Source organism: Cryptomeria japonica, chromosome 7 (assembly GCF_030272615.1).
Source record: "Cryptomeria japonica chromosome 7, Sugi_1.0, whole genome shotgun sequence".
Classification (NCBI taxonomy): domain Eukaryota; kingdom Viridiplantae; phylum Streptophyta; class Pinopsida; order Cupressales; family Cupressaceae; genus Cryptomeria; species Cryptomeria japonica.
In genome coordinates this window covers 72627516-72688215 of record NC_081411.1, presented here as the reverse complement: position 1 = coordinate 72688215, position 60700 = coordinate 72627516, and the positions used below count along the sequence as shown (strand labels likewise).

Below are 60700 nucleotides of genomic sequence, written 5' to 3'. Positions count from 1 at the left end.
TCACTAACTGTGACTAACGGTTGGTAGTCTTAGCTCTAGGGTTTCCAGTTTGGCAATCTAGCTTGTGCGATGCAACCGGTGACATTCTCTAATGAGTTAGCTAAGAGACAAGGATGAGGTAGAGATGCCACGTCAGTTTTGTGCACGTGAAGGATTTCCTTGATGATCTTGCATGTGAAGATCGATTGCATTAAATGTCTACTTCGGGAATGAACTTTCTTCTTAGCGGTTTGTGAAGATAGCGTGATGGGTTACTGATTTTCATATGCGGTAAAGAATGGACGATGCGGAATGACTTGTGATCTGTTTGAGATTGTTTTATTCTATGTAAAGTGTTTGAACGGTCAGGATTTGACCGCTTGTATTGTAAACCTAAAATGTTTAGGGTTTAGGGTTTATGCTACCGACCTAATTGTTGTCTATAAGGTCGATGATGTTAGTTATTGTTTGTGTTTGTATCCGAGTGATGAGATACTTGCCAGACCACTGAGTGGAAAACTATAGAGTGTGATTGCAGAGTAGAGGAGCTGAAAAGGATCTGCCTTAGCAAGTTGTGTTGTTATCAGATCAGAGATTTACCTATTGTCTTCTAACCATTTCAACAGTTGGAAAATCCCTTTACCGGGTAGCTTTAATAGGCTTATTGCAAATCCTCTAACCAGGTGACTCAAGATCTTTGACTTCTTCAAATCCTCTAGCGAGGTAACCTTAACACAGTTTCAACCTTTAACAGAGTATATAGCCATCCCTTAACCGGGCAATCTTTAACAGGACCGGTTCCTAACATAACCTTATTGTAAAGTCTTTAACCGGACTAGGCTCCTAATAGAGCGAGCTTCAAAAGAGTTCAAAATCAAGCTTGTGGGTATTCATCCCCATCGTGGTTTTTTCCATTTGGGTTTCCACGTGAAAAATATGTGTGTTATGAGTTGTGCATTTTTCATGTGAGGATTGAGCAGTCTTTGTTTAGGTGAATATGCATGCAAAGCTAATGGTTATGATATTACTCGTACAACACATGCATGAGTATATTGGTGAAGTAGTTATCAAGTGTTGAATGTTATTTGAAGTATTCGGTTTTACTAGTTTAGCTATCTGAAGTATTACTGTGTTTAACCGGTATTGTCGTGGTTAAGTTCAATGATGAAGGCAATTAGTTAGCATTGTTTTAACTTGATAAGTTGTTCAGAAGTTTTTGTATGTATTGATTCAACCCCCCCTCTCAGTACCGATTAGGGTATTTGTTGTTTATCATTATTCATCAATTGGTATTAGAGCAACTCGAGGTCCTCGATGATATAAGCTTAATCGCTTGAGGTAAAAGATCCTGCTTTAATAATGAAGAGGGAAGGTCCTAAGTTCAATAGAGATAACTTCAAAATATGGAAGGACAAAATGAAGATTTATATCAAGAGTTTGTGTGCTCAACGTTGGAGCTATGTTGAGAATGCCTATGTAATCCCCACTGGCACTCTAACTAATGATCAGAAAAGAGAGATTCGAGAAAAAAGGCAAGTCATGGAAGCCCTTATTAGCAACCTGTCTGATATTGAGTTCATTGATGTACAAGATAAAGACACTCCATAGGATGTATGGGACACACTAGAAACCTTTTATGGTGGTGATGAGCATGTCAAGCAAGCTAAGGAAGAGAGCCTTAGAGGAAAATTTGAAGACATGAGGATGGTTGAAGGAGAGACCATTCAATAATATGGCATAAGGATCAAGACTATGGTTGGAGATATCAAGAGCACTGGTGGAACAATTGATGATGCCACCATTGTTAGTAAAGTTTTGAGATTATTGTTACTGGTCTATGCAATCAAAGTTGCTGCTATTCAGGAGCTAAAGTCTATTGACAAAACCAGGGTATCCTTAGACTCTATCATTGCAAATTTGTCTGCATATGAGTTGAATAGCCATGATGGCAGTGTTCAGAAGACTGAGTCAACGCTTGGAGCATCTACTGCACCAACCAGAAAAGGAAAAGAAGTAAGTACCAGTTATGAATCCAGGCAATGCAAAGATATGGATGATGAAGAGATTCTGATGGAGTTTGAAGCTCTTCTTTCCAAGAGAATTCCAAAAGGCACCGGAAAATACAGAGGTAAGCTTCCTTTAAAATGTTTTTCCTGTAATAAGATAGGACATATAGTTGTTAACTGTCCTAACAATGACAATAAGGATAAACCAGAGAGGTTTAGAAAGTATAAAGGAGGAGGTAGAAGAAATTGTCTTGTTGTAGTGGATGAAGGTGTTACTGATGAAGAATCTGAGGATGAAGAGAATAAGGACATAGTGTTTGTAGTTGTAAAGGAAGAAGTGTCTGACAAGAAAGCCCTTGTCTCTCGCATTGACAACTCTAATGAGTGGATTATTGATAGTGGGTGTTCTCACCACATGACTGGTGACTGGAGAAAGTTTCCATCTCTGGAAGAATATGATGGAGGTGTTGTCCGGTTTGGAAACGATGCACCATGCTTAGTGAAAGGTAAAGGATCCATCTCACTGAATGGAAAGAGAAGTGCGGATGATATCTACTGGGTAGAAGGTCTTAAGATAAATGACAAAGAACTCATTCTGGAGTTCAAAGATGGAGTCTGCAGCATAACTGGAAAGAGTGGTGAACTTATTGCCACCTATAAGAAGACCAAAGGTAACTTGTTTTAGTTGAAAGTCGAGATTAGTCAGTGTCTGATGGTGAAGTTTGATGATAGTTGGGTATGGCATAGGAGACTTTGTCATATGAACTTTTAAAATATTGTAAAAGCCAATAAGATCAAGGCAGTAAGAGGATTGCCTTTGCTGAACAAACCAGAGAATTCTTTATGCAGAGAATGCCAACTTGGGAAGATGTCTTCCTCAACTTTCAAAGGTAAGTCTTTTTCAACAGAGAACTTACTTGATCTTGTGCACACCGATCTGTGTGGTCCAATGATAACTAGAAGTATTCAGGGATATAGGTATTTTATAATTCTTACTGATGACTGCTCAAAAATGATGTGGGTCACATTCTTGAAGGACAAGTCTGAGGCATTTGTAAAGTTCAAAGCCTTTAGAGCATTAGTAGAGAAGGAAAGTGGTCAAACGATAAAATGCCTAAGAACTGATCAAGGAGGTGAATTCACTTCTGATGAATTCAACAAGTACTGTGAAGAGAATGGTATCAAGAGGCAGCTTTCTGCCCCAAGGACACCACAATAGAACAGCATAGTAGAAAGGAATAACAAGATTGTAGTTGAAGCAACCAGAACAATGCTGATCCAAGGAAAGGTTGCTCACACTTTTTGAAAAGAAGCGGTGAGCAATGCAGTCTATACTATGAACCGGGTACTCATCAAGAAAGGTAAAGATAAAACCCCTTATGAGTACTGGACCGAGAAGACTCCCACTGTGATTTATTTTAAAGTATTTGGCAGTAAGTGTTATATCAAGAGAGGTGAGCATCTGAGCAAGTTTGATGCTAAATGTGATGAAGGAATATTTCTGGGATATTCCACTAAAAGCAAAGCTCACAAGTGCTACAACAATAGGACTCAAAAAATTATTGAGAGTATCAATGTCAGGGTTGATGAATCCCCTGAGAAACCTGAGGAAACCACCAGTGAGCAAGTGGAAGATGAACCAAGTGTAACCTCTGGGAACCGGTTAAGAAATAAACAAGCAAAGACCTTAGTATTCTTGTACCGATAGAAGCTGCAGTAGGTGAAGAAGAAGATGGAGAAGAAGAAAAGGAAAAGCAAGCAGAACCAGCTAGAGTCACTCCTAGATATGTGAAATTATATCATGATCCGAAGTAGATCATAGGAGGTAAAGATGCAGGGATACTCACAAGAAGAAAGGTGAAAGAACACTCTCGCATGATTTCTGAATTTGAGCCTAAGACCACTAGAGAGGCACTTACAGATAAAGACTGGATTAAGGCAATGGAAGAGGAGCTGGACCAAATAGAAAATAATGCAACATGGTCTTTGGTACCCAGACTAGAACACAAGAATGTCATAGGTACCAAATGGGTCTTCAGAAATAAGTTGAATGAAGAAGGCACAGTTGTAAGGAACAAGGCAAGACTTGTATGCAAGGGATACGCTCAAGAAAAGGGAGAAGACTATGGAGAAACCTCTGCTCCAGTTGCTAGACTGGAAGGTGTTCGAATGCTACTTGCATTTGCAACATTTAAGGGATTCAAGGTATACCAGATGGATGTGAAGTTTGCATTCTTGAATGGAATCCTAGAAGAGGAAGTGTATATTGAGCAACCAGAAGGGTTTGACTTAACAATAGATAGTAACATGGTGTGTAGATTACACAAGGCCCTATATGGATTAAAACAAGCACCAAGGGCATGGTTTGAACAATTACACTCTCATCTTGTGAAGATAGGATTTCAGAGAACAAGTGAGGACAACAACATCTACCTGAAATCTGAAGGTGATCAGATTTTGATCTATGAAGTGTTTGTAGATGACATAATCTTTGCAGGAGATGATGAAATGAGCCATGCATTTGCAGATGAAATGAAGAAAGAGTTTGAGATGTCTCTGATTGGAGAAATAAAGTTCTTCATTGGTCTACAGATTCAACAAATGAAAGAGGGTATCTTTATTACCCAGTCCAAGTATGTCAAAGAGGTATTGAAGACCTTTGGTATGGAGGAGAGCAAACTGGTTGGTACACCGATGGCGACCGGCTATAAATTGACCAAGGAAGATGATTCAACGTTGGTGAATGAGGAGTATCGATCAATGATCGATAAGATGCACTATGTGGTACACAACAGACCAGATATTGCTCATGCAGTGGGTGTTGTGGCCCGTTTTCATAAAATTCCAAGAGAATCCCACTTGGTAGTAGTCAAGAGGATTCTTAGATACCTGAAAGGAACAGTTGATTATGGATTGTACTATCCATACAATGGTGATTTTAATCTCAAAGTATTTACCGATCCAGATTGGGCAGGTAATGTGGATGACTGGAAGAGCACAACCGGTGGAGCATTTTTTCTTGGTGGAAGATTAGTCTCATGGACGAGTAAGAAGTAGAGATGTATTTCCCAATCTACAGCTGAAGTGGAGTATGTGGCAGCATTTATGAACTGCACTCAAGCAATCTGGATGAAACATGTATTGTATGGTTTCAAAGTACCTATATCTAAACCGGTGAGTATATTTTGTAACAACACAAGTGCAATAAATATTTCAAAAAATTCAGTATTGCATGCTAGAACTAAGCACATTGAGCTCAAGTATCATTTCTTGAGAGAGAAGGTTCAAAATAAAGAGGTTGTATTAGAACATGTTTCCAGTAAGGAGAAACTAGCAGACATATTCACTAAGCCCTTACTAAAGACTACATTTACCTATTTGAGAGGTGAATTGGGGGTTTTACCCCTTCATGAAGCAAATTAAAAATGTGTGCTCGACATCAATCAGGTACTACAGTGTCAAATCTTTCAGGATTGATGTATTGGAGGATTCTACTCCATAGGGGGAGCATCATAGTGGAGAATGGAAGCTTGTGCCTCCACTTTGGCATTGTTGTCAAAGGGGGAGAAGATATCTAATGATGAAGATATATGTTATAGTTGCACTAGTCTATGTTGTTTATAGTTGCAATGCTACACTGATTATTTCCACCAATTCCAAAGGAGGAGATTGTTGGCATATGATGAACTGGTATGATGATATGATGATAATGCATGTTGTCATTGATGTCAATAAGTGCAAGTGAACTGGTATGAAGATTGGAAGAAGTTGTTATTGATGTTCAAGTAGGAGAACCGGTATAATGGGATGAACTGAACTAGTGTCAGGGTTTCACTAAGTGTGACTATCGGTTGGTAGTCTCAGCTCTAGGGTTTCTGGTTTGGCAATATAGCTTGTGTGATGCAACCGGTGACATTTTGTGATGAGTTAGCTAAGAGATAAGGATGATATCGAGATGCCACATCAGTTTTGTGCAAGTGAAGGATTTCCTTGATGATCTTGCATGTGAAGATCGATTGCATTAAATGTCTACCTCGAGAATGAACATTTTGTTGGTGCCCAAAACCGCAGATTGGAAAACTCAAAGACTTGCCAACTCCTTAGGAAATCCAATCAGCCTTGGCCAACGAACAGGGATGGTCGAAGACCAAATCTCTCTGCACTTCAGGCTCCACAAGACCTAGGCGAGTGTACCCTTCCCTCTCAAGCACAAAAGAGTTATTTAAATGTGGATTTAAGCCTCTAAGCAAGTTTACACAACTGGTAAATTAATGTTCTGCAACTATGCTATATCATGTGCTTTAGCTGAATACTTTGAAAACTGAAAACTGAATATGAATAAAAGTGTATGTTAAAGATATTGTATATTGAAAATGAAATGCTTTTAGGACTTGAATGAAATCTGCAAGGATTAGTTCAAATAGGATATGGAAGAATGTTTCCCTGTAAGGACCTTATGCATACAAATCAAAATCTCAGAAATAAATAACAGACCAGTGCCTCTATCCAGGAATATGCACGATACTTTGTGGACAAATAATTCAATTAAACTCTTGAGACAGTTTTCAGGCAACTTGTAACACAAGACTATCAATACAAAGGTTCCATTAAGTGCTATAAGAACATGAAGAAGCAAATCTTATATTCAATTATAACAACTTGTGGTGGCACACTGTATTAAACCCTTTACCAGATTTATCAAGAGGACAAAATGAAATTCATCAACACAAAAGTATACACGAATTCTGGAATTGAAACAACGAATCTTGTATATTAATTTTTGGAGAGTGAATGCATACAATAGCTACACTTACAGATACTCCATTACATAGTGATTTCTCAAAATGATACTTCCATTCCTACAGACTTCTCCAATACAGACATCCCATAGCCCCTACTGGCAGCCTGACAAATTGTGAATTTGTCTCTTTTTTTTAATTGAAAAAGACTCCCTATAAATACCTGATCCAAAAGACATATGTGAAAGGACACACCCTTTCACATACAGGAGGGAGTTACAGACAGTTGTTTTTCCAAAGGACACACCCTTTGGTTTACAGAGATAATTACATTTGAATCCCTAAAATACACACTAAATAAAGCTTTAATAATATATCCTTTATCCTCCGCTTTGATAATACTTCCCATAAATATTCAATATCTCCTACACATAAAATAAACCAATCAAATCCCTTATTAATTAAAGATTAAATATATTCCACTTTAGATTAGGCAATAATCATTTTACCCTATGTAAAATACTTATTTACAATAATTCACTTAAATCAAAGTATTAAACACTTGTAAATATTTATTCCAATAATAGTTTTTATTAAATAACATAAGGTAAAAGATTTTGTATAGTAAGTAAAAGAAAATACTTCCCTTCCGATAATGTTACAATACTTTCTCACCTTTTGGTAATCTTTAATTTGGGTGGGAAATATTATATCATATGAAATAACCTTTGCAAAAAAACAATCAAGCATTAAATGACTCACCCTAATGAATATGTTCAAATTATTTACCTAGGGTGAAAATAATATTAAGAGAATATAAAACGACATAGTAATATATCAAAACCTATTTAGGTCATCCAATACCACATATATTTTCCCTTTTGATAAAAAATATTATAATTATAATTTCTTAAAAGGAAAAAAGAAAATACTACTTGCATAAGTATATTAAGATGCTATAAATATCAAAATGCCTTTCACAAGTAATAATTAGAAATATTATATCACAAAAAAAATGTCAAAATATAATCTTGAATGGAGGATACTCCCTTTTAATGTTTGCCCAAGAATTTTAGCTTTCTGCACATAAAACAACATTGTAATAAATATTTATCGTTATTTAATCTCTTAATAAATAAAATTCACCCTAAAGTATTTAATTTAGTGATTAAGGGCAAAAATAATTTACAAGAGAGTAAAAAAGGGTAATAACAATATCAAAATTCAATTTTCTTCATTAATACATTTCACACATATTTTTCAAAATAAGATCATTTATATGAAATAACATTTTACCCTAATATATATTTTACCAATGTTTTAGGGTAAAAATAATTTATTTAAATCACATATTTCAAAATGTACTTCCACATTTCAAGATTACTTTAATAAATTAAAATCTTGTGGAAATATTTGCAAATTATTATCCATGGTAATTTACCCTAATAAACATTTTTAAGTAATACAATAGAGCAATTGGTAAAAGGGGAGGGTAGGTATGGGTAGTTAGGAAGGTCGAATTGAGAGGTTGAGTGTTCAACTCCCTCTCCCTGCCCTTTTGTAAAAATATATTTTATTTTTAAATCATTTATATGCAAAATATAATCACATTGCAAAAAATATTCTTGGGTAAGATATACTCCTTGTAGAATAATTTTTTGAGAACAATTGTTTGATTTTTGATTGTCCAACTTGAGTAATCCGGTTATCAATTACCAAGTTTTTGCTTGTAATTTTAGGTTCCACCGCATTCTTCTTAGTGGATTGTGAAGATAGCGTGATGGGTTACTGATCTCCATATGCGGTGAAAAATGGACGATGCAGAATGACTTGTGATCTGTTTGAGATTGTTTTATTCTATGCAAAGTGTTTGAACGATAAGGATTGGATCCCTTGTATTGTAAACCTAAAATGTTTAGGGTTTAGGGTTTATGCTAGATCGACCTAATTATTGTCTATAAGGTCGATGATGTTAGTTATTGTTTATGTTGGCAAATGTTGTGTTTGTATTCGAGTGATGAGATACTTGCCAGACCAATGAGTAGAAAACTGCAGAGTGTGATTGTAGAGTAGAGGAGCTGAAAAGGATCTGCCTTAGCAAGTTGTGTTGTTATTAGATTAGAGATTTACCTGTTGTCTTCTAACCATTTCAACAGTTGGAAAATCCCTTTACCGGGTAGCTTTAACAAGCTTATTGAAAATCCTCTAACCAAGTGACTCAAGATCTTTGAGCTCTTCAAATCCTCTATTGGCATTATGTGAACCGATATGAGGACATAATGACAATGTGTGTTGTCATTGATGTCAATATGATGAAGAGAAGAAGAACCAGTATAACACTGTGAACCAGCATTTGTGCCAAAGTGAAGCTGTGTGTTTGTTTAAGATGAACCGGCATATGGTTATGGGAACCGGCACATGGAAGCGGTGTATGACTACCGGTTGGTGGTCTCAACTTCAGGGTTTCCGATTGGAGTGCTTCAAGCCTGTTTGGCTCAACTGGTGACTTTGTGTGATGAGTTAGCATGGTAACGAAGAACAGGTCGTATTGCCACGTAAGCCTTGTGCGCGTCAAGGATCTTGCATGAAGGAGATTGATCCTATCTACCTCGGGAATGTGTGAAGTCTGTAAACGGTGATAACATGTGACGGGTTATCAGCCACCATGACATCAGTGGAATATGAACGATGGAGAATGTCTTGAGATTGGATCAAGACTGTTGCATTTAATGTAGTGGGCTCAATGGTCAGGATTGAACCGTTTGAATTCCTTAACCTAACAGGTTTAGGGTTTAGGGTTTATGCTACCGACCTATCTGTTTTCCTATAAGGTCGATGTTGTGATTCTTTCAAAGTTTGTTGGCAAAAGTTGTGTGTGTGTATCCTAGAGAAGAGATACGTGATTCTTGCCAAACCAGAGGAGAGAAGTGATACCTACAGAGAGTAAGTGCAGAAGGTGAATAAGAGCTTAAGCGGATCTGCATTGGCATTGAGTGCTATTATTAGGTCATTGTTATACCTATTGATATTTAACCACTTCAACAGTTGTGAAATCCCTTAACAGGGTAGCCTTAACCGGCTTGCTGTAAATTCTTTAATAGGGTAACTCGAAGCTATTGAGTTATTGAAATCCTCTAGCTATTGAGTTCTTGAAATCCTCTAACTAGGTAACCTTTAACAGGGTTTAACCCTTAACTGGGTATTGTAGCCATCCCCTAACCAGGTGATCCCTAATAGGATCGGTTCCTAACAGAACCTATTGTATCTGTCTTTAATCAGAGAATGCTCCTAACAGAGTGGACTTCTAAAGAGTTCAAAAACAAGCTTGTGGGTACTCATCCCCACCGTGGTTTTTCCCAGTTGGGTTTCCACATGAAAAATATGTGTGTCAAGTGCGATGTCTTCTTCATGTGATGCTATGATTGTTTTCTGTTAAGTGGTGATTCATGTTGATCTAGCAGTAATATGTACATCTTTTATGGTAGATTACCTGTTCATGCATTAGGGTGAAATAGAAATGAAGTTTTAGATTATATGAGAAGATAAGTGTCAACCGGTCTATGCTTGTCTCAGTTATTCTTTGTTTTGCCGGTTGAACTCTGTTTAAGGATTGGTGTTACTGTTTGTCTGTCAATGCACAGTGTCTGCTGACAAACCGGTTTAAGGTTTTGTTTTTGTCTGTACTGATTCACCCCCCCATCTCAGTACTAGTTTGGTACTATTTGTTCATCATTGAGTTATCAATTGGTATCAGAGCGTCCTCCAAGTCCTATGTGTTATAAGCTTAACCGCTTGAGGTAAAGATCTTGGTCTAATGATGAAGAGGGAAGGTCCAAAGTTTAACAGAGAAAACTTCAGTATATGGAAAGATAGAATGAAGATATACATCAAAATCATGGGTGCTCAACACTGGAGCTATGTTGAGAATGCCTATGTTGCCCCTACCAGTACTCTCACCGATGACCAAAAGAGAGAAATGCAGGAGAATGGGCAAGTCATGGAAGCCCTAATTAGTAGTTTATCTAACATTGAGTTTATTGATGTCCAAGATAAGGTAAATCCCAAAGAGGTATGGGATACTCTTGAAAATATCTATGGTAGTGATGAGCATGTAAAACAAGCTAAGGAAGAAAGCCTTAGAGGGAAGTTTGAAGACATGTGGATGTTTGAAGGTGAGACCATTCAACAGTATGGAATAAGAATCAAAACCATTGTTGGAGATATCAAGAGTGCAAGTGGTAAAATAGAAGATTCCACTATGGTAAGCAAAGTCCTGAGATCCCTATTGTTGGTCTATGCAATAAGGGTTGTTGCTATTCAGGAGCTGAGATCAATAGACAAGACTAAGGTATCCCTAGACTCCATCATTACAAAGTTGACAGCCTATGAGCTAAATAGTTTTGATGGCGATGTTCAAAAGACTCAATCAACATTTAAAGCTTCTATTGTACCATCCAGAAAAGGAAAAGAAGCTAGCACCAATGGTGAACCAAGACAAAGCAGAGAAATGGATGATGAGGAGATTCTAATGGCATTTGAAGCTCTACTTGCCAGGAAACTTCCTAAAGGAACCAGCAAATACAGAGGTAAGCTCCCTTTGAAATGCTTTTCTTGTAACCGAATAGGACATATTGTTGTTAACTACCCTAATGGCGACAACAAGGACAAACCGGAAAGGTTCAAGAAATTCAAAGGAGGAAACCAGAGAAACTGTTTTGTGGCAGTTGATGAAGGTGTCACAGATGAGGAATCAAAGGATGAAGAAAATGAAGATATTGTGTTTGTTGCTGTCAAAGAAGATGTGTCAGACAAGAAAGCTCTTGTCTCCCGGTTTGATAATTCCAATGAGTGGATCATTGACAGTGGTTGTTCTCACCATATGACTAGTGACCAGAGCAAGTTTCTATCCTTGGAAGAGTATGATGGTGGTGTGGTTTGCTTTGTAAATGATGCACCATGCATGGTCAAAGGCAAAGGGTCCATCTCTTTGAATGGAAAGAGTAGTGCTGACAATGTGCATTGGGTTGATGGTCTCAGACACAACCTTCTGAGTGTTGCCCAGTTGAATGACAGTGGTCTCACTCTGGAATTCAAGAATGGAGTGTGCAGAATCAAAGGAAAGAACGGTGAACTAGTGGCCACCGGCATGCAGACCAAAGATAGCCTATTTCAACTTAATGCAAATATAAGTACATGTCTTATGGCTAAATTTGATGATAGTTGGATATGGCATAGGAGACTCTACCATGTAAACTTGGATAACATTGTGAAGGTTGGTAAGATCAAGGTAGTTAGAGGGTTGTCGGTGCTAAGCAAACTGGATAATACCTTATGCAGAGAGTGTCAATTGGGGAAAATGTCTTCCTCAACTTTTAAAGGTAAACCTTTCACTGCTGACAATTTGCTTGATCTTGTGCATACTGACTTGTGTGGTCCTATGAAAACTAGAAGTGTGCAGGGTGATAGGTACTTCATGATTCTCACTAATGACTGCTCAAGAATGATGTGGGTCACATTCCTGAAAGATAAGTCTGAAGCTTTTGTAAAGTTTAAAGCTTTTAGAGCATTAGTGGAGAAGGAAAGTGGCAAAAGGATCAAGTGCCTGAGAACTAATCAAGGAGGGGAATGCACTTTCGGTGAATTCAACAAGTACTGTGAAGAACATGGCATCAAGAGGCAACTGTCTACCCCCCGAACTCCATAGCAGAATGGCCTAGAAGAGAGGAATAACCGGACTATGGTTGAAGCAGCTAGAACCATGTTGATTCAAGGAAAGGTAGCTCACACCTTTTGGAGAGAAGCGGTGAGCACTGCAGTCTACACAATGAACTGAGTACTCATCAAGAAAGGAAAGGATAAAACTCCTTATGAGTATTGGACCGGTAAGACACCTATGGTTAGCTAGTTTAAAGTGTTTGGTAGGAAATGTTACATCAAGAGGAGTGAACACCAGAGAAAATTTGATGTGAAATGTGATGAGGGAATATTCCTAAGGTATTCTACCAAGAGAAAAGCTCTCAAGTGTTTCAATAATAGGACTCAGAGAATTATGGAAAGTATCAATGTAAGAGTTGATGAAACCTCTAAGAAAACTGAGGAAACCGATAGTGAGCAAGTGGTAAATGAACCGGTTGTCAGTCAACCAAGTACCAGTAACCGGTGTAGATGCTGATACTGATGGAGATGAGGATGAAGAAGAAAAGCAAGAGGAATCTGTTAAGACCATTCCTCGGTATGTCAAGCTGAATCATGATCCTAAGTAGATCATAGGAGATAAGGATGTTGGAATCCTTACAAGAAAAAAGGTCAGAGAAAGCTCATGTTTGATCTCTGAATTTGAGCCTAAGTCATTCAAAGAGGAACATAAAGATGAAGATTGGATCAAGGCAATGGAAGAGGAACTTGACTAGATAGAGAAAAATGGTACATGGTCTTTGGTACCCAGACTGGAGCATAAAAATGTCATTGGTACCAAATGGGTTTTCAGAAATAAGCTAAATGAGGATGGCACGGTGATTAGAAACAAAGTCAGACTGGTGTGTAAAGGCTATGCCCAAGAAGAAGGAGAAGACTATGGAGAAACTTTTGCACCTGTAGCTAGACTGGAAGGAGTTTGTATGCTTCTTGCATATGCAGCTTTTAAAGGATTCAAAGTATATCAAACGGATGTAAAATCTACATTCCTAAATGGTGTAATTGAAGAGGAGGTGTATATAGAGCAACCAAATGGGTTTTCCCTATCTGAAGATAGTGACATGCTATGTAGGCTACATAAAGCCTTATATGGTCTAAAGCAGGCACCTAGAGCATGGTATGAACATCTGCACTCCCATCTTGTGAAAATTGGATTTGAGAGAAAAAGTGAAGATAGCAATATCTACTTGAAAACTGAAGGAGATCAGATTCTGATCTATAAGGTATTTGTTGATGACATTATCTTTGGTGGAGATGACAAGATGAGTCATGAGTTTGCAGATGAGATGAAGGAGTTTGAGATGTCACTCATAGGGGAGAGTAAGTTCTTCATTGGACTGCAGATTCAGTAGATGAAAGATGGAATCTTTATCACTCAGTCCAAGTATGTCAAATAGTTGTTGAAGACCTTTGGAATGGAAGATAGCAAACCGGTTGGTACACCGATGGTGACCAATTGTAAACTATCCAAAGAGGATGACTCAACATTGGCTGATGAGAAGGAATACCAATCCATGATTGGTAAGTTGCATTATGTAGTGCACAGTAGACTGGATATTGCACATGTAGTTGGCATTACTGCAAGGTTCCAAAAAAGTCCAAGAGAATCCCACTTGGTTGCAATCAAGCGGATTCTTAGGTATCTAAAGGGAACAATTGACTATGGATTGTGGTACCCATATAGCAATGATTTCAACCTAAAAGTATTCACAAATGCTAATTGGGCAGGTAATGTGGACGACCAGAAGAGCACAACTGGTGGTGCATTCTTTCTTGGTGGTAGACTGGTCTCATGGATGAGTAAGAAGCAGAGTTGTATCTCTCAGTCTACAATAGAAGCGGAGTATGTTGCAACTTTCATGAACTGCACTCAGACAATCTGGATGAAGCATGTATTAAATGGCTTCAAAGTTCTTGTATCTGAACTGGTAAGCATATTCTATGATAACACAAATGCTATCAATATTTCAAATAATCCGGTTTTCCATTCTAGAACCAAGCACTTTGAGCTTAAATATCATTTCTTGAGGGAAAAGGTTCAGAACAAAGAGATTGCACTAGAACATGTTTCCAGTAAGGAGCAGTTAGCAGACATATTCACCAAGCCTCTCCCAAAGACTACATTTGTGTACTTAAGAGGTGAATTAGGGGTACTGCCCCTTCAGGAGGTGAACTAAAGGTATTTGCTCCACATCAGTCAGGTATTGCATAGTCATTTCTTTTGACTGATGTGTTGAAAGGTGCTACTCCTCAGGGGGAGCAGCATAATGGAGCAGGGAAGCTTGTGCCTCCACTTTGGCATTGTTTTCAAAGGGGGAGAAGATGTGAAGCAGAGAAGATATCTGCAAAAATTAGGGGAGAAGATGTGAAGTGGAGAAGATATCTGCAGAAATTGGGGGAGAAGACGTGAAGCGGAGAGATATCTTTGTATATTGCCATCAATGCCAAAGGAGGAGATTGTTGGCATTATGTGAACTGGTATGAGGACATAATGACTTTGTGTGTTGTCATTGATGTCAATATGATGAAGAGAAGAAGAACCAGTATAACACTGTGAATCGGCATTTGTGCCAAAGTGAAGCGGTGTGTTTGTTTAAGATGAACTGGCATATGGTTATGGGAACCAACACATGGAAGCGGTGTATGACTACCGGTTGGTGGTCTCAACTTCAGGGTTTCCAATTGGAGTGCTTCAAGCCTATGTGGCTCAACCGGTGACTTTGTGTGATGAGTTAGCATGGTAATGAAGAACAGATCGTATTGCCACATAAGCCTTGTGTGCGTGACGGATCTTGGGAATGTGCAAATTTTGTAAATGGTGATAACGTGTGATGGGTTATCAGCTGCCATGAAATCGGTGGAAAATGAACAATGGAGAATATCTTGAGATTGGATCAAGACTGTTGCATTTAATGCAATGTGCTCAACGGTCAGGATTGAACCGTTTGAATTCCTTAACCTAATAGGTTTAGGGTTTAGGGTTTAGGGTTTATGCTACCGACCTATCTATTTTCCTATAAGGTCGATGTTATGATTCTTTCAGAGTTTGTTAGCAAAAGTTGTGTGTGTATCCTAGAGAAGAGATACGTGATTCTTGCCAGACCAGAGGAGAGAAGTGATACCTGCAGAGTGTAAGTGCAGAAGGTGAATAGGAGCTTAAGTAGATCTGCATTGGCATTGAGTGCTATTATCAGGTCATTGTTATACCTGTTGATCTTTAACCACTTCAACAGTTTTGAAATCCCTTAACAGGGTAGCCTTAACCAGCTTGCTGTAAATCCTTTAACAGGGTAACTCGAAGCTATTGAGTTATTGAAATCCTCTAACTAGGTAACCTTTAATAGGGTTTAACCCTTAACCGGGTATTGTAGCCATCCCCTAACCAAGTGATCCCTAAAAGGATTGCTTCCTAACAAAACCTATTGTATATGTCTTTAATCAGACAAGGCTCCTAACATAGCAGACTTCTAAAGAGTTCAAAAACAAGCTTGTGGGTACTCATCCCCACCGTGGTTTTTCCCAGTTGAGTTTCCATGTGAAAAATATGTGTGTCAAGTGTGATGTCTTCTTCATGTGATGCTATGATTGTTTTCTGTTAAGCGGTGATTCATGTTGATCTAGCAGTAATATGTACATCTTTGATGGTAGATTACCTATTCATGCATTAGGGTGAAATAGAAATGAAGTGTTAGATTATATGAGAAGATAAGTGTCAACCGGTCTATGCTTGTCTCAATTATTCTGGGTTTTGCCGGTTGAACTCTGTTTAAGGACCGGTGTTACTGTTTGTCTGTCAATGCACAGTGTTTGCTAACAAACTGGTTTAAGGTTGTGTTTTTGTCTGTACTGATTCACCCCCCCTCTCAGTACCGGTTTGGTACTATTTGTTCATCATTGAGTTATCGTCCTCTAGCGAGGTAACCTTAACAAGGTTTCAACCTTTAACAAGGTATATAGCCATCCCTTAACTGGGTGATCTTTAATAGGATTAGTTCCTAACAGAACCTTATTGTAAATTCTTTAACCGGACTAGGCTCCTAACAGAGCAAGCTTCAAAAGAGTTCAAAATCAAGCTTGTGGGTATTCATCCCCATCTTGGTTTTTTCCATTTGGGTTTCCACGTGAAAAATCTGTGTGTTATGAGTTGTGCATTTTTCATGTGATGATTGAGAAGTCTTTGTTTAGGTGAATATGCATGCAAAGTTAATGGTTATGATATTATTGATACAACACATACATGAGTATATTGGTAAAGTAGTTATCAAGTGTTGAATGTTATTTGAAGTATTCAGTTTTACTAGTTTAGCTATTTGAAGTTTTACTATGTTTAACCGGTATTGGCATAGTTATGTTCAGTGATGAAGACAACCGGTTAGCATTGTTTTAACTTGATAAGTTCTTGAGAAGTTTTTGTATGTACTAATTCACCCACCCCTCTCAGTACCGATTAGGGTATTTGTTGTTCATCATTATTCATCACTATCACTCACTCTTTACAATCTTGCTGAAAATAGAAGTGTCAAACAAGTAAAAACACTTTTTGTGGCTATTATACATCTATATATGAAATCTTGGATAGCACCTTTAATAACTACTTTCATGGACTATCAAAACCTCCTGCCGAGTAAATGGATAGTGAGAACTTCATGTTAATTAAAAAAATTAGCTGATGTAACTCTACTATTTTCCAAACTCTATCGGGAAATGTTGTTCAACAACTTTGGAACACTGAAGACACTCAAATATGAGATTTGTTATAAGGTTATATCAGTGCATTGTTTTAAAGTGAGTCAAAAAAGTAAATGTCACATTAGGTTGTTTGTGCGAAATCAATGTTTGTTTCATGCTTAAATGAGTTTATTGAAAATTTTCACTTCATATAAATGTGTTTCCCAGCTTTTGAGGTTATAGAATTATGAGATTGGATCTTTTTGGAAACTTTAAAGTTAGTTATATGTTAGTTACACCTCTTTCTTATAATCATTTTCAAATGTGACAAGTTTTGATCACATGGACAAATGGACAAATAAGGAATGGGAGAGTAGGGGGCATATGGAGCAATCCTATGCAAGGAATCTCTCTGAATATCATGTTCACATAGTTGAGAGAACATGAGGAAGGTATGGACTCATGAAGAAATCTGTCACACGTGTGAGAAAGGGTGGCTAGGAGAGCAAGTGGGAAGATTACAAATGACATCTTCATAGTTAGAGAATGAAGGAGGAGGTCTCTACTTAATTTTAGAAAAATGGAGAGTATTCATTCTTGTTGGTAAGAAACTTGAGCCATTATTTTTGTTGTCTATGTTTCGAGAGTGGAGAGGTTGGAGAGGAGGGAAGGAGAGGAGGTAAATTTTGAAGGAGAGGAGCTGAATGTGGAAGGAGAAGAAGGAGAGAGGATTGGTATATTAAGTTGCTTCATTCTTCAAGTGGTGTAGACAAAATCAAGTAGGCCGATGTTTAACCACTCTTATGTTGTGCAATTGTGATGTATTCATGGTTGTTATATTTGTTGTAATATTGTGGTCAACTTACTTTTTAGTTATGTTGTGCACATATTTTTTTGTTGTGTTGTGCATATATGTGTTGCAGGGTGTGTAATAGATTGGAGTTGACTCCCTTAATGTGGAACTCACTCCATGTGTTGGGGTTGAGGGAGATGGGCATACAATTGCAGAAGTCTATGAATCCACTGTTCATGGTCTTACTAAAGCATATATCTATGCAACATTCCAGGTCACCAATATTTTGAAGGTTCTTCATAATCATTAGTCCATTTATCACATGTTTAAAGAGATACACCAAAAGTTCATTTCTTAGTCAAGTATTGAACACAACTTAATCATATTTTTTCTCAAAAGATACCATATCTTAGATTTAGGAGTCATTATGGAAACATGACATTATGTAAAAATGGTTTCCTAATACTTCTCATTTCAAGGTTTTCTATATTCTCCTAGAGTCCCGATTTAATCTAAATCACCAAGCGTTTATACTCATATAGGTAGAGGCAAATATCAATGCATATCTAGTAGATTAATAAGCATTAAGATTAGATTCCAAAATGATTATAAATATTCCTTGTAAGGTACTTAGTGATATTTTTTAAAAGATGGTTAAATGTTGGTGGATACTAATGGAACATTGTCACAAACTAAGGTTATTCAATACATTATGAGAAATACTCAATTTTCTTAAGACAACTAGAAATAAGAAGGTATTTAAACTACTCCATCTTCCCTAATTTATATCTTTAAACAATTAATATAAGGAGGTTTTTACTATAGATTATTATATGTAATTTGAGAGTACAACTAGAAATCATTCTTTGGTGTGCAATGGGTATGCCGAAGAGGTGTGGAAAGTTAATTAGGAAATTCTTTTGACTATTAGTTACACAAATTTGTGTTGTACATTATAGTGATTGGTAGGACATTTAAAAAATGATGTTATTTGTGTAACAAAGTTCTCAATGGAGAAGTGGTAGATTCCAAACAATTATGGATCCACTTACAATGATCTAAACATGTTTAAAACAAAACCATTGAATCAGGAAGATATTAGGCTCCATTACCAGCATGCTCATGTTATGTATGCAATAAGGAGAGAGGGAGAGAGAGAAGGAGAGATAGGCATAGAAAATGGGGGAGATAAAGGGGGAAAGAGAAAGAGAGAGAGGGGGCAAGGAGATATAGATACAAATAAGAAGATAGAGATAGAGATGCATATAGAGATATAGGGTAGAGAGAGAGAGATAGAGAGATAATGAGATAGAGATAGAGGGAGAACCCAAAGAATAAATATGGAGAGATAGAGATAGAGAGGCAAAGAAATATAGTTATAGAGGTGTAAGAAGAGGGACTTGGAGAGAAATGGATGTATTGAAAGGTAGACATGTGTAGAGATAAAGGGTGAGAAAAGAAAATAGAGGGGGATAGGAAGTGAGAGAGAAATAGATAGAGATAGGTTGTAGGTGAGATAAAGATAGGGAGGGATGGAAAAATAGAGAGCTTGAGATAAGGAGGAAAAGAAAGGGAGATATAGAAGAAGAGGGAGGGGGGATTACAAAATGTAAAATATAATATATAATAATACAACTTAAAGTGTACTATATAAAAAAATGTTGTATATTATTTATATATTACAACACAATATGTAAAAATGATATAAGTTATACTAAGTGAAATATTATATAAAATAATAAATATAATTATATTATGCATAGTTTAATTAGTAATTAACTATATACTTTAATAATAATATTCTAAAACATTATCATATAAAAATAATTTGATCAAAATATCAAAATTGTCTTCGGACATGTAGTGTCATGGTTAAAACACTTCCTTGGTGAAATGGCCACCAAGGTTCAAACCCTTGTTGGGCCATTGTGCTTGCAGGCCTTGTGTCTTCGCTGGTTCGTTGTGCTTACGGGTTTGAAAAAGTGAAGTGTGGGGATCAGGTCCCTTGTTTGTGGCCTCACTGGTTCATAGCTCTGGGTCAAAAGTGTTTCATGTGAATTCGGAGGGTGTGTCATGCCAGTGTCACTGGTTTGAGGGCGTGTCATGCGAGTGTCACCGACCATGTTAAAAAGTTTACCAGGCATTAAAAAAAAAACTAAAAAATTAATAAAACTAGCCTAATATAAGTAATATCTATACATGTAATTTTAAAGTAAAATATACTTTAATATTATAAGATTAAATTTATGCCTAATGTAGGTAGGTTGAAAGACAAAAAAAATCTTATTGAGGACAATTAAAAGACACCCTTGATTAGAGATTACTTATCTTTTAAATCGTCTATAGTAGAATGTTGTTTCATGTGCATTGGGTAGATAAAAATTATAATCAATAGATTTACATTTATTTTATGACTCAAATATTTCACCCTCTATACTATGGGTACAGTGATGTGGTAGTGATATTACTATGAAATAAGGAAATCAGTCTCCTATGTATAATTCTAGAAAGAAGCAACCAAAATACCTTTAATGATATCTTTTTAAAGAGTCTTTGTTTGTGAGAAATAGAAAGGAGTCATTATAGAGAATGAATGTTATTTTTTGCAAAGACACATTCCATAGGTCAACATATTGAAACTGACCTCATGCAAGGATTACGTGGAGATTGAAGAAAGAATCAAAAAACAAAATAAAATTGATAGAAAAAGAGTGACAAAAAGAAATTAGTGAAACAAATATTTTCAATTCTCTTGAATGTTTAAGGAACATTTTAAAGTATTGATTTGAAAGAGTAGTTGGTTCATTTCATATAGGGAATGACTTTGACATAATTGAACAATTGTATATCACAATATATATTAATCAAGGAATCAATAGAAGGAGATGCTTAGACTAATAGAAACTATATGTAAGCTAAGAGTACAATTAGATTATTGTATATCACAATATACATTGTTCTTATTTATAATTAGCATAGTTGAACAAGTGCATTATAAGGTAAGTTACTTTTATTTAATTTTATGTATAAAACAATATTTAAAATCTATGCCATTACAAATTTATTTTTTATCTATATAGTATTCACTATAACTATTGAAAATGTAGTCATATTACATTATTTTTAATCAATTGGAAAGGAATTTTTTCTAACAACTTCAATTTTATTTAAAGTGGGATCCCCAAATTCACTTATTTCACTCAAGCAAGCTTTGAGTGAGCCTTTTACATCATTAGATTTTAGGTTCCTATATTGTGGAATGAAACGTTATTTGACTTATATCATAAAGGTGTAATTTCTCTTGCTTTAAATGCATATATTGATGACATCAAGAAGTTAGTTTGTTAAGAAATTGAAATAAAAACAAGAAAATATAAAATTAGTTATGCACTAACAAATATCTTGATACAATTGTCAAAAGAATCCATCTATACATCATGAAACTATGAATTTATTTGGTAATAATCTTTATTTTAAGCATACATTTTGGATATCACAAAAAAAAAATAATGCATTGTTGTAGGATTTATTACATCTTTTATATATTAATGCTGTTATTTTGGGATTCTAATTGTTTAAAGAATGTTTTCATCAATGTTTTGGATAACACTGTGTAAGCCATAATAGGATGATAAAGAGAGCTCAAGGATATGAGCTTCTTTACACAATGGATCACAGATCTGAAACATTGATACAAAAATATCTTTAAACAATCAAATCCACAAATAACTGCATTAATTTGATATGGATTGTAAAAACTTGATATCATTATCTTTTATATAGTTTACTCTATAGTATATAATTTAAATAATAATTAAAAAAAAATGTTCATTATTTTATTTAATATATTAATTAGTTGACGAGCTATATTATGGATTTTTTGTTTTCAAACAAATACATGTCTCAAATCAAAAACAACTTACATTAAATAATTTATTGGCCATTGTTTACTAGTATTGGTAGTCATCTTCAACTAATTAAACATTCCTCCACTCACAAGAAATCTCCAAATCAAATCAGTTTTCAGATCCATGTTTGAAATCTTGTCTAGCCCTAAAACGCTGATATGTTTGTATCCATTGAAGCAACAAGTGCAGACAGATTAATTTTGGTTTATTTCGTTTGAAAAAAATTGTAATAATAGCACTTCAAAAAAAACTCTACCCATTTTTCCTTATCGTTAATTTTTTTTATTAAAAAAAAACTTTTTTTTTGCTATCCAATCAGATTACACTATTTTTTAGCTTTTTATTTTTTTCCAAAATGTTTTACAGAAAGTTCTGGAAGGTACTTGAAGCATAGATAAATCTGAATAAGGCTTCCCCATTATCGTAATCAAATAATGATGCCCCATGAATCATTTGGAAGACAACCAAGAGAATGCACAGTTGAGTGGGAGTTAATAATCTTAGAGGAAAATGTAAGTTCTGCAAGCCTCTCTGTATTTCCTTCTTCGTCTTCTCTTATCGACCTTGGAAACTTTGTGAATAATAAATTTACTTTCAATGTGTGGCAAAAAATTCTTTAGAAATTTAAATTACCATTTGCTGGTGCAGGATTGAAAGGATGAAACCTCAAATACAATTGAGATGAACATATACAAGGTAGACTTCAGAAACTGAAATCACAATCTGTGAAAAGTTATGTATTCCTATGCGTAAGATTACGGAATCTAAACACATACCATATCTTAATTCAAAAACCCCAAATCATAACTTTAAATTGTATCTACTCAAAAAAATGCACTACAGAGTCTTGACAATTTACAATTTACAATTTCCATTGTGTTTTCTGAAACAGCTTCAAGGGCTGTAAACTGATAAACATATAAATATTGGATTGGGACAAGGAAATTAACGTGTTCTAAAAGGATATTCAAAACCATTAATTATTGGTACAACAAATACATATAAGTTAATCCAAATTTTGAGATCTTGTCAAATAAAAATTTACATTGATAATTCAAATTCAAATGAAAACATGCTGAAATTGGGATAGCTTTTGTTTTATCGCTCTAGTGGTTGAATTTGCAGTGCTCAAACCCTTCTGTGAGCCTGCCTCGTTGAAGCTTCTCTGTGAACCTTGACAGCTCTTCGCAAGAATTGCTGTGCTCTGCGAATGGTCTCTCTAAGCAATTTCACTGTTTTCTCTGAAAAATTATCTGCGCTGCTTTTGGAGGAAGAGCCACAATCAGTATGGTCGGTGTCATAAGGCTGGGTAAAAGTTGTAGCATTCTCGTAACGCAGGAAACATCCGTCAATATACACTCGTCCTCCATTTTGGGTGGGACAAAATTGGGAGAGTTGTTTCCGTGCATCTTTAAAACATTGGAAACAGTGAGAGAGAGTTAAGTCAGCCCTGCACTGAGCAAGGCCATACACTTCATCGCCGCCTGTTCCCCGGGATCCCTTCCCAAAACGAAAAACTCTAATGTCTATGGCAAGCGATTTCAAGACTGGATGAAGATTTGTTTGTAAACACTAGCATTTAGGGCATTATAAGGGTTACAGCCGCTTAGGGCATTTGAGGCATTTTGATCTGCGACTAATTCGTGTATGAAGGCCAGATATAGAGCCACATACACTGCAACGATCACCATAACTGATCGCGTGCCCTGTCCGTCCATTTACAGGGGATCTCTACCCTTCAAACATTGTGTGAACTTAAATAGATTAAATGCCTGCCTGTTAAATTTTTTCCTATTTACATTAGGGGAAGAGCACGAGTACTTCCAAGTTTCAATTACGATTTTCTTCTCCTTCCAATTTTTCAATTACTTTTTTAAAGAAATCTAAAAAATATAATTAAAAGTTCATTAAATATAATTAAAAGTTAATTAATAAATTTTACATGTATCAATAGTCGTTCATTTGTACTTCATGTAGTTAGAACTTGTAGACTTCAGAGTTGTGCAACTTTACTGGTAGTCATAGTGCTTGACTACTAGAGCATTTGTGTATAAGTATGGCAATTTTTTAGGTGGTTGTGGTGCACACTTATTGTAACATCTGTTAGGCATTAGGGGACATTTTGAAATGACCACTTTTTGACCCTTGCCAACATAACTAATCCCATAGTGATGCAGAGCATCTTGGAAAACCAATCACAATTCTAGGATCATGCTGATCCATCTATATTTTTACCATTATAAATTCATTAGAGGCATATTCCATCATACTTCAACAATCAATCAATCAAGAAAACACAAACTTGATCCATGTATCAAATTTGCCAACTTGTTGTCCCTTTAGATAGACCTGTACACAGAGGTATATAAATATCTAACCAAATATTAAAAAAAACTCAATCCCTTCGGTCATAACCTGAATATCTTTCTTACAAACAACATATCCCAATTTTACCCAGATCTAATGGTTAGATTAAAAGTTATGGTCTTTTCACCGAGACCCATTTCTGTTGTCCCCAAATAAGACATGTGCATGCCCAGTCCGTCTAGGGCATCAAATATCTTTCACAAAACAAAACCAAATGATTCCAAAATAATAGAACATGAAATATTTATGGATATATCTTCATAATATGTAATCCATTATATTTTTAAATGGTTAAATCATTAGATAATCACAAACCCTTGTCTACAACTCCATTGAAGATAGTTTAAAAATAGTTTTCACCAAAATCTTCATAACTTACACAAATGTGCATAAAATGACTCAGACCAAAATGAAATGAAAGGTGATTCATATATCTTTCCAATGAATCTATTTTGAGGTCATAATTCTTCTCAATGAGTCCTTACCAAATGCTGCAACATGACTGTTCTCAGGAAATCTCAAATTTGCAAACAACCACTTTCACCGAAACTTTCATAACTTATTCATTTATTCATTAAACTGCACCAAACCAAAAGAATGAGAAAGAGGATTCATTCCACTATCTAACCATTATAAATATACAGGGTTTCCAGGCCATATATGATCGTACAAGGCCTGGAAACAACAACTTAACACAAAAACACCAATCAAAATGCAAGTTTTAAACACACCAATTTGTTCCAAAACTTTATCCTCCTTCTCTATTCTTCCAATACTGATTTGATTCGACCAATACAACATATTTATAGACTCTTTGGTAGTTATAAACCATCCAACTACCTTTATGACCCTTCATCTTCCCTTTTACAACTTTATGTGCAATTTTTGCACTTTTACATTTTTGCAAATGTTGCACTTTTGCAATTTTTTTGCAACTTTGACACTTTTTCCTAATGACTCCCCAAATTGTAAAAACTCTTATAGACTATTTAAGATATTTTACGTTGATTTTACCCTTCCATGGGTTATTTCAACAATCTTAACCTTATAGACCAAAGTGGGACCTAAAGAACAACTTTTAACAACTTTATGCAAATAATTACAATAATTGATATTGTCTTTACAAATGGATTCATCATGAATCAATACATCATAAAAATGATCAAAATGACTTAAAACATCACTTTTCTCCCGGTGACCTCATGTTCTTGGGTGCTCCTGCACCACATAGTGTGCGTCATTACTACCTGGAAGCCAGAACAATAGCTATAAGAAGTTAGGGGAAAGCATCAGTTACTGCCCATGTTCCAATTACCATTCACTCCTTGGTCACCCAAACCTCCAATTACTAACTTTAAAGAAATTTAAAAAGTGATAACTAAAAGCCCATTAATAAATTTCACATGTATCAATAGCTGCCCACTTTACCCGCAGTAGTTACAACTTTTTTATTTTTTGAACTTTAATTCAAAGAGTTGTGCAACTTTATTGGTACTCACAGCACATTACTATAGGGCATTTGTGCATAAGTATTGGCCATTTTTGAGATGGTTGTAGTGCATGGTTACTGGGGCATCTTTAAGTAGGTATCAGGTGACACTTTGAAATGAGCACATTTTCACCCTTGCATGCATCCTGGATCCCACAATGTGCGTTGTTACTACCTAAAAGCTAGAACAATAGATATAAACAATTAAGTTGCATACAGAGACAACAACAACAAAAAAAATCATTGAAATCCAATCTATTGTTTAAGATCTTCGGGTGCATGAGATTAGCTATAATGGCTATTGGTACACTTCCCCTAAGTCATATATTGAAACAATATAAAAAAAATCATTGAAATCCAATGTACAGTATAATGACTACAAGTATGCTTCCCCTAGGTAGGTAGAAGATTTGGTTCCTTGACAGGCATGATTATTTATACTTCCACTTGATTAAATTTTCTATTAATAAAAATCTACGAAGATATGCATCAATCTTATCTTTTTGAATGTAACAAAGGACATGAATGTAGATTATTTTAAAAGTTACTTATCTCGTTTTCTATTGGCTTACTACCCTAACAATCATTGTAAAATTTATTTAACTTTTCCTTTCTTTGAAGGAAAATAATATTTTCAATATTTTTGCATTTATTTTATTCCATTAGTTATCCTGCCATATTTATAGGGCTTTTAAAGTATTCCAACTTGTCAAAGTTTGAAGATATGCATCAATCTTATCTTTTTGGATGAAGGACATGAATCCAAAATTAATGATTAAAAAAATTACTCATTTCTTTTTCCATTAGCTTATTTCCCTAGAGTCATTGTACAATTAATTTATTGTTTCCTTTCTTTGAAGGAAATTAACATTAACGTTTTTGCATTATTTTTTTCATTGGTTGTCCTAGCATATTTATAGGGTTTTTAATGCAATTCCAATTCGCCAAAATTTATAAAAAAAAATCTAAGAAGATATGCATTAATCTTATCTTTTTCAATACAAGGAAGGACATGAATCTCAACAAGAGATGTATTGTGTCAAGTTCCTACCTAGAAGTGTTAGATATAATAGTTATTGTTAGGTAAAGTAGTTGATGATTGCAATTAGATTAGTGGAAACATAGAGCATTCATGTACATCGTTAGTCATCTATTTGATTTCTTTTTATTTCTAGCTCCCTTTTCTTGGTGATGTGTAGGAAGGCAAATGTTTGCAGCAATAAGAAACTTGAGAATAGATTTTTTTTCCATCTTATTTTCAATTGATTTGGTCTATTTGAATACTTTTATCCTACAAGTGTGTTTGGATAGGTTCAAAATTGTGTTGAAGCAATTACGTCAGAATTATTAAACATGGATTGTCAAAATTATTTGTAGCATCTTGCACCCTATCATCAATACAAAAATAATAATTTAAATAAATTAATATAATTAGTAAAAATTGTTAGTAATTGAATTTATTGTATATATATTTTAAATATTTGTATCTAATTATTTTAAACAATAATAATGTATTGTATATTATATAAATAATAGATACAAATCGTACAGCTTGAGTTGGCCTAGTGGTGGAGAACTTGTGCTCTTGAAAGAGAGTTCACAAGTTCAAATCCCATAGGGGGTAGGGCATGTACATCTTATCGTCTTCGGCCTATTACCAATAAAAAAAATTAAAAACATAAAATAGGTAAGTATTTTTTAGATTATACAGTGTAATATTTTTTTTTAAATTGCATATTTAATTTATTAGATATGAATGACATCACAAATGTCATTCATTGAGACACGACAATGTTAAAGTCAACATGTGCATTTATTATGATGTATATAATATTATATATGTCATTCAAGTCATTAATTGAGCTCACAAAATTTATAGAAAAAATAAACAATAATTAGATTTTTGCAATGGCTATTCCCCACATTAACCAATAGAAAGAAAGATAAATTATATTTTTTAAATTATTAAATTGAAAAAATAATTATAAACTATAGAAATGCTGCTCAATTTTTTTAATTCTAAACAATGATTGGTTGAACTAATATAAAAGTTTCTTTGAATGAATGCAAGAGTAGCACCACAGGTAAGAACTAAAAAGTCTCATCTTATTAAATGCAAGCAAGTACATGGATAGACAAACCTAATAAAATACACACATTTATTTCAGAAACATTGGCAAAATGTAGAAAAATCTAATCACATTCAATGCATATTGAATAAAAGTAAGAAGTAAAGATCATGTCTACAACAGCCACTACTATTCCTAGGTTAACCTAGTTTCTTTTGAGTTGCAATATTACATTGATCAAAGCCTACAAAGGATATCTTAGTCTGAAATTCTATTAATCATTATTGTTTCATAACATAATTAGCACTAATTTACATGCTTCTTTGAATGTTATTTAGTAGTTATTCATCCAAATTTACCAAAATCAATCCTAAAATTAACCAAAGTTCTTTGTGTTGAAAAATTAGAATTTTACAATAAGGAATTGCTTAGGATTTAGTTCTCTTCACTAAAACTAATTTTTACTTACTTGGCTTTGATGTTAAGCAATATTATTGACCATTATGAGATCTACAAGCATGTTTATTCTCACTAAGAAAAAATTATGTGTTTAAGCCTTCTTTGAATTGCATATTAGTTTTCTCTAAACTACATAATATTCTAACATCAATTTGAAATTCATTGCTCTAATTTATATTGCTAGTCTTGTGAAAATTTATTTTCACATTTCTATGTGTGAATAGTCATCTACATTTTGAAAAGGACAAATTTGTTGCATTACATTCAACATGTAGGCTATAGATTTGTATTTAGTGTATCCTTGCTTTCTAGGAAATTGAACAACTTACATTTTTGGAAACAATGTTTTTCTTGCATTTCCTTGGACTCTTGAAAAGTATTAAAAGATGTAAATTATTTAGACCGACATTATTTCTTATGTAAAACCATGTTTAATGCAAAATTAGTATTTGTATTCAAAATCTGTTACGAGACCATGAATAGACCTAGGTTATATAATCACTTATCACAGCTTGGTAAATTTGTAGACAATTAATTGTATAAGCTTTCAAATCATATAGTTCTTTTCATAGGTTACTAAAGATTTCTAGTGTATGAGTATATTTTTTTATCTTAAATAACATCTCTAAATTTAATCTTCTGCAATAAATAAATGTCTCCCTACAAAAAATGAAATTATGCACTTTGTTACTTATTGAACATTTGTTTTTGTTTTTTTGTATTCATTATTATTTTTTTTAATATTCATATTTTTTATTATTTTAATATATGTTTTAAACTTGAACATTTAATTGCATTCAATAAGATGCACAATTCCATAAAAATGTATTAATAATTTGTTTTCCAAAATAATATTTCAACAATAAATTTTGGTTCACCTCTATTTCATTATCTTAGATGTTACTATGTCCACAACACTCTCTAAGTGATATTTGATATGTTTATGAATTAGCATTATACTTAATGAATATTGAATATGTTAAAATTTGAAACAAACTAATCTAAATGCTTCTGTTACTAAATATTAAAACTGATCTAAATCATCACACCATTAGCAAGAACTTGACATGATGTGTCTTTTATTATTTTATGGCATTGACTAAAGGAACTCAAATTTTTACATGAAAATTAATTTGGCTAAGTATTGGTATAGTTAGATGGTTGTGTTTTTGTAGTTTTTGTCACCAAGATCAAATCCAGCTACAATGTTGTTGCTAAGTGTTTATTTTGTCACTCATAATTTTGAATCAAAACTATTTACCTTTTTAAAAATGATACAAATTAATTAATTGGAGTCAAATTACCATAGGTTAATTTATTGTAATTTAGAAATATAAATTTATCAAAATAATCAGACAATTCAATGCTTCATATCTCTACAAACATAAAGTGATTTACTAAAATACTTTTTGTACAAATGGTGTCTTCTAAGGAGATCTTGTAATATATGTGATGAATGTAAATCCTGCATAGACATATCAATCATAGACACCCATCAACCTAATAATCTAATTTCCTAGTATCTCAAATAAGATTATTATGAATTTATTATGATTGTACAAAATAGAATTTGGTGGGTCTATAAACTTAGGAATTATAGAGAATAAAATTGCATGCTTCACAATTTCTACTTTGTTAAGCATTCATCTTAGTGTCTATTCTTATAGCATGTTTTAAGATACATATTTATTCAATTACTCAACCTCTTAACAAAAAATCAAATGTCAAATGACCCTAGGTTGTGTAACCTTTATACTTTAGCACTATTTAGACTTTCTAAAACTTTGTGTTGACCAAGAAAGTAATCCAAGTAGAATAGTGTTGAACAGACTATGAACTATTTTCAAACATCTAAGAGCTAACTCCTAGTAATTTGATATTTTGGAATGATTATTATTCATTTCAACTTCTAAAATATTACATTTGAAACATCATTATTCCTCTCGGGACTTTAAATACATTCTATTGCAAGAATTGGAATTTTTTTCACTTCTACTTATTACCTGTTTTTCTCTTTAAACATTTTGAGCAATTTATAGCTTCGACCACTCCCATAACCCTCTCCCATCATTTAAAATCTACAACCTCATACTCCATACATTCTATTTTATTTCAATCATAGCAATAAAATCATAAATAATTTGAAGATAATAGGTGATATTCTAGAAATGGTTTTATTTAATTTTTATTACATCATACCAAGGTGATCCCACAAAAATGAGTCTCGCTTTTCTATGGAAGTGGGACATTCAAATCAATATTTTTAAGTAAATCTTTACTCTCTAATACCTATATTAGCTAAATTGTTAATAATTTGAAGACGATACAAATTAGTATTTCGTAATATTTTATGTGTAGATTCTAAATATATTTTTTTCAAAAATTACAAATAAATTGAAAAAGTGGCATTTATGTCATAACGCATAAATTTTCTATATAGAAAGAAAAAAATACTAATTTTTAAAATACAAATATGTAGCTCACCAATATCTAAGACATCAATATTATTTCATAATCTTTTGTTTCATATTTGTTTTAATTAATTTTTTAAGTTAGAGTAATTTAAATTTGGACATAGGTGTATGTCATGATGTATAACTTATTTTATATGTATCTATAGAGGAGGGGGTTTTCTACAATCAAGACTTCAAGGTCTCAAGGAATAAAAGACCCTCAACTACATCATTAAACTAGTGTTAGGGAAAGACAATGACTGGTGTATATGTATCTGTAGAGGAGGGGGTTTGCTACAATCAAGACTACAAGGTCTCAAGGAATAAAAGAGCCTCAACTACATCATTATACTAGTGCTTCATTGTTTAGGGAAAGACAATGCCTAAAAGGAAATTCTAACTACACTAGACTATGAATGTAAACTATAAATTCTTAAAATCTCAAGAATATAGAATGATAAAATATTTTAACTATAGGAATAGGAATCCTAAAACACAAATACTAAATTAAAAAATGGATAAGGTCTTGATCTTTGATAGTAGCGCTTTGTGGGTCTTACACACTTCATTGTTGTCTCTATGGACAAAACCCATAATAACTCTAGAAAAGCATCAGAATACAGTTGTTCATTTTATAAACCTATTCCTCAGTTGCACTCATGGAGACAACAAAATTGTTGGGGGTTGAACCCTTGTCTCAATGTTTCCATGTCCACAAACAATGAAATAATGATTGGATAAAAACATGTAATAGAAACAATTCCTACAACAGAGGAAACCAACTATTACTAATGATAAAATATAGTAGACTAGATATAATAGACAAGTAAATAAACAAGATCAAAGAATGAGTAGACAAGCAAGAGATCATTACCATCAATTATGCCTTCTCTCTCGTGACAAAAAGATGTTATAGATAGCTGAGAGGAGTCTTGGCTACTATTGTGAGTGTTAAGATCTCAGAGAGATTTTGGCATAGCTTCACTATAAGATTGGAGATAGAGATCAAGAGTTGGTATAATGAGCAAATGAGCAAGAATGAGATTTTTTTTGCTTGGAATTGACAAGAATAGTCATTACAATTGTGTTTTCATGTTGGGATGTGCGTAGGAAATTTTTTACTATGGATCTGCTCATTTAAATCTCAATCTTTTGCGATATTTCCATGTTGTGCAGATATCTAACTAGTTTCATCCGAAATTCAAACCATAGACTGATAACACTTCATTGTTTTCTATTCATGAAGTTGAAATTGTGAAATTCTAATCATGAATTTTGTCATAAATGCATTGGGCTTAATATGTAAGTGTCAAATCAACATAGGGTGTATTTTTGACACTACCTTTTTCCCCCACTTTAGTGAGTTGATCATCCAGAAGGAACAACTACACTAAAGTATCTAATGTAAGCATTAAGTATGTAAAATACATTAAGTGCATTAATTGTTTCAAGAAAGGATACTATAAAGGCCATTACATCAGATACTATAGAGGTCATGCATGGATACCCTACCACTACCATCTATGAAATGTTCACTAGAAGGTTGTGCACCATTATCACACATCTAATGTCTTTGGTCTTCACTAGTTCATACTCTTAATGCTTATTCAACTCTATCTAACACTACCCTTTTAAATTGTCATAGTCCTTTTATGCTTTAGAAGATTATTGTTTTCTCTAGAAAGCCCCATGCATTCTTTACACGTCTTTTCTTATAGTTTACCCGATGGTATTGGTTTAATAGTCTTCAAGATAACATATATCCCCTTCTAATTTGACAAAATACACACAATCGAATCCAGAAAAATAAACTAGTAAAACTATAACTCTTTTCGATATACCTTGTGACTCCCACATGTTTCTCCTCATGCACAACTAAAATAAAAGACGTGAAATACTAAAAAAAAGATGAATGTAAATGTTTTTTTCTTTTTTGTTATAAACAAAATAATAACTTACCCCAAACACAAGAATATTCACACAATATGTCTAGATCAAGCATAGCAAAATTTGAACTACATCCAATTATAAACCCTTTGAAAAGTCTATAAACCAATCTATCATTTTCCTCTACAGCATACATTAAATTGAAATCAATTTCGAATGGGAGAAACTTTTCTCCAGTCAAATTAATCTCTTAAAGGACCATTTGGTGCGGTAACTAGCTCTAAAAACAGAATCTACGCCGCATTCTTAAAAAATTAGAACAATGCTAATATAATAACGTAATCTAAATCACTTTTTATCGCCATTTCAATATACTTAATAAAATTCTAGCTAGTTGAATTTATGCCTCTAGAGTGCCTGCCGGTTCCTGAGAATTAACTTGACTTAAAAGACTTGCCATTAAAAAACCGACAACCGCTCCCCACGTAAATGAGAATTGACTTGACAAAAAAGACTTACATTAATGTCATACGTTCTCAAGTGCAATGACTTCATCGACGACTTCCACTTTGGTGAAACGTCGCCTTTGCAACTAGTGCACATGCTTGTGGTTGTTTTTATGTTGAAAAATTTATAACCTTTGAAACAGTCGAGAGAGTACTTCAAGATGGAAAATATAGGGGGTCGTATTTTTCAGCGAGAGTCGAAACCAAGTCGGGGGTTTTAGACTAGTCGTCTTTAGTTAGGTCATTTGCAGCAAAAGACAAAGATAGCCATTTAGTTCTATTGGAACCAAGGGTTGAGATTATGGCAAGTGACTCAATCCAAAATTCAATACAAATTGTATAATGTCGACAAGGAAAAATGGGTAGAGTTAGTAGGAAATTTTTAAAGTGTTACTATCGTATACGAGACAAATCAAAACTAATATTTTTATACTTGTTGTTTCAATGAATACAAATAAATATAGGTTTTAGGGTTAGACAAGATTTCATATGAGTCTGAAAATTGATTTGATTTAAAGATTTATTGCGACTCAAGATTGTTTTCAAGCTTGGGACAAGGAATGTTTAATTAGTTGAAGATAACCATCTCTATTAGTACACAATGATCGATAAATTGGTTAACATAAAAGTAGTTTCTGATGTGAGACATGTATCTGGTTGAAACCAAATCCATAATAAAGTTTGTCAACTAATTAATATATTTATTTAATAGCATAATTAACATTATTTATTCATTACTTAAATCCAACATCAATGCATTCTTTTGCTTTATAATATCCAAAATATATGCTTAAAATAAAGGTTATTACCTAAGACATTTACACCTTCACGATGTATAGATAGATGACTTGAACAATTGTATCATGCAATTTGTGACTACATCACTAATTTTATATTTTCTTATCTTTGTTTCTGTTGCTTAACAAACTAGCTTCACGATGTCTCAATATATGCATTTAAAACAAGAGCAAGTACACCTTTATGATATAAGTCGAATAACTATCCATTCGAAAATATAGGAACCTAAAATATAAACAAGTAAAAGGCTCACTCCAATCTTGTTTGGGAGAAATAAACAAATCTGGGGATCACATTTTAAATAAAATTGAAGTTGTTAGAAAACATTTTTTTTAAATTGATTATAAACAAATATGTAATGTGAATATATTTTCAAATGTTATAGTGAATGTTGTATACACAAAAAATAAATTTGTAATGGCATAAATTTTAAATATTACTTTATTTATAAAAAATAAATAAAAGTAACATACCTTCTAATGCACTTGTTCAATTATATTAACAATAAATAAGAACAATGTATATTATGATATACAATATTCTAAATCTATTCTTAGCTTACATGTAATTTTTTATTAGTATAAACACCTCCTTCTATTGACTATTTAATTACAATGTATATTTTGATATACAATTATCTAATTATATTGAATATGTTTCCAATACGAAATGAGCTAACTACTCTTTCAAATCAATAATTTAAAATGTTCCTCAAACATGGAAAAGAATTGAAAATCTTTGTTTTTCTAGTGATGGAAAAATATACACACAATCGAATCCAGAAAAAAAAAATACACTAGAAATGCAAAATGGATTGTGGAAATCTCATAGCTTTAATCTTTGTTTTGTTAATTTATTTTTGTCATTTTTTTGCTATCAATTTTTTATTTAATTTTTATTTATTCATTAAACTCATTGTCATCCTTGCATGAGGGGAATTTCAATATGTCGACCAATGGAATGTGCCTTTGCAAAAAAAAACACACATTCTCGATATTTACTCCTTTCTATTTCTCAAGAACAAAGACTCTTTTAAAAGGTAGCATTAAAGGTATTTTGGCTGCTTCATTATAGAATTGTGTAGGAGAATGGATTTCTCATTTGATGGTAATATCGCTACCACATCACTAGAGCCACAATTTAGAGGGTGAAATGATTGACTCATAAAATAAATCTAAATTCTATTGATTATAATTTTCATCTACCTAATGCACAAAAAAACAAGATTTTAATATAGATCATTTAAAAATAAGTAATGTTTATAATTTTCATCTACCTAATGCACATGAAACAAGATTTTAATATAGATCATTTAAAAATAAGTAATGTTTAATCAAGGTTGTCTTTTAACCTACCCACATTAGGCCTAAATTAGTATTTTAATATTAAGATATATTTTATTTTAAATTGCATGTATAGATATTAATTATATACGACAAGTTTTATTAAATTTTGATGTTTTAATTAAATAATTTTTATATAATATTTTTCAAAAATATTATTATTATAGTCTACAATTTTTGAGCAATGAAATAATATGTAATATAGTTATATTTTTATTTTATTAAATATTTCATTTAATATAAGTTATATCCTTTTCATTTGGTATAAGTTATATCATTATCACATCTTGTATTATTATATATAATTAATATACAATATACTTTCAAATGTATTTTTATATATTATATTTTACATAATTTAATCCCCCTCTCCCTCTTCCCGTATATTTACCTCTCTTCCTTTTTATCTCTCCATCTCTCACTATCTTTGTCACACCTTCTACTTCTCTCTATCTATTTCTCTCCAACTTCCTATCCCCTCTATCTTCATCTCTTGCTCTCTTTCTCTACAGATGTCTCCATCTTTCTACATCCACTTATCTCTCTCTCTCTCTCTCTCTCTCTCTCTCTCTCTCTCTCTCTCTCTCTCTCTCTCTCTCTCTCTCTCTCTCTCTCTCTCTCTCTCTCTCTCTCTCTCTCTCTCTCTCTCTCTCTCTTTGTATATATATATTATTATCCTTCTTCCTTCTCCATCTCCATCTCCATATGTATATCTATCTCCCTATGTCCCCTATCTATATCTCCCTATCCCCCTCTCTATCGCTATTCCCCCCTTTATATCTACCATTTTCTATCCTTATATCTCATTATCTCTCTCCATCTCTCCCTCTCTCCTTGTTGCATACATAACATGAGCATACTAGCAATAGTTCCTAGTTATCATCCAAATTTAAAGGTTTTATTTTTAAAAAAAAATAAATCCTTTTAAGTGGATCCATAATATTTTTGAATCTACCACTTTTGCATTGAGCCTTTTTTTGTACAAACAACATCACTTTTTAAATGCCCTACCAATCAACATAATTTACAGTACAAATTTATAGAACTAATAGCCTAAATAAAATCTTAATTAACTTTCCAAACCTCTTTGGGATACCCATTGCACACCAAAATGTGATTTTTAGTTGTAGTCTTAAATTACACATAATTATCTATAAATGTAAAAATCTCCTTCCATTGATTGCTTAAAGATATAAATTAAGAAAGGAGTGGTAGTAAATAGGGTATAAAAATAGTTACATTGAATATAAATAATTACCCATTTAAAAGTCAAAACATGTGCGAAAAAGTAGAGTAAAGACAATGTTGGAACAATAATTTGAGGTGCATGAAATAATAGAATGACATTGATCTATACATAAAAAATTTATACAATAAATATTTTCTCTTCAAGTAAAGAATTTTACAATCACTTGTAACTATTTGTATAAATCAATAATGCATCTCATAACATGTCTTGGACCTGCTACCACCATAAATGCATCCAACATTAATAGTTGAAAAAAACTCCATTCTTGTAAAAAAATGATAAAAAGTCTTCAAATTTTCTTCCTCTAAACATTTATTTTATCCATTGTCTATCTAAAGATCACAATGCACCCTAGTTAGACTTTAGAAAGGACATGCTTAGCTAGACGAAGAATCACTCCTAGGTTCCATTTGGTTTAAAGTTTTGACGTTCATATAATTGAATTAAATCTATATATTTATAAAGCCCCATATATTATGCAATCCATAGTTAGAAGATGCTAATGACATAAAAACAAATATTAATTGTACAAGAGACAACCTTTAGGAACTAACTAGGATTTTCAAGAGCCACATTAAATATTTTTTATTTTGTCTTAAGAAAATTGAGCATCTCTCATAATATAATGAATAACCTTTGTTGTCATCTTATACATAAAATCGGGTAAAAAGACATCCTTACTTATTAGATCTCTAAGTTTTGAAGGATTTTGATAATGTTCCATTATTAGGAACGAACATTTAACCATCTTATAAAAAATCCTAATCATTCGTATATATGTCTCCACTTGCTTAGTGTGTAATACCATTAACCGTAATATGTATAAACTCCACAAAAATTCTTTGGGTTTCAAGCAATATTTTAAAAATAATATTATTTAGAATAAGTGTCCAAAATTTTGAGGACATAGCATCAAACATCATAGGGTTCTAGCTCACAAACTTTTTTTGTTCTCTTAGCTTAGAACAAGATTAATTTTACATTTATTGATAATAATTCTTCAAGGAACAACATAAATTTCCCTTCAATACAATCATCTACAATCTAGTTTTTGTTAACCTTGTTAAAATTTTATGTAAGAATTCATCTATTGATAAATTATTATTTTTTAAATTCATAATTTTTTATGAAATTTCATTGTTCATAAAAAATATAAAACTATATTTTAAGATCATGAAAAAATAATTTATTTTCTATTTATAATATATTAACCAATGATTATATTCATCTAGTTAAATTTGACAAAATTCAACACTAGATAAAAAAAAAAATTATTCTTTTTTATTAGAGGTAAAATAGGTTTTAAAGTGATCCAAAACCCTTTATAAATAGATTTTGTTGGGATATAGAACTCAATTATAATATTTTTTCAATTGATAGACACAAGAAAACAATAATAGATCAGAATTCTCAAAAAATTAAAAAACTATCTACAAAAGGGACAAGGTTAAAGCCACCTAAAAATTCACTAATATTAACTATAACATGGTTTTAAAAATGATCCCATATCCTTAAGATGATACATCAATAACCTCCCTTTACCTTCCTTAGTCTGCTACTCAATAAGAGAAAAAGGAAAGAAGTCTTGAGTAAGGGTAGAAACAACTCCCTTGCAACCAAGAACAAGACAAAGAGCAACAAAAACCCCCTTGTAGTAGAACCACACCTCTCCTACACAACCAAAATTCACCTTAATTGAATATGACACCACCTCAATAGGAAAGAAAAGAGAGCGGATTAACTAAGAGAATCAAATCCTTAGCCTTACCCACATAAAATATCTCCAGCTCCATAGGACACCTTCCCACCTCTATAGGAGAAGTATGATGGGAAGTCAAGATAAAATAAATATAGGGCATCATTATATAAACAATAAAAATTGTAAATAGAACCCTTCTAATACCTAAAATAGTAGATTTCTCCTTAAAATGGAAGAAAAATATCCCAACCAAAAAGACCAAAAAAACAAACAAAACTACCCAAATAACTTAGGGGCACCAAGTCGAAACTTGAGGAGAAATCCATAAACCCGCCTCACATTTTATTTACATATAAGAAAACACCACCCAACTAATAGCAACAAATAAACTTGAAACAAAATGTTGTATATAAAAGGATATAAAATAAATGGCATAGCCACCACAACAAAATTATTTATAATAAAATAGTTGTACAAAACCAAGGGTCGCCACAATCATAAGCAAGTAGATAAAAACTAGTGCAAACCAAAGAAGAGGTAAGATCCTCAGAGCCAAATGCCATAAAAACAAAATCCCAACTAAAAATCTTCAAAGAATTGAAGCTGAGAGAAACAACAAACACAATCAACCCAAAATTGGTCAGGGCTATGTCACCAGACTCTTCAAAGAGCACAGGGCACAAAGAAGGCTCCAAACACCAATCCTATAAGGATTTGTGCCAATATAATTTTTTCCAACATAACCATATGAACCTCCAAACATAGAAAGTACAAAAGAACTAAAATAAAACACTAGCCTCCAACGGTTACCTCAACAAGAAAACTTGGAAATGCAACAACCCAAAATAATAGCTTTTTGTAAACCCGAGGAAACCTTTGCAATTGTAGCTATCTTCCCAATACAAACTTCATCCTAAACATAAATAATGTCAACCAATACAAAATTATCCATGGCCCTGGAATCTAGATCTCCTCAATCTGCACCACCTTCATCCACACCATCTGTAGTGTCTTTAATGCTAGACAACCTAGCTACTAGTCCTTTCTCACTCATGATCATCCCGCTCATTGTTCTTTATTTTTTTATTGTTTTTTATCATAAATTTAATAGTTCCAAACAAGTTAAAAATATTTTTAATTTTTATATTTCATGATGATAATATTTTAGATAATTTGGGGGATGACCCCAAAATGCAGTGGTTAATTGCGACCTCCTACATGGGAGGTCATGGGTTTGATTCTACTCGACTGGTTCTTAGCTACAAGGAAAAACTAAAAAATACCGCTTCGATTGTGAGTTATCAAAAAAATATATATTTTAGATAATTTGGTTAAATAAGTGTAATTATTCTCAATGTCATGTTTAACCATTTTGAACTCCACATGAGAGTCCTATCAACTTCAAACTCATCCAAAATTAGAGTAAACTTAATTGTCATCTTATACATAAAATGAGATTAAGGGCATCCTTAACTATGAAGTATTTAGTTTTGAAGGTTTGTGAAAACATTCCATTAATATCTACCCATATTTAATCCCTCTCTTAAAAAAAAATAATCATTCTTATATAAGTCTCTAAGTACTTCTTTTGTAAAACCATTGTTCATGATATGTGTAACCTCCACAAATCTTCTTTTGGTTTCAAGAAGAATTTTAAGAAGAATTTTATTTAGAATAAGTGTCAAAAAGCTTGAGAACATGTCATCAAACATCATAGGATCCTTGCTAACAAACTATTTTCTCATCTCGACTTAGAAAAAGCTTAATTTTACATCTATTGATAATAATTCTAGAAGGATCTACATGAATTTCCCTCCAATACGATAATCTGCAATCTAATCTTTGTTAACCATAAAAAAATTCCATGTGAGAATTCGTATTTTTTGATGACTCGCTATCATTTGCATTCACAAGTATTTATACAATTTCAACTTTCATAAAAAAGATAAAACTATATTTTTAGATCATTGTCAAACAATTTTTTATCCTATTTGTCATATCGAATAAATTTATCCATCTATTTATATCTAACAAAATTCAATGTTGAAATATTTCTTATACAATATTTTAAAATAAACATTGATATTAGTAGATGATACTCAACTTATTTAAATATTCTTATAAATAATAACATTTACCAATTGCATTAATTGCCATAAAATGTCAAATAATAATATCAACTATGTACAACTTGACCATTAGGCTCATTCTTAATAATATCATAATAATGTTATTGTTGATACTATGAGACATACCATTTTTCTTAACATTTAGAAAAGTAGATGTTTAGTCAATTTTTCTAATAATATTTTGAATTAGGAAATGGAAACGCTTCAACTTTAATCTAACATCATGCAACAGTTTGTTTCTCTATGTTCACATCTTAAAGATTATGTCTATTATCACAAGCAATTGGAAGAAATCAAGTACCATTTTTTGGAACTTCATGATAAAGATATTCATTGTACAAGACAACTTAAAAGGATATTTAAGTTTAGATTGTAATAGAGTGTTTGTTGTTGGAAACATTTGTTATGCTTGGGCTAGTTATTGTTGTATATTTGATGTTTTTTTATAATAGTCCTTTAGATAATAATATTTTTTTTGGTATGATAAATTATAAATTTGATATTAGTGGTGTTGTTGTTGATTGGAATAGCCTTGTGCAAGTTAGTCATAGTTGTTTATCTGATCTCCTTTGCTAATGGTCCATTTGAAAGAGCTCTTAAGTTCTTATTCGCAGTTCCTCTTTTTGGACTACTATTCTTTTTATGTATTTACATTTCAGCATTGTTCAATAGAAAAGGTTACTACAAACTGTCTCATATATAGATTTTTTTTCTTTTTAATTAAGGAAAGGAATATTACATCTAGGAAGAAAGATGAAAATCACTACTATCAATGTTGTAGTAGCAACTACATCAAAAATATCATTGCTATATTATTATTCTCAAAACTATAGAAATAGATATATCGAACACAACATTGCTAAAGGACTATTGTGGAAACAACAACAGCAATAGGAAAAGTCATAGTTCAACAAATATTATTTGATACAAATGAGCTAATCTACTATAAAATGTTGCAAAGTATCGAACTTGGACATGCATCTAACAACAAGCCTTCTTGAGAACATAGTAACAACTAGAATAATGAGCTTTACAAACACAACACATAGCTAAAAAAATTGAAAGAAAATTAAAAGTAGTAGCTACAACATATGAAACTCCTACCCAAGTAAAGAATACCTCTCTTGAAATCTCTGAGCTGGAATATTTTGTAGTGAAAGATTACAAAATAGTTGAAGCATAATAATTCAATTTAGCATCTGGAAGGCTCCCTCTACTAGCCTAAAAAGACTCCACTATCGAATCATTTGTTTCCTTTAATATTTTCTTGAGAGGGGCAAGTACCAAGAAGCAATATTTGTTAAATCCAAAGAACAACCTGAGCATAACACTGCTATCATGAATGCCCTCAATTAGAATCTTGCAATTTGTTTTTCAAGATTTATAATTTTCTCTTGAATTTCATTGAAAATTTTAATAAGATTAGGGCTCAATCTAGGTGACTTTTGTAGAACCTAGATGCAAAGGGATAAGCTCAAGCACACAATATGGATTTATGCAAGGGAAGAAAGGAATGAGAGAAAACAACCAGATAGAGAAATTTCCAAATGAGATTTATGATTACTTGTCTTAATGTTTGAGTGATGATATTGTGGAGAGAGGACAATCTAAGAAGAGTAGTTTTCCAAGACCATGTCGTAGTGGAAAGAGTTGGGAGGATGAAGAAGAGGGAGCATAGTTGGTGGCCATGAGCATAGAACCAAAAAGCATGTTTGGTAGACTCCTTTTTGGTGCAACATGGAGGTGGGGAGATGAAAGAAAGGTGATCATCAATAGGTAATTTGAGATGGAGAACTTTCTAGGCAGTTAGTTGAGAATGAGTATCGACCTTTGATTTTCATATTTGAAAGATTAGGTTATTCCATTGTGATTGGCTAAGATTGCATTTCCATTTACCATTGAGTCTCGGTGCCAAGGCAATAGTTGGGAGAAGTGCACCTGTAATGATTTGGAGAGGAAAGTTTCAATTATTTTACTTGTTGAGCCATTTCTAACCTTTTAAAAAATCATAATGATAAGGAATGGATAAAAAACAGTTCAGCTCAAGAATCACCATTTGTTGTATATTCAAAAGAGAATACTTGTGTGAAGAAGATGATACTCAACTTATTCAAATATTCCTATAAATAATAACATAAGAAGGCTCAATTTTACACATCACAGTTAAATACGTACAAATTTAACACACTGGTAAAAATGTGCGCAAAAAAGTTCATATAGTGACATTAGGAACAGTAATTTAACGTTTATGACCCGGCAGAATGGCACATTTATACTCTAAAAATCTCATCTATTTAAGCTAAAAATCAACGGACATTAAATGTCAAGACTTTAGTTTCGTTCAACACAGAAGACCAGAAAAGTCTGTTCTTCATCTTACGTACGCTTTTAGGCTATAAATTCAAGAGGCCTCTATTTGTCATTTGCCAAGAAAAGCAATTGAAGGCATACAGAATTAGTAGGACTTGCTCTGCGCAGTTAGTATCATGCCAAGCCCAAATACAAACGTCGGCCCCTTTTGGCTTGCCTTATATGTAATCTTAATATCAGTCATACCCAATTTCGTTCTCTGTTTAGATGACGATCCCCAAATTGTAGAGGCCGGTCATGGCTGTAGTCTGATTAGTACTACAAATCTCACCGCTTTGACTGAAAACCGCAAAAACGTCTTCTCTTTGCTTGCCAAAAACATGTCATCGACAGGCTTCGCTGTGGCTTCATCAGGGAATGGCACAGATAAGGTATATGGGCTTGCCCAATGCAGAAACGACTTGTCAATGGAGGACTGTACTCAGTGCTATACAGCGGCCACAGAACAGATTGTGAAATACTGTCCCATCGAGATTGGGGTACGTATGATTTTCGACGGTTGCTTTTTGCGTTATGAGAACGAGACTTTCTTTGATCAGGCTGTCGATGGCGGCAATTCCAATGTGTGTCTCTCGGACGCCTCCGGATCAAGCCCTACCCTTTTCAATGAAACTGCGCTGAGGTTGCTTGCGGACGTCAAATCAAAGGCGCTCAAAAAGGAGGGTTTTGCTACTGATGAAATTAGTGCCAAGGGATTACCAACGACCATTTATGGACTAGCAATGTGCAGGCGGACACTTTCCACCAATAGCTGCGACGTTTGTCTCCAGCACGCTTCAAAGCTTGTACAACGGTGCTTTTCACGGCAGGATGGAAGGGCTCTCGACGCCGGCTGTTATTTGCGTTACTACCCTTCGTTTTTTCTCCACTCCCTCTTCTTCCTGTAAGTCACCGCAAATTTTTTGTATTCTAATCTTGATTACGATTTTTGTGCGGTTTCTATAATTTTTGTAACCATAACTAACTTTTAAGGTACGCGATTACAACTTGGTACAACTTAGGTTCACAAAATTGTTAGATTTTGTTACTAATTCTTTTTCAACAGCAAAACATCGGAAGACTCTGCTCATCGTGGTCGGAACGTTGGGAGGTGTAGCTCTCGTTGCTTTATTGTTGGTGTTGTTAATATTCAGGAACACTTTACGAAATATGTACAGAAAAGTCCCCGGCCGCAGCCAGCGTGAAGAAGCAGGTGAAGAAATGCCTTTTTCTCACAAATTGATGAATTCAAAGAAATTTTTCTTTTCTTGCGTGTATAAAACCCCTCTTCAGTAATAATGTTCGTTTTTTCTGCGTGTATAACGTCCAATTCGTATTATTGAAGGTATATTTTGCTGCCGGCCAAGACCCTAAGTCGGATCACCCATTTAACTACGATTCTCTTCGACTGCAACTAAAAACTTCGATGCAAATATGAAAACCGGGGAAGGAGGATTTGGTCAAGTTTTTAAGGTATGAGGACCGCCAATCTGTTAAATCTAAACTGATTGTTGACTCTTGTTTTCATATCAGATCTGATTGTTTGATTGTTTGTGGTGGTAGGGAATACTTAGCAATGGCCGTGAAGTTGCAATGAAGAAGCTTTTCGTAAAACAGTCGACGAGGGCGTCGGACGAATTTGTTACGGAAGTGAAGCTGATCAGCGCTGTTCGTCACCGAAATCTTGTTCGTTTGCTTGGGTGTTGCACACGAGGACTAGAGAAGCTACTGGTCTATGAATTCATGCCGAATATGAGCCTTGACAAACATCTCTTCGGTTTGTCTAAACCCTTCTCAGAAAAATATAGTGACATAGTTTTTCGGTTAAATCCCTAGCCGTCTCTAAAAACCTTTTGCATAATATCTCTGGCAGCAAATAAAGCGAAACTGCTAAGCTGGAAAAAGCGGTTTGAGATCATTATGGGGACAGCGCATGAGCTTGCATATTTGAACGAAGAATCCCGGTCTCGAATCCTGCACAGGGATATCAAAGCTGCCAACATACTTCTGGATAACGAGTTTCAGGCCAAAATTGCAGATTTTGGACTGGCGAGGCTGTTTCCAGAGGACATGACACATCTTGCCACAAGAGTCGGTGGTACAGTGTAAGATTCTTATTGTTGTTTACCTGCCTTCTTCTCTCTGTTAAAAGTGAATACATAGAGTTATGCATTTCCTATGATTTTGGTCTTTGTTCAGAGGGTATACAGCCCAGAATATGCTGTTCACGGTCATTTGACAGATAAGGCGGACGTGTACAGCTACGGCATTTTTTTTTTTGTCGCACGTACACTATCATTTTGTGCCCTTACCTACTTATGCTTCTCAAGGCAGAATTCACTTAAGGAATTTTTTTAGAGAGAGTGTCAAGCGAAGAAGCTACTTAGAAATTGCATAAGAGGTTTCATTCTGCATTGAATATGTCTGATGTCAAATAATATTTATTGGTTTGACTTCAGTGCAATTGATCTATTGTATTTTCTTTCTCACTTCTCTTGTTTATACTTCTTTGTCATCTTTAGGAGTCTTAAATTACATAATGTCGTTATTTTCATTATATATGTTCTTTCTACTTTAGTTTAACATACAATCTTATGACCATACATTATGAGGTCAAGTCATCCTAAAGTCCATACAATCTTACAACTTTTGAAGGAATTTTGTGTGTTGATGTTCACATTCTAAATTGAATTAACAATTTCTTTGATTTTTTGTCTAACAACAATTATGTTTAATTTAATCTAAATCATTTTATTGTATTACAAATGGTATTAAATTAATAAATAAAAAAGTACAAAAAAATTACTAAGCTAATTTATTATTTATTATACAATATAAAAAAAATTAAGTAATATTAATTTTTTTATTAATTATGTATAAAAAGGTTATTTATATAATTATAAAATAACATTAGTAAAATTTATTATATAATATTAAGTACAATGTAAATATTTTTTTCTATCCATAAAGTATGGGTTGAGGTCCCATCCCTTTTTATTAAATCATAAATGAAATCAAGTTACATCAAATCTACTAAGCAAGAAGCAAAAATGAAGAAGAGAAGGGAAGATAATGATAGAACCTAGAGAAATGGGGTAAACCTATAAGAACTGCCAAGAAAAGAGAGGTGGTCACAAATCCAAATGAAGAGAGTCATTACAACAAGAAAACAAACAACTAAAGGCTTAAAGCCACAACAAAACTAAACTGTATTATTGTTTTCAAGAGGGGAGAGCATCCATCCATGGACAGCCCTCCTCAATAGCTTCCTTACCTTCAATACAATTTTTTTAGCCTCTAATTTCATCACTCTTTCCCTCTTCAAAGAACCACAATCTAGTTTAGATTTACTATACTTAGTCTGAGAAATCCAACATTTATGTGGAGGAGCCATCACAATGTCATGATAAAAAAAAATCATGATTCGTATTAGCCAAATCCTCCATGAAAGGAGAGGTTCCTTTTGACTCAAATCCATCCTCTTTTTCCTCTAATAAAATATCATTGGAATTATAAAGCATGGGATTAACAAGAGAAGGTAAATATTATAAAGGTCATGTTGGTGATTTTCTCTCCTAGATATGCTATCAATGGTATAAGAGGAAAAACACTTAAGGAAAGTCAAAGATAAATTCTATACTAAGATAGCTTACATCACTTGGCCTATTATGCTCCCTTTATTTGATTTATGATAAGCTTAGAATTGTCATGAATGCAAATATTTACAACATCTGAAGCAATCTTGACACATGATCTAGAAATAATAGATTTAATGGAACTTGAGTTGAAAGGAGAGAGGAAATGGTTTTCATTTCGATGTGATTAGAACTACACCTTCTCCAAAATTATTTTGGCATCTCAACCCATCAAAATACATCTCTTATATAGGTTTACGGTCAATTGTGAAGAGATTATCATCATGGAATAGCTCAAGGCTAGGAAATAATTTAGGTGAGGGATCTTCCACCAACTGGTCAGTGGTAGCTTGACCTTTGATTAATTTTTGATTCATAGACTTAAGATCTAACTTAGAAAGCAACATCACCCACTTTTCTAACTTTCCAAAAAGATTAGCTCTAGAGAAAGATGTTTAAGGAAATCATTTGCAATAATCACTTGAGTTTCTACATGGAGGAGATAATGCCTTAACTTTTTCAATGGAAAGATGAGAGAAATCATTGTTTCTCCATAGTGGAGTATCGATTATTATAGTCAACAAGAACATGGCTAATGTAATAGACTACCCTTTCCTTAACATCATAGTCATACTGAGTCAATAAGGCCACTAAAGCCTTAGATGATGCAAAGCTATATAGGAGGAAGAATCTATCAAGAGCATAGCTAGCATCAAGACAATAAAATTAACCAACTAACTCTTGATAGAATCAAAAGACTTTTGAAACTAATCATCCCATTTGAAATGTGCATCTTTCTTCAAAAAATTTATAAAAGAAAGAGTATGACCAGCCAATTGAGATGCAAATCTACGAATCACCTGAATATTCTCTTGTAAGCTACAAAGTTGTGAGATATTTTTGGTTGTAGTCATGCTAATAACTACATTGATCTTATTTGTATAAACCTCAATTCCATGAAGAGAGACAATAAATCTTAAGAGTTTCTCAGTGTCAACACTGAAAATACACTTAAGAGGAGTAAGTCTCATCTTATAGAGTTAAAGCCTCTCAAAGATCAGATGAAGATTCTTAACATGATCTTAACGATTTACAAATTTCACCAAGTTGTCATCAACATAATCCTCTAAGATCCTATGAATAGAGTCATGAAAGGTTAGATTCATCACATGTTCATAGGTTTCTACTACATTCTTCAACCCAAATGGCATGAGTACATAACAGAAATTACCCCAAGGGTTAGTAAAGGAAGTCTTATACTAGTCCTTCATATTAATAGGGATTTCATTATAACCCCAGAAGACATCCATGAAGCAAAGGCATGCCCTATAGTTGAATCAACAATCATATCGATATTAGGAAACATAAAAACATCTTTAAGAGAATCCTTATTAAGATCTTGGAATTTAATGAAAACATTAATATGGCCATTTGGTTTATAGACAATAATAATATTTGATATTCAAGGTGAATGGTCAATAGGATTCATCTTAGTCTTGACTAATAAGGCAACCTTGAGATTCATCTTATGAATATTTTTCTTAATGGGCTTGGCATCAAGACACATGATGATATTCTGAATCACTATGGACTCATCAATACCAGACATATCCTCACATGACAAAACAAAGATATTATAATAATGATGTAAAATATTAAAATGCAATTTAGATTCTTCAAAGGAACTTAACTTTCCAATATTTATTGTACGCCCATACGGCTTAGGATCCATGATAAAGTTAGTATTATCTCCTTTAATAAGTCTACTATGATGTTCGAGATCAGGTACTAAAGTTTTCTCTCTAACATAAGACAAATTCCTCCTCATTTGCACATCATCTATGCAAAAAAAAGAACATAAAACACCAAAAATCACTCAAAAACCATCTCCTTGGTCCCTAAACCTTTTCACTACTTACACACACTTAGATAGGGAAACAAAATTGGGGTTATATAGGGGTTTGCCTTAGTCAAACCCTCATTTTGGTTTTCTACCTCCATAGATAGCTAGATAGTGATGCAGTCATGGCAAGAGAGTTCTTAAAAAAAATAGCAATCCAAACCATGCAACAAGAGTTACATAGAAAAAACAATTATGCAATCGTGATGGAGGCAGTGCAAAATAGACTTTATTATCTCATGAAAATCAGTAGCAAACTGTCAGCAATATGCAGGCTTACAAATTCGGCTCACAGGCTTGAGTACAAAACATGTGTTTAATGCAACATTCAACTCCAGCAAGAATGTGAACCAACTCTGAATCTCCTAATCCTTAGATCTTTCTTCTATCTTCTAAAACTTGAGTCTAAATACTTAATTCCATTGATTTATATGATCAAGGGTGATCTGTGTCAACCCAAGATGAAACAATTACCAATGAACAAGATGAAATGTGTAAAACAACAAGGTCGGACTCTGCCAAAGAAATCCCTTTGGAAAATCCATAGAATGAAGTGTGTACCCAAGGGAAGGTCAACCACATACCAAGGAACATTGGAAACAATGAACTAAAGCTCTCCAAGCTACAGAAGAGATCCACAAGATTCACCAATAGCAAATAGGTCCAAGCAGTTCTAGTTATCTAAGCTAGAAAACAATCACGGATTTTGGAAGCAATAACTTGTCGGAAAAAGATCCAAACTTCCTGCAAACCAAGGATAAGGTAGATGAACATGTTCATGATTAAAATCCATCTCTGCAAAGATCTAGTGGGGAAATGCAAATAAACACAAAATGAAATGTTGAACTGCAAAACAGGAACAAACTTAACAGAAAATGTTTTTGGTTGATGCAAGATTGCCAAGAACTAGGGATGCTCCAACATCAAATAGATAGATTGGATAAAATGATAAAATAGATAGAATAATATAAACAAACTCTTCTTAATGGAGGAAAACCCCTATTACAAAAGATATGATGATAAAATAGATTAAATGCAACTACATAATAGATGCACTTAGAGATTTGAAACACAAAATAATATTGCAATACAATAAATATGACATAGAAGAGAGAAGAAGAGTGCTACATATCTATGACCCTTCTCTTGAGATTACAATCTGATTGTTCTTTGATAGAAAATTAAGCTATTATAAGAGTATTTTAATAGAGTTTTGCTAAGATGGTGAGAGCAAGAGAGCCAAGAAAGAGTTATCTTGCAAAAATGAGGGAGAAAGAAGAGTTTTTTGGCTTAGAATTGGTGGGAGCAACAATTTCAAATGAACCTAAGCCAAGAGATATGCGTCAATAAAGGTTTGATGTGGAATATTCTCATTTGAATCTATAATATTCTTGGGACTTTTATGCATCACACTTCCATCTCACCAAATTAATCCCAAATTTGACTAGTGCTACTTTATATTTAAGACTCATGAATCACAATGTCATAAATTCATTGGGTACAACTTATGACACTACACTTACACTCTATAGAAGAATGGGGTAGCTGAGAGGAAGAACCAATATTTGAAAGATATGACTAGTTGCATGTTTCATGCAAGATCTCTTCCCTCCAAATTGTGGGTTGAAGAAACCAATTATGTTTTGTATGTACAAAATAGATCTACTCATAATTTTTTTCATAGGAAAAATACCTTTTGAAGCTTGTAGATACATCCAACCAGAAGTCATCCATTTTTTACATTTTGGGATCACACACATGGGCTAGTAGTCTTGCAAATAAGAGGAAAGCTTTAGAGCCTCAAAGGAAGGTGTACATTTTTATTGGATATACAAATGGTGTTAGGGATATAGACTGCTAGATCTTTCAATAGAAATACTCTTCATTGAGAGGAGTGTCTACTTTGAAGAAACTCCCCCACATATGTCTTAGGAACAAAATGCCACCACTTATGTGCTTCCTCCTCTTACAAATCTCAAATATAATACATGTAATCATCCTGATCTTATTTCAAATATTTTTTATCTACTTTTGGGGAATGTGATTGAGCAGTGTGCTCTAGGATTTAAGCCTTCCTGCAAGTGCAGGCCCCTTCATATTTTATAATATGTCTTCATATGGCCAGTGGATTGATATTGTGGGTCACAAATCCCACTGTGGTTTTTTCCTCTTTGAGGTTTTCCACGTATAAATATGTGTTATGATTCTCATTTATGTGTTTGGCTTATTAGCTGCTTTACTTCTTTCAATTTTGTTTATATCGGTATACCGGTTGGTGTATGCATATTTTGTAAAAGCTAAAATCTACTATTTTGGTATAACATTGACTCACCACCCCCCCACCCTCTCAGTGTTATTGGTTTCCAACAATTGGTATCAGAGCCTTGTTCCTCGAAGGAAGTTTAACAGCTTGAGGAAGATCCTGAAACCGGAATCATTGAATATGGCTTTGGAAAAGCAATTTAAGATGGCACTTGAAGATTATGATGTTGAAAGGTTGAAGAACTTAAAGCTAAAAGATGAATAGAATTATGCCAAGGAATTCATTCTTGTCCTACAATAGAGGCTATCATCTGTTCAAGCTATGAGGAAGGAACTTTTGCAAAATTAGGATGATGAAGAGAAAAATACACTTAAGGAGCAATGACAGAAATTGAGTTAGGAGAACATGGTTATGAAGAATGAAATGCAAGTTATAACTATGAGGATGGCTAAGGAGATTGAGGACAGAAAGAAAAAGGAAGAAAATCTTGTTGTATCCTTGAAGAACAAGTTTGAATAATGTGGTAGGTTGGTTCATGAAAATGATATGTTGAGAATTGATTTGGTACAATCCCAAAGCAATGAGCAAGAGCTTGAGAGGGAAATGATAATACTAAGAGAAGATTTAACTACTGCAAGTGAGTACAAAGAAAAATTCAAGATCAACTCAACAAAACTTGATGAATAATTAAAGAGACAAAGGCAAATTGGAGATTCCAGTGGACTTGGATTTGAGAAAGGACAGAGTTCTGGTACTGCTAATGAAGATCAAAACCATAAGGCATTGGTAAGACAATTCAATGCTTATAAATTCAATGGTAAATGTTTTGTTTGCAATAGAGTTGGTCACATGGCTAGGCAATATAGAAACAGAGAAATCAAAACCCTGATTCTGCTCCAGGTAAATGTTCTAAATACAATAAGTTTGGTCATAAGACAGAAGAATGCAAAATGAATGTTAAATGCTATGCTTGTAGAAAATTTGGACATATGGCTAATCAATGTAGGTCAAGCAATTTCACCAGTTTTAGCAAAGCAATTCAGAAGAACAATGTTACATGTTATGCATGTAATGAAGTTGGACATATTGCTAAGTTTTGTAGAAGCATAAATTCACCGGTTAGTAATGGAGGATCAAATGAAAAATGGAAAAAGAAGGTTAGTGAAATACGACATGATCATACTCGGAGATGGATTAGGAAGACTGAAGAACAATCATAAGATGGAAATGTCTCGGTTACTTATCTGGCAAAAGAGGCTGCTCCTGCACCGATAGTGAGCTCATCTGGTAACTAAGGAAGATGCCTTAGGGGTAGTCAAAATTCATGAAGATGGTGCATATGCTCTGAGAAGAGGTTCTAGAAGATGTTCCAGGCATTGGAGAGGATTATCTGGCATGGATATGTTCTAAGCGAGATCCGGTATCTTTCATCGGCAGTCATTTATGTCAATGGAAGATTAGGGTTTTTCTCAATGGGTAAAAGGTAGAATACACTTCATTGTTAATCAACCTGCATTGAGAGTGATTTTAGAGAGATTCAGAGTGACTAAGTGTGATCGGAGGCTATTTAGAGGCAATCAGATTTCTTCTCGAGTGATTTCACTGCCGTCTGGAAGAATTTGTTGAAGGTTTTCACTGAGAGCAATCAAAAGGTATTTTTCTTTAAACATAGAAGCAGGATCATCTTCTATTCTTATTTTTGTTGCAAACCCAACTGTCGTGGAGGTCAAGGACTACCCTAAGCTAATTTTCAAGTGGTATTCACATGTGGCTACCCTAGAAGACTCGATTGGAGCATTTTCTTACATTCTGGAGGGTGTTGTGTATGTAGAGGATATTAGAGCTTATATTCACTGTCATATCAAGGACTTAGGAACTTCATAAATCAAGAGAATGTATATGAGTGAGCTAATGGGAGAATATGGAAATATCAAACCGACATATAAACATATTGAATAACTAGGGTTTACAAACATTCTGGATATTCTAGAGTTTGAGGATGAAATAATCAGATATGTACTAAGCAGAGTACATGGGGAATTCATATGGCTGGACAGACCTTACAAAATCACCAAGGAAGACATCTGAGCAATCACTGGTTTTCCATTGGTAGGGCAACATCCAGACAAGAAAGTTTCAAATGAATTCGTGAGGAATATCACTGGCCCTACATCTAACAAAACATCCATGAAAGTGAGCACTATCACTGACACTGACATCAAATTTGGTAGCATGGTTATCGGATATAAGGTAACTCGGTCAAACCTACTAAATTCTGTTTCCAGTTCATGCACTTTGGCTACATATAAAATGATGAGAGATAATGTAAAGTTAGATCTATGTGGTTGGATGCTTGATGAGTTGTTAATCAACTTAGCAAAGATTAAGGGTGAGAAAAAGGGCACTTTTCGGTATGGGAACTTGTTAGTCTTCTTGATGCTATATTTTTTGAATGATTCACCAAGTTCTGGCAAGAGGCAATGGGCTTTTGACATTCTGGTAGGAAGACAATTGAAGCAGTTAATTGCTTCATTAGGAAGCCAAAGAGATGATAAGATATGGGGTTATTTTAAGGCATTTCAAAAATCTATGAGGTCTAGGATAAGGGTACCTGAGCATATTGTACAAAAATATTCTACCTACATTTGCTTCATGGTAAAGAAGGATGAGACTCTCATGGAAGCAATTAAGCCCCAGAAGATTTGGATTGAAGAAATGGGCTATGAGGTATATGCACAGATTCTTGATGCCTACGCAAAAATACTAATTGATGCACCAATAGATTAGGTAGAGAATCCCTGTAGTACTGCACAACAGAAGACTCAAGAGGTTGAAACAGAGTTCAACCAGAAGAAAAGGGAGAAACAAGAAGGAAAAGCAAGTAAGTTTGTGGAGAAGGTCTCAAAGGACATCAAATCACTAATTGATGTTGTCCCGGAGAAAGGTAGAAAGAGGAAGGATCTGAAAGTTCATATTGAACCTATTACTATAGAGTCTAAATCAGATGACGACACATCGTTAACATTTAAGAGGGTTGTTAGGAAGAAACTAGAGGAAACAAAGTTGGAAGCAAAGAAGCAACCAGTTAGGAAGGTCACAATCAAGCTACCGGCACAAAAGCAAGCACCTAAAGCTACACCTACAGCTACATCTGGTACTACCAAGAGGAAGAAGAAGATTGACATTGACTTTGCACTTGAAATTGGTAATGTAACTATCATACCACCTAAAACTTGTGCATAAATAGTAGATGAAATTACTAAAGATGGCAATGTTGAAGAATGTTAAACTTTATTATGAAAACTTAGAGGATGATGATCAGAAAGAGGTAGAAGAAGCAGTTTTACTATACTTGGATATCTATAAGAAAGCCTTAATAGAGATAGAAAATCAAATATTGGTTGAGTTATATAACATGTTAGATGCTAGAAGATTATCTACTATGCAAGAGGATAAACACATTAAAATGCAAGAACTATTAGCTATCCGTGTTACTATAGCTCCAGATGAAATGGATAAGACAATTGAGGCGGCAGACAGAAAAGTCTTCAATAACAAACATAGGATAACTAGTCTGATGCTAGGGAGAGCGAATGAAGTAATAAAGGAAACTCAAAAGGCATGGATTAAATTTTTGGGAGAACACAGAGAATTCTTTACTTCACCAAAGACCAAGTTGGACATTGTAGATACCCTGGTTTAAGGAAAAGGAAAGAGGATTATGGGCACTTCAACATCAATTTTGAAAATTATTAAGATAGTGAAAATTGAGCCATCGGTAAATATAGATGTACAGACAAATACTGAGATACTAGTTAATACTAAGAATGAACAAGATAACATTGTACAGGATACTAACATTGAGGATAATTTTCTTCTAGATACAAATGTACAGGTTGAGAATATTGTTCATACAGAGGAACCGGCGGTTACCCAGACTACACCAATTGGTGAAGCCACAGGTGCAAGTGAAGAGGTTATAAAGGATAAAACATCAAAGGACAAAACAGGGGAATCTAACAGGAACCAGTTGTTGGCCCATCATTATTGTCAATTGACACTTCTCATGTAGAAAAGAAAACCATCACAAAGATGAGTCCCACTGAACTAATGATGATGGGTACTCAAAAACTGATGAAGGAGGGAACCACGGACAAGGGGATTATAGATCAATCAATCATTGTTCTACATAGATTGGTCACAGAGTGTAAGATTTAAAATGAAGCGAGCCCTTCTGGCAAGCTTAAGGTAATCACTGAGCACATATCAAAAGGCTTTTAATCCTTACAGCAAATCTCTAACCAGAAAGAACTAGAAAGATTTACTTAGACTAAGAGAGTCACTTTTGATCGGGTAATTGAAACAGAGAAGAAAAAGATTGAAGAAAAGCTAATCCTAATAGAAAATTATTTGAAACAATGTACAAATATATATAGGGTATGTTGCAATACTGAAATACTTATAGAAAATGTAGATAAAAAGATAAAGGAGATTTAGGAGAAAAATGCAAGTATTGCTAACTCTTTTGATGGATTTATTTCATTGACAACATCAATTGATGGTCAAATTTTGAACTTGGAGAACCAAATTTCTCCTCTTGAGAAGAAAGGGACAAAATAATTCGAAGAGCCAGAAGTCTGAGAGGCTTGGTGACTCGTCCAAGATTAGATTCACTCTGTGTACATAAGAAAGAATGCATGGATATGGTGGGAAATCCCACACCGGCAGAGGTAAATGAAAAAGAATCTTTTGCACATTTATTGAGTGGACTTGTATCTATTTCTGACACATTCAAAACTAGCTGGGATACTTATGTGGAGTTACTGGAGAAGGCTTATCCATAAATTTTGAAGTTGGTCAAGCTCTGGTAGGACATTATTGGGGATATTCATTGTACAGTTCTTATTCTTTGACATCCTTTTTAGAATTCTTATTGGCATTGATGTCAAAGGGGGTATAGTATAGATGTGAAAAAGAATAAAAGAGTTGCATACATTCGGGGGGGTTATAGAGTTTTGGAGTTTTGGAGATATGGAGAATTTTGTATATTCAACTCAGGGGGAGCAGGGCAGGATGAACCTCGCATATGAAACCTTGACCATTTTTCACATGAGTGTTGCCATCAATGCCAAAGGGGGAGATTGTTGGCAATTGACACTCTATTGGTTGGTTTCTCTATGTTGTCATTGATGGCAACATGATTTTGTGTTCCAACTTCATATTTTGATTCTATGGTATACTGGCAGGCACTTCACAGATTCTTCATCGGCATGGGCAGGTCAAAAAGACTTCTTTGGTCACTGGGAATGCAGGCCAACATGGTATAGAAAGGTTATTGGTATTGGAGGCCGACATATCTTGGTTCTGGCATCGGCAACTTATTAGTGTTTATACATTTATGTTATCTGGTCGACATGCAATTTCATATTGTATATATATTTGTAAGCTAACATAAGGCATAAAAGTTGTATAGGGTATATAGGTCAATTTGATAAGATCATTTTGATATCAGAGATAGACATGAGATAAGAGATTATGATGATGTGAATGTAATATGATGCAAAATTATTCAGAGAGATTATGTATGTGAGGAATTTATTGTAAGGGTTATTTTGATAAAGAGGTTTGGGGTTTCAACTGGAAGAGACAGAGCTTAAATTGGAACTGTATTCTAGCATAGAAGATGATATCTTAACAGCTCTCACTTCTCTGGATTGTTGTCTAGAATTTTATGTAGTCAATGAGGCTCCTATTGTGATTGAACAATGTGCTCTAGGTTGTAAGTCTTCCTGCAAGTGCAGGCCCCTTCATATTTTGTAATATCTATTCATATGGTCAGTGGATTGATATTGTGGGTCACGAATCCTACCATGGTTTTTCCTCTTTGAGTTTTTCCATGTATAAATTTGTGTGTTATGATTCTCATCTATGTGTTTGGCTTATTGGTTTCTTTACTTCTTTCAATTATGTTTATACCAGTATACTGGTTGGTGTATGCTTTTTTCCTTAAAGCTAAAATCTACTATTTCGGTATAACTCATTGTGGGCAAACTCCAAGCTTATTGTGCAAAATTCCCTTATATGATCACGAGGATCACTTTTACCATTATATTTTTTATACTTTGGTATTTCAGAGTTTGGTGGGAATGGTGCCATGTTCAAACTTTGATCAAACGGATAAGGACAAATATCCTCTAAGTAATATTGCGTGGTGGTCCCTTGTTGCTGTGTAGGGGAAAAATCAAGACCAGGTAACTAGGACCTAATCCCCCCTTAGCCAACATATTGGGAATACGAAAGAGCCTAGGGAGATAGCTCACTTTGGCTACTTCTTATGAGAAAGAGAGAGTCAAGGATTATCTCTTAGGGTTTCTATTCCTCCAGTTGTATATGAAGATAAGATGTGAACGATTGATCAACTAGACTAGGAGATCAACAATGAAGCATATATGAACTAAAATTGCATACACTTGCAGATCTGAAACTAAGATACTGAAAGTAGAGAAAGGGGAGGAATTTGGATGTGTACTTGGTGTTAAAAAATGAGCCAAACTGACTGGGATAGGGGTGCCACGCCCCGATCCTATTTTTTCTAACAGAAAGATGCAACTGAAGACCTACAAATTTGATGCTATGAGCTTCCGCTCTACCAAATTTCACCTAAAACTGGGAGGACCAAGGCATAGGTGCAGGGCGCCCAGAGAAGACCAGGGCACCCAAAGAGGACTAGGGTGCCTAGGGAGGACCAGGATGCAAGACCAGGGTTCCCAGGGAGGACCAGGGTATGGGATCAAGGTGCCACACCCATATTCCAGTGATTTAGTTTATCTTCGAGACTATGTATGTGTGCTATGTCGGACCTGAAATTTGTAGAGATAATCAGATCCTGTACCTACACCTATAATTGAAATTAGGGTTTTGGGTGGCTATATAGGGTTTTGCCTTAAATTCAAACCCTTGTTTTGGTGATTTCCACCTCAACAAATAGCCGATTTGTATAGTAAAATAGTGTGTGCAGGAATCTTGTGTGTGTGCAAGACCCTAAGATGAATGCAAATAATCTAGAGAAACCCTAAAGAGTAACTTAAATGCTAGTAATTGACAAAGTAAATGCTCTAAATCAAGGATACAAAGTGATCTAAATAATGAATGTAAATATGCAAATTGATGCAATGAATCTCATACAAAGACATGAGAACAACATGAACTCATACCCAACCCCTAAGGGAGGGGTACAAGCCAATCATCGGTCGTTGATCTCCTATTACTCTTTAATATCTTCAAGGCTCCTAATTGATGATGAAATTATTGATGAATTCTTGATAGATGTTGTTGAATATTGTTGAAGACTCCAAATAAGATTTTCTTTCACTACATAGAAGGCTCCTTGTGCTCGCTCCAAAAGCTCTTTCCTAGTTCTAATTAGATCCCTTCAAATGAAGAAAGAGAGCTCTTATGTATGAAACACTAGATCTTAATTTCCTCTTTAGGCCAACCTAGGATTTGAATTTACTGCCAATTTCTTGGGGTTAAGCATTATAGTATCATAGGATTATGCTCCTAGAATTTCAGGAAAAATGTCAGGGACCGTGTTGCACTTGCACATGGTCCGACCAACTTTTCACCAAATTTTTCAGGGCCATTAGATATGATGATATTGGAGTGAATCCCAAAGTTACAGCTGATTCTCATATGTTTTGACATGCAAAATCGGGCCTTAAAGGTCAAAATAGGACATAATTAGGGTTAATTATTTAATAGTTTATTGGAGAAATAAAATGAAAAGGGGCATGCTTAGGGTAAAGGGCCCAACTTTATAATGTGTGAAGTGATGAAATATGACTTTAGATTTAATTAAATTAATTAATTAAATGCTTAAAGGGAAATTACAATGCAAGATGCAAACATACTAAGGCAAGTGCTAAACTAAGTGTGGAATTGTACCACCCTAGCAAGTGTGTACATAACCACCTTGAACCACTAAGATAGGCTTACGTTAAGAACTTTGAGAAGGAAAATAACCTTGAACTGTGAAGAGGGGTTTATTGGGTGTTTCATTCACATGTATCAAATTGATTGAAGATGGTTTAGGAATATAAAAGGTGTCCTTATGAATTTTAGAAGAAGAATGGACAAGGTTGTTGGAGGAATTGTTGATAGTCTCTTCTTGCACTAAAATGTTATCATGGATAAGATCAATTTTAGGAGGGAGACTAGGAGTAGGCATTGATGTTTTAGAAGGAAGAGTATTAGTAGGAAAGGTCATATCATTCTCTTTCATAAAAGGATCTACATGGGGAATAGACTCTCTAGGAGAAGGATCAACATTACTCTCTAAAATCTTACCTTTGAGAGGGAGATCTCTGAATGAGATGTCAGCAATCTCTTCTTGAACTAAGGTATCCTTATGAGTAAAACATTGTTGGGGAAAAGGAGATGCCTTACCTTCAGAGGGAGAATGATTGAGATTCATGAGAGGTGAGATGCTATCAAGGGCGTTACTCTCATAGGGTAGAGAATAATCAACACCTTCTTTTAATGGTTCATCCCAAATAGTGAGGTCATTGAAAAAATCATTAGAAATATCTTTCACAAAGATGTTCTTATTGTCATTGCCAATTTTGGGAGAAGGGAATAATTCTTCATCCTTGGGAGGGAAAGCATCACTACATGTGTTTAAATCATCCTCTTGCCTCAAAATATGTTCAATAAGATGTTTAGGGGAGAGATAATTAAGGAAATTTATTATGATTTCATCTTCTTTTTCTAAGGCATCTTTATGATCAAGACAAGCTTTGGGGCAAGGAAAAGCATTTCTCATTAATGCATCATTTCTAGTGGGAATCTAGTTGAAGTCAAAAGAGGAAATGTGATCACTAGGAAAAGTAGGGACAATACCATCTTCTTGCACAAAATGATCCTCATGAGGGAAGTATTATTTAGGAGGGAGATGAACATATTTCTCCAAGATTTATGCTTAGGAAGGAGATCTTCGAAAGAAGTTCTCATAACCTTTTGTTGCACTAGCATGCCCCCATTGGTAAAACCAAATTTAGGAGAAGATAAGTCAATGTGCATCAATAACTTTTCACTTAGAGAGGAATCTTGTAAATAAGGTAAAGTAACACTAAGAAAAGTGTTTATGATACCATCCTCTTCCTCTAAGATATCTATATGGGAAGGGAACATTTTAGGAGAATTGTCAAGATAAATCTTCAAATCTTCATCATTAGAGCATGAGAGAGTTTTGAAGGGGTTGGTAACAACTCTTGTAGGCACTAAAATATTGTCATAGATAGGAGGAGATGCTTTAAGAGATGGAAAAATTTAAGCAAGGGAAGGAAGCTAACCCATTATCACATTTATGAAATGAATGCATCATGACAACAATATGCAAAATAGAAGGAAATGTTCAATTTTAACCAATGCAAGAACTCTAAATGTTAATTTATAAAAATTAAATTTATGAGTTAAATGTGTTCCTAAATCAGATCCTAATTTAATGATCCAAATTAAGATATCCACAAGTTCAATTTTAAATTGGAAAATTAGGGTTTTAACAAAATTGACCTCAGATTTGAGAACATAAATCAGAATTAAAGAAGATCGGATCCACATCGCGTTCATCAAAGTGTGTAGGGGAAAAAGTGAGACTGGGTAACTAGGACCTATTCCCACCTTACATAACACATTGGGAATACGAAAGAGCCTAGGGAGATATCTTACTTTGGATACTTCTTGTGAGAAAGAGAGAGCCAAGGATTACCTCTTAGGGTTTCTATTCCTCTTGTTGTATATGAAGATAACATGTGAAGGATTGATCAACTAGACTAAGAGATGAACAATGAAGCATATATGAACTGAAATTGCATACACTTGCAGATATGAAATTGAGATATTCAAAGTAGAGAAGGGGGAGGAATTTGGATGTGTACCTGGTGTTGAAAAATGAGCCAAACTGACTGGGACAGGGCTGCCATGCCCCAGTCCTATTTTGTCTCACAAAAACCTACAAATTTGATACTCTGAGCTTCCACCCTACCAAATTTTACTTGAAACTGGGAGGACCAAGGTGCCCAGGGAGGACCAGGATGCAGGACCAAGCCACCTAGGGAGGAGCAGGGCACATGAATAGGGCGCCACACCCCTTTCCTAGTGATTTCTACTCAAATTTGATCTTCAAGGCTGTGTCTATGTTCTCTGTCAAACCTAAAATTTGCAATGACAATTGGATCTTGTACCTACACCTGTAACTAAAAATAGGGTTTTGGGTGGCTATATAGGGTTTTGCCTTAGTCAAACCCCTATTTTGGTGATT

General features: G+C 34.0%; 2 protein-coding genes across 2 annotated transcripts; one reads left to right on the top strand and one right to left on the bottom strand.

The window, feature by feature from the left end:
• Window positions 1-22915: 22915 nt before the first annotated feature.
• LOC131856437 (cysteine-rich receptor-like protein kinase 2) lies at window positions 22916-23505 on the bottom strand. Its single transcript, XM_059208234.1, has 2 exons — window positions 23388-23505; window positions 22916-23334 (listed from the first exon to the last, which is right to left on the bottom strand). The coding sequence occupies exons 1-2, from the start codon at window positions 23503-23505 to the stop codon at window positions 22916-22918; spliced, it is 537 nt and encodes a 178-aa protein (XP_059064217.1).
• A 19216-nt stretch (window positions 23506-42721) lies between these two features.
• On the top strand, window positions 42722-44693 carry LOC131045712 (cysteine-rich receptor-like protein kinase 3). The gene is made up of 4 exons (XM_059208233.1): window positions 42722-43448; window positions 43739-43797; window positions 44148-44361; window positions 44458-44693. The coding sequence occupies exons 1-4, from the start codon at window positions 42722-42724 to the stop codon at window positions 44691-44693; spliced, it is 1236 nt and encodes a 411-aa protein (XP_059064216.1).
• The last annotated feature ends 16007 nt before the right edge of the window (window positions 44694-60700 follow it).

What these genes read in the sequence shown, in the direction of transcription:
- LOC131856437 (XM_059208234.1), bottom strand. Translation starts at nt 23,505, where the DNA reads ATGGACGGACAGGGCACGCGATCAGTTATGGTGATCGTTGCAGTGTAT. An exon ending in CTCAAATGCCCTAAGCGGCT is followed by an intron (nt 23,335 to 23,387) that starts GTAACCCTTATA and finishes ATCTTCATCCAG; the next exon opens with TCTTGAAATCGCTTGCCATA.
- LOC131045712 (XM_059208233.1), top strand. Translation starts at nt 42,722, where the DNA reads ATGCCAAGCCCAAATACAAACGTCGGCCCCTTTTGGCTTGCCTTATAT. An exon ending in CAGCCAGCGTGAAGAAGCAG is followed by an intron (nt 43,798 to 44,147) that starts GTGAAGAAATGC and finishes TTGTGGTGGTAG; the next exon opens with GGAATACTTAGCAATGGCCG. An exon ending in CCTTGACAAACATCTCTTCG is followed by an intron (nt 44,362 to 44,457) that starts GTTTGTCTAAAC and finishes TATCTCTGGCAG; the next exon opens with CAAATAAAGCGAAACTGCTA.